The sequence below is a fragment of the Apostichopus japonicus genome, chromosome 6 (assembly GCF_037975245.1).
Source record: "Apostichopus japonicus isolate 1M-3 chromosome 6, ASM3797524v1, whole genome shotgun sequence".
NCBI lineage: Eukaryota > Metazoa > Echinodermata > Holothuroidea > Aspidochirotida > Stichopodidae > Apostichopus > Apostichopus japonicus.
In genome coordinates this window covers 1,426,302-1,482,807 of record NC_092566.1, presented here as the reverse complement: position 1 = coordinate 1,482,807, position 56,506 = coordinate 1,426,302, and the positions used below count along the sequence as shown (strand labels likewise).

The 56,506-nt window shown below is 37.1% G+C and overlaps 2 protein-coding genes across 8 annotated transcripts; both read left to right on the top strand.

Moving 5' to 3' along the window:
• The first annotated feature begins 269 nt into the window (after nucleotides 1-269).
• LOC139968608 (uncharacterized) lies at nucleotides 270-24,054 on the top strand. 6 transcript variants are annotated; one of them, XM_071972774.1, is made up of 10 exons: nucleotides 270-504; nucleotides 1,266-1,454; nucleotides 12,879-13,044; nucleotides 13,883-14,080; nucleotides 15,148-15,764; nucleotides 16,370-16,755; nucleotides 17,289-17,415; nucleotides 17,661-17,756; nucleotides 18,582-18,713; nucleotides 20,188-24,054. In XM_071972774.1, the coding sequence occupies exons 2-9, from the start codon at nucleotides 1,313-1,315 to the stop codon at nucleotides 18,680-18,682; spliced, it is 1,833 nt and encodes a 610-aa protein (XP_071828875.1). In that variant the 5' UTR covers nucleotides 270-504; nucleotides 1,266-1,312; the 3' UTR covers nucleotides 18,683-18,713; nucleotides 20,188-24,054. The 6 variants fall into 6 exon arrangements, with proteins under 6 accessions (XP_071828875.1, XP_071828876.1, XP_071828874.1 ...); XM_071972775.1 differs by lacking the exons at nucleotides 270-504; nucleotides 1,266-1,454 and adding an exon at nucleotides 5,141-5,512; XM_071972771.1 differs by lacking the exons at nucleotides 270-504; nucleotides 1,266-1,454 and adding an exon at nucleotides 10,822-11,184 and having other exon boundaries at nucleotides 20,191-24,054.
• Nucleotides 24,055-26,606: 2,552 nt separating this feature from the next.
• On the top strand, nucleotides 26,607-53,450 carry LOC139968607 (uncharacterized). Of its 2 annotated transcripts, none has more exons than XM_071972768.1 (9): nucleotides 26,607-26,758; nucleotides 38,729-39,542; nucleotides 40,112-40,252; nucleotides 40,859-41,032; nucleotides 41,835-41,870; nucleotides 43,313-43,414; nucleotides 44,029-44,179; nucleotides 47,823-47,878; nucleotides 48,585-53,450. In XM_071972768.1, exons 2-9 carry the CDS (start codon nucleotides 38,730-38,732, stop codon nucleotides 49,260-49,262), a joined length of 2,151 nt encoding a protein of 716 aa, XP_071828869.1. In that variant the 5' UTR covers nucleotides 26,607-26,758; nucleotide 38,729; the 3' UTR covers nucleotides 49,263-53,450. The 2 variants fall into 2 exon arrangements, with proteins under 2 accessions (XP_071828869.1, XP_071828868.1); XM_071972767.1 differs by lacking the exon at nucleotides 26,607-26,758 and adding an exon at nucleotides 26,781-26,854.
• The last annotated feature ends 3,056 nt before the right edge of the window (nucleotides 53,451-56,506 follow it).

The following is a 56,506-nucleotide window of genomic DNA, read 5'->3' as shown; positions in this document are numbered from 1 at the left end:
GCCATTCCGTGCTGACACAGTTGTACAATAGCTAATAGCGACAACTTTATTTTTTCACCACACGTAATTACATTCTTTGGAAGTTCCTTTTAGCCGAACCCCTCTATTGTCCGGCTTCTGCTATTTGTCTATTGTCCTATAGAATTGACTGCTTTTCTTTTTCGCCCTTCTATTATTCCAAACTTGATTGAATATTCAACTAGGATTTGTGTATAGATGGGGTGTGTGTGTTCACTGTATAAGCCCTGTGACGGTGCTATTAATTGCACACAGAAGTACTGAAACATTTTAGCAGTTCACGGTATTGGAAGGAACTGCCACAGATAATAGTGTAAAATTGTATGACTGTACTATAAAAATAAGAAGTGAATTAGCAGAAGGTTAAAGATAAATCGTCTCCCCGAAAACAAAGAATCGGGTTACTTCGGCAACTTTTGTGAAATCCAATTCGAATAATTTTTTTTAAGGCGGAAGTCGTTCTCTTCACTGTCTTAACTGTAACAGGTGCGTATATATTACTAACAGGTTGTGCTGGGCGTGTCTCCTTAGAAGTTGTGTCTTTTTTTCGCTAATAGTAATTTTCCTGGCAGCAATTTTCTACCCGTTTTGGAAAGTTTCAGCCGTTACTGTCAAGGCTCTCTGCTGCAGACTAACCCGTTGAAGTATATTTTGACGATTCTTAAACAGTTGAGTGGCGTAACTGTGTGACCAGCGCAACGCTTCAAGAAGTAACCCGTGAAGCGTCTTACGGAAAAGGCAAACAAATTCCAAACGCTTGTACTACGCTTGGCTAAGCGACTTCTAAGAACTGTTTCACGGGAATTTCTCAACTAGTCAACTAAGAAACAGCTGGTTGATTCGACCGAGTAGGCAAGACAAACCACGTGTGATTTGTTGTTTTTTGGCTCTGAATTCAAGAGAAACAACCCAATGTTTAATTGCTGATCAATGGAAATATATCAACTCTTTCATAAGACATTGCAATTTATTTCACCAGTCTCTGAAACTTTTTAATTTTTTTTTTTAAAACCAAATCGCCTCCGACCCATCCCTCGGGTACCCTATATCCTAACAGAGGACTTACGTTGTTGACATTTGAAGAAAAAAATTTAGAGAAATTATAAGAAAAAAAGTTACGATTCTGTAGGATCTCTTACAACTCCCTCATGAAATCATAACACTACGTGGTTTCTTGTGTATATTGTTTTGCATTAAGCTGTCGCTAATCAAATGATTTAAAGTGACATTTTTTTTATCGCGAGAAGAGGCGAAGAAAACATAGCTCCACCTTGTTTATCATCTTTGCCCGTCCATGAGAGAAGAGAAAATGTCGATCGCCATGGATACAAGTATTCATTCGGGAATGCCTTCGGCCGGTTTACCTCAGTCTTCACAGGATCACCTACAAAGGAAAGCTGGAAGAATGGTCAAACAACATAGACTTTCAAAAAAGGGTAAGTATCATTCAAGTTATTGATATTTTTGATATTTTTTATTTCATGTTGATGATGAGTAAGGTCAATTGCATGTCATCCTTCTGTTAGTTCAAATGTTGCTCTCTCCGTATCTCCACCCCCCCCCCCTCTCCCTTTCTTTCTCTTTCTTGATGAAGATGGCATGAGAAAAGGAGGTTCCTCTTATTATATTAAACCGAAACAATATCTGCAAATTACAACAGGATTTTTAGTGGTGTTTTCCTAATTTTACCAAACTTCTTACGAGTATTTTCCACTTCTGTTACTGTTACTTGTCATTTAGCCTTTGAAGGAGATCCTGCTAGGATCGAAACGTCAGGCCAACTTACTTTTACACATTCTCTTACACAGGCTCTCTAGTGGATAAGCAGTTTGCTAACAGTTTTATTTTATTTTGAGTATTTTTCCAAATAACATTTCATTTATACCAGTAAGACCAGATGTTTTGTACCAGATGTTTTGTTTTATCAAATGAATGCTAAAGAGCACAAATACTTGTATTAATTTGATTGTTGGTTTTAACTTTTCGTCAAACATTTAACATTTATTTACAACAACAAAAACTTGAAAAATTTACAAAACATTCAGTTGTATTTCGTTCTTTGAATGTGATTTTAGTATCGATCAGCATTCAGATCAAACTCCTACTGCTGTACAAGAAAAAGGAGCATTTTATTACAAGATCTTCCAAAGCACACTGGGTTACTGGTTAGGCCATTTATAAAAATACTGTGATATGATTACATAGCTATGTGCAACAGTACCACGCATGGATACCGATATAGCCTTGTTTTTATAGAAACAATGTTGAACGATTCAATCTTTTATTCAAAATGCGTACACTTAGGCTATACTTCTAAGTGCATCCTACAATGTAAAATAAGACCCTTGTTGTATATAGTGGTTAAAGAATCCCAAACTATAGGCCATAGTATGGAAACTTTGTCAAGTATAGACGTGAACTTTCCAGCGTAACAGATTCAACACGAAACCGTTGACTATTTCCACAGTTCTGTTGGTTCTCTGTATGTTGCATATTGCGAAGTTACACTAAATACAGGGTATAACCAGGAAGTTGTTATTCCATTACAACTCCCTGGTATAACCTACACTGTAGATCTCTAACCAACCTTCCATAACAACTCCCTGCTTTAACCGAAATCATGTGAAGTTTCGATTCCCGAAGAAACTCGTAATTCTTTACGTGACAGTAGCACCTTCAGAGTGATCAAATGGTTATAGCCTCCATGTTAAGGGGACTGGTGGGGGTTAAGAGTGGATCATGATGTTTGTTTTTTTGTGCCCAGACTGTTACCTGTAGGGGGGGGAGGGGTGACTTTCCTTATATTGCAATTACATTTGACAGTCTCTTCATAAATTTCCATAAATGTTCTATTTATGGTTGTGTTTCTCTAATAATAATAAAAATATCATGGAGGAATTCCAAGAATGGATAGGTTAGAATAAATGTACCATGTTTGGTCATCTATAGTAAGTAATCCAAACTTTGCCTAAGTTACGCTGCGTCCATTATCATAGCTTGATCGACGGCCACGCACCACGTAATCGTGTAGGCGGCACTATGTCGCTTCAATGACAGATAATATATTTTAGCCCTTCTTCTGTATCTGTTGAATGTACACAATGGTGCTTATTCATGTTCTGTACTTGTTTTGTTTTTGATTAAGCTTCTGTTATTGACAATTCGTTTTCTAAATATTCATCAAGATCTGTTTATCAACCCCGACCATACAATCTGAACTAGAAGAGTGTCCCAGCTTCATGAATATCAGTACAGGCGGTGGGGGGGGGGGGGGGCGTGGCCGTCAACTTGCAAGTCGTATCGGTCCATACTTTCTGTATCTGAATCTACGTTCAATCACTTACAAAACGCAATTTACGAGAGAATTTTCATGGATCTTCCAAGCTCATTTATGACATTCTGATGGAAATGTTGAAAGGGACCCTCAACAACTCCCTGGATTACGAAAGTTATTATCCATTGAATGTGTTATCATTCATGTAGTTCATTGGTTGATATCTGGTTCTTTTATGTTCTGTTATTCTTTGAAGCTTCATGTATAGATGTAGAGGTTTATGACGAAATGGTGCACACTGCACCGGAAGTGACCCATTAAGGTGTGTGGACAGAGGTGTCGAGTGGACGCGACTATAGTCACCAAGTCACATGGTATCAGGTGTGAAATGGCATTGCGTCAACATTGAACCAAACTGTGTGACCTTGTTCAGTTTGTATCTGTGGTGTCAATCTAAAGTGTGAAATAACGGGAAAAAAATTGAAATTGTTCTCCGTATGAGTCAGTTTACAAGACGCAGTTATAGTTGATAAGTAAATACGGTTAAGGACTTGGGATATATACATATAGGCATATGTTATACTTTCCTATTGGGCTGTTCAAAGCAGAAAATACTCAAGGTTTGGCAATTCCAATGAAAATGGTGCTTTATCGTATCGGCCAAGATCTAATAATTTGCAGTTGTGCAGATTTCGCAAAATAACTAATTCAGGTTTGAATGTAGTGTAGGTTTTTTGGTTTTGTATTTTTTGGGCAGGATATGAAAAACTGAAAAATAACTTCCTTATGTAAGAATAACCCAACCCACATATCTAACTGGTATAGACGCCTTGTCTTTTGTGCAATTCATATATTTACTGAAGTTGTTTCTTTATACCGTAGCATTGGTTAAAACCGGCAAACGTCACTGGTCGTAAATACTGTATGCAGGTGCGAGGCAGCTTCACAGAAAGTCCTAACAGTGTTATTGAGAAATATCGAGTTTAAATACCAAAGCTAAGGAGAATTCATTCAAATAAGTGTTTGGGCTTCCACCCCCCCCCCCCCCTCCAAATGTGCCTCAAAACTTATAATTACTTAACGGATTAATTATCGTCGACCCAAACACTTGTTGTATATTACATGATGCATAAGGCAAATTTGAGATATTCCACAGTCTTTGATTTTTTTGTAACTATTGAAACTGGTTTGGATATGTATGCTGGATTTTCATTTTCCCTTTCTAATCACTCCATCCGATTTTTCTACAGTAAGACAAAGCGTGACCCCGAGTTTTTCCATTTTGGACTAACATGTGCTACTTTTGTTATTAACAAAAAATGTGCCTTTTTTGTTGAAAATGCAAAACGCAAAAGTAATGAAAATGTGCTCTTTGTAATTTTCGTCTTCAAAGCAAAGTCATCTGTTCCACTGCTTCTTGATGTTTCTGACAACCCCCCCCCCTACCAATCCCCCTCTAGGTTCAACCCTCTTCCGCCGCGACAGCCTTTAGATTACAGCTCAGAGATACACGTGTTGCTAACTCGCTACTCAATGGAATCGAAACTAATATGGTGAACCAACAAAAATGTCTGCTATTAATGAAAAAGAAAGAGGAAAAAAAGGTGCACCTAAAGTGACAATTTCTTTAAGAGAAAAGTTTCCTTGAAAACAAAACACCCATGAAATTTGTGGTACTATTTACTTTACCGCCTCCCAGTACCGTACAAGAATTGAAGAGTGCATAAAGCTTCAGCGTTAGAGCGTGAGAGAGAGATGGTTATTCAATCCAACATGAATAGAGAGAGAAAGAAGGTGGGAATTTAGTTTCCTTGTTAAAAGAATTGAAGATCAAATATATTAATATTATAAAAACACACAGGACATATAAAACTGTTGCCCTATAGTCTCTTTCTAAAACTTTCCCTGGCTGTTACAAGATTATTTGACGAGCGATAAAAACTCAAGCGATCTATTTACTTATGGTTATTTACTGAACCCGACAAAAGTGGACAGTGTTATAACTCAGTGTTTGCTAAGGCTCTTTAGACTAAGATAACTGTGGGTCAGTCTGATGCAGTAGCAGCTTTGGGGAAGACGGAAGGGGTCCTGTTGGCACCACGAACGAAACATCCCGCAGTGTATAAGTGTATAGTGGTTGGTAAACGTGCAATATGGACGTAATTGGATAGAGCGTTTCATTAACAGATTGCAATTTGGCTACAGGAACAATGAAAGAAGGTAGGAACACAGTGTAATAACTTATTCAGAATTTATCAACGGTTTTCCTTTTCTCTCTCTCTCTCTCTCTCTCTCTCTGTAAATCTCATGTTCATTTAATATCTTAAGTTATAAATATAATATTCTCTGCATCTTAATTTTTGAAACTTGATTAGTATAAATTATATGAAACACAAGCATTGGAAAAAGTAAGAAGATTGTTAGTACAACCGGTCTGTATGTATATATATATATATATTATATTATATATTATATATATATTATATTAATAATTATAATCAACTGGGTCCATTTCACACCCAATTATCCACAGCATCTCTCGCAAATATCCATAATATAACGTTCTTGTTTGTGCAGGATTAAATGAAAAGAAATTCGTTCTTCTGTTCATGAAAACCTCATATAACCTTGATAACCTCTAATGTATGCCTAAAGTGATAATTGTGATAATATGTTCACCACAATGACATCTACAAGTTTTTTTGTGCTTCAAATACGTCAACGGGTAAGCCTACGTCACCTTCGTATACCCCGCACCCATCCCTCCCCCCACCCCACCCCGATTCTCTATATGTTCTCCCTCCTGGACTTTGTAAATAATGTTTTTTATGAATGGAAAAAGTCCAGCAAACATCGATTTTGTTCCTTCTGTCTATATTTACTAATTGTGTTAGTCACGCCCAGTTGTAAATAATTACCTTGTGACTCTCTCACACATGTAATAGAAACTATGAGAATCTTGGTATATTTCTTAATTTACATTTTTATATCAATAAATTTGACCAACAAAAAGAAAGGAAGACCGGACGTGACCCAGCTACCACCATTATTAACATTTAGGTTAGCTCTATAGAAATAAATGATCAAATAATTTACCTACATGCAGCGCGTATATTTAAATTGTTAGCTTTTCAAATCTCTGTTAGAGGGTTCTGTTGACCTGTGTATGTTACCTGTCGGTATACACAAATAAAGCGTTCCCTGCTTTTATTTGCTGGATATTCAGTGACCATTCTTACCTAGTTTATTTGATTACTTTTAATATATATATATATATATTCTTGTTTAGTGACCTGTCAATATTTTTTGCTAACACACTTCGTTTAGCGTGATCTGTTCTATAGTGACGGTTATCAGACATATGCTACAATATCTAACATGTTGATTGAAATCGGCTCTCATTCAAGGAACCTATTACGAGTTAATTTTTAATTCATCTCTGTCAATGTGTATTTCTACCTGTCTCCTCTCAACAAATGCACTTTTCTTTCTATAATTTGTCCAACAAGTCGGTTTAATTTTAGTACTGCACTCTTGTGATCCGTGACAACTACTACAACTAACAATTACTCTACCTTTCGAACCAAATATACTTGAATCAGCAGACAACTCCTCTTATAGGGGTCATCAAACTAACAGTACTACTGAACGTTACAATTTTATGTTTTGAAATTTGTAGATACTTGAAAATGCATTTGTAGAGAGGATCCAGGTAAGCATCCTAAATCTAAAATATCAGAGACAGTCAGTTTTGGGATAACAGTGCTCTGTATACGGAAGTCAGTAGCCCCCCCCCCCCCCCCAATAAAATGAACAGACAGAATGCTTGCGAACTGACCACTAAACACACCGGACGGCTCGTGACGCAATTTTCATCATCAAACCATGCTGTCAGAAACGCTGACTTATCCCAGTGTCCGAAACAACAGCCCCTCCCCCGCCACCTCAACTCCACCCACCCACACCAATTCAATGTGATTCTATTTTATTACATTTGCGAACATTAATATGAGTCTAATGTCATCTTTCCTGGTACCATTATTGTGAACCAAAGGATGTTGTTTTCATGTACCGTATACCTAATGTATCGTATCATGTAACACATACTTCATGTTTGAGAGTCCTGTGTTGCCCCGGGTTGGATTGGGTAGGGGGTACTCTGCTGATACCGGTATAGTGTCAAATTATGACGATGCTCGTGCACACATTCATATCGAACCCTTCTGCCGTATAGAGCGAACCTGTGTACTGTTGGAGACTTAATAGTAGAACACAAATTGAGCAAAAAATATGCCTTTTTTTAATTTTGTTAGCACAGCTGTGCAATCAGTGTACTCATTATACAGAATTGCCATAACTATTGAACAGAATTCAAGAGGGTTTGCTATTTGCTACATGGCTATACAGATTAAGATGCTTGTAAGTTCAAAAACGATTGTACCACGACATGCTGTACTTCAGCTAAATATGAATATATACATATACATATACATATATACATATAATGTATATATATATATATATATATATATATATATATATATTTATATATATATATACATACATACATTTATATATATATATATATACATACATACATTTATATATATATATACATACATACATTTATATATATACATATACATACATATATATATATACATATATATAGGCCTATATATATATATATATATATATATATATATATATATATGTATATATATAAACATATGTCCATGACCATGGTTGTATGTCTATGTGTCTGTTTACATGAAAGTGTATGTGTCGGTCTATATGCATGTATGCATGTTAGCATGTCTGTCTTTCTGTCAGTTAAACGTTTCCTTCTTTCTAAAATATTCTGAGCATTGAAATGATGACTAAGATATATATTTGTTAATACTTTTGATATCTTTGGTAGTTTATACCTGTAGATTTTAGTAAAAACATTTCTGATTTTTCTTATTTTTTCCCCTTTTCTTTTCATAGTTTTTTTTTTTTATCAGGTTTGAAGAATTTTGTTTTTGGTTTCCTACCGATAGTATCGAAACGTTTGTGGTGTGGTAATATATTGTTAGTTACGGTTCATCGAGCCGACAAAAAGATACAATAGAAATTAAGCCCAGTTTACAGCCGGGTAGATTAACTATTTAATAATGGTAAGATGTTTGTCAGTGCGTGACTGGAAAAAAAAAAAATTCCAAAAGGCATTCAGGGGATTTCTATTTGAATAATTCCACAAGACCAGGCGAAAAAAGCAAAATGCATGTCAGGTGTCACGGTCATAATCAGCTACCTCATGCAAAATAACTAAATGGCAAAACAATTCTTGTTTTTCGATAGTCCTTGAACCTGATCATTTCTACGTCTGGATAAAAAAGACAATACCAAAAACAAATATACTGCATAGTTTTATTAGTTTGCCGAGGCGTTAGCTTAAGTTATTTACACGACTAAAGTTTCGACATGCATCGTCGAACATTCTGTATAAATTGCATTATATGATCTTATAAGCACAGTTACAAAGTTTAAGGAAGTTTCAACTCAGGAAACACTTATTACCAGCTATCCTATCCAACTAACCCGTGGCCTACCCCCTCTCCCACCCAGCCACACACCCCACCAACTCATATAGTGGTATGACGTTTAGGCTACTTGAGGAGAAATCAAATAAAATTTACGGGACATGTTAGTAACTGTTGTAATTGGTCAACATTGTGTGACCTGCAAAGGGTAGGCTATAAGTTTACTGGGTAATCTCACAAATACTGCAAACATTTCTTCATCCCCTGCAGTGCAAGTAAATGTCACATGTTCTGACTTAATACATCAGGTGATACTGATTTACAACCAGAGTGGATAACAGAAGCCCATGCTTACCTGTCTCCTCACAGAAACTGTACAGATTTATTTCATTATACTAGTGAACATTATAACCCATGCATGATATATACACTGTTGGGAGTTCAATTGATACACAATATTTCACTATTCTATATGATTTTTTATTTTCAATATGATTTTTTTTTTCTATATGATTTTTTGTTGCTATATAGTTCACGCGGAAATCTATCAAAATAAGAATTATTTTCGTTCATTTATATTTATTTATATTTATAATTCGTTTGTTTACTTGGCTCCTAGCACAAAAAAACAATGCAAATTTTAATATCCATGGATGAGGGATCTTTGTCATCCATTTATAAGAAGGAAAATCCTTCGCCTGTCAAGAAGCAATTATTTTCTTTGGAAAGGAAAGAATATTAGCTCGACTGGTTTCGTAGAATAGTGGTTATTCTGACTGTAATGTCCCTCAAGGACGTTCGCTTGTAAAGTGCTTAGGAGATCCCGAGTGGATCTTGTTGTGAGCTTAGATAATCCCACTTACTGTACCGCCGTCGTCTGTTTGTTCAATTCATTTCTGTCGTTATGAATTGAGTTGAATCTAATGCTCAGATGATGGTCCTATTACCGTATTGAGTTGTATACGGTTAAAGGGGTGCGTGATGTTTGTGTACAGGAACTGAGATTTACTTCCGTCTGCACAGGACCAAAGACGGTTTGTTAAGTAATGAATGCCAAATCCACACTATTGAGTGGATAGTTGAAAACTAGAGGCTGCCAACGTCTTCACTTCTAGTCCGGATGAGAAACCTTCCATGTCTTACATTTTCGACTGACAAACCGGAAGCATCATTACTCTCTTACCTGCCTCCTACACACATACGCACTTTGATCTACCTAGCCTACAAAAGTGGTAACATTGTTGCAGTGCGCCCCCAAAGACCGTTATTATCAATACCGTCTTCTTACCGGTTCTACCATACAGAAGTCATACAGCGCGTTTGTTGATAAAGTATACAGTATTTAGTGTTTCCTTCCAAACCCCTCGTTCCCTTCCCGTCCATTCCAAAAAGTGCTATCCGTGGAGGGCCTATAGGTATTTCACACACGATGTGAACGTTATATAGGTCTTAGTCTTTGGCTTCGATACTCCACCCATAGGTAACTAACGACCTGGTCGTCATCCGTATAGCTTAATAACTGAAGTTGCTATCCTCTTCTTCTTTGCTATTTTTTTTTATTAAAGCATTTAATTTTTCTTATGATTTGATATATCTATAAGTTTTGGTTGCACCCTCGAACATTCTCTACACAAATTGTTTTGCACACGGTACTAAATAGTGCAACAGATTTTACCATTTTCGACTTTTGTGACTAATATGCCGCGTCATATGGCTTCCAGTAGAATAAAACTGTTTGCTTAGTTTAAATAATCGATGGGGTACACATGAAAACATGCAAAACTTTTGTTTTCTAAACCAATATGGGGGACATCTCTTAAACGATTTAATTCTAACACAAAACGGTCTATATCTGTTAATTCCGGGTGTCGTTCTGTGGATGTTCATAGGCAAGTTTTATATGTAGTTGTCATTGACTACCGGTTAACACAGGTATTAACTATTTCACCAGCTAGTGACTCCTTTTCAAAAGGCAAATTTCCTTGAAAATTCCACAATGGATCAAGGTATGACCTCAAGACTTCAATTGCTATAGAAGGGTGTGAATGAAAGACGCTTAGGACCGGTAAATTCGGATCAAAAAGACCCAAAATGGGGGAAATAATTGGTACATGGAGTTGAAGGTTGAGCAGAAGCGATTATAGGAGAGTGGTGGAATGGATTGTAGTAAAAGGAAGATATTTGAAGGTTGTTGTGAGGTGACTTCAATTCATTTTCGAGTTTGGTTTGGTTTTATACGTGCCATGGACCTATTACAGGAAAACAGTGGACAATTTACGTCGGACAATCTCGGATTAAATTGCTCTCAGGAAAATACGGATCAGCTTCCATGCTCATCCAGAGTTAGGAGAATTTTTAGGCATACAGGTCTGTTTCCAATTACCGTCCCCCCCCCCCCCTCCCGACTTACACCCTTTAATTCTAAACAGTGAGTTTCTCTATTCTGAGAGTGCCCAAGGTAGGATGTTCACTCATTTATAGGGACTGAATTCCACTGTTTCCTAAAATTTGAAATCTTACCAAATTTAGCTCCAAGTTGAAAGCGAAATAATCTTGTAATTAAGATCTACTTTGACTTCGAAACCACTGTCAGGTTGTGTATGTTTTACTCTCCGTAATCACGAGTGTATATTATAGTTAGTCGTAAAACCTTTTAGTTGTTGTTATTTCTTGTTATTTACTGCATTATTCAATTTATTCGAATGAAGAGAGGTACGGGCATCAGCTGAGTCACAAGCTCAAGCATAGGCTGGGGTGGGTGGGGTCGGGGGGGGGTGGGTGGGTGACGAACTACCATTGAAACTTGGTGCCAACGGGACTATACTGTGTTTTTTTTATCTGAGGTTAGGATTATACGAGGGAGGGAGGCGGCTTGGTGGGAATCTGTACAAGTCCAATTTCTGCACAATTAAAATGAATGGTAGCTGCATGTGTTGTTCTCACGGGCGTATTGTGGTATACATATCTACCGATAGTATACACGTGCCTACAGTGTATAAGTAATTTAAACTTCAGGACAACACATCAGGAAAAGTTCTATGGAAGAGGAAAATAAACGCGTTATTTGGAGTAATAATGAAACTGAAGTATGAGTGTAAGTCTTGAGTAACACATCACCTACCACAAATGTAAAAATCTTGCTCAACTTCTTAGTTTTGTAAACAACAGTCTAGTTTATGCCATTAATCAACCAGTCTACGGTCACATTTTAGGAAAAACAAAATGGCGTCTATTCTTGTTCGGTCTCTATGTGTACGCACTTGGCCACATAACGTTACTAGACATAGCATAAGTGGACTACTATTCACATAAGCTCAATTTTAAGTGTATACTGTCCTTTATGGATCTTTACCAAACTATCGGACAAATAGAAACCGTTAACTGAAATATTTATATATATATAAAGAAACCATAATTAAAAAAAAAAAGATATGTACAGAATAATAAAATTATATTTTGTTTTTGAGCACGATATCATCCTTTAAGGGGGCCTCCTATTGATCAGCGAGGCATTGTCACTGTTCTCTCTAAAGAAATAGTGATCCATGAAATATCTTTGATCTTTTTGATCAAAGTCGTACGCTATTGTAAGTACCAGCACCCCGGCGCACCACGTCGTTCGAAATTCCATTTAGTTACAACTTGCTGACGATGTCCTTTGTTATTTTGCAAAGGCAACTAAACGTTGCGTGTGTAGCATTGCAAGAACTTCGAGAAAAACATAAATAGTGCATAAACTTTGTTGTATAATAGCTCAGGCTTTTAAACGCCACGTCTTTTAGAATTGTTCGGATCTATTGTGGTAAATAGTTACTGATATGTTATGATGCGTGTATGCATTTTTTTTTTCGTCTGGGAATTCTACCGAGTGACCCATCATCTAGGTCAATTCTACCGAGAGGCCCATAAATTCCATAGTCCCTTTATAAAACATAAAATTTGCAGCAAACATATTTGTTATTCTGCAAATTTAAATTCAAAGGACGAAAACGTACGTGTACTTTATAATATCCTTAATATGTTAGTATAATTTTAATATTTTTCCCTCCTTTACGTTACAGAATCGGACGGAGTGAATCAGCTAGGAGGCCAGTTCGCCAATGGTAGGCCCCTTCCAAACTTCGTGAGACACCAGATTGTAGAATTGGCTAAGAAAGGTGTTCGTCCTTGCGATATCTCCAGACAGCTGAAAGTCTCCCATGGATGTGTCAGCAAAATTCTCGTCAGGTTTGTAATACTATTTTGGAACATCATTGCTTCTCGACAGAATAAACAACACTCTCTCTTTTTTTTGTGTGTGGAAAGTTACTTATTGACAATATCCCATATTCCCTGTTCAAGTTTCTTATACAACCAATGGACCCTCATTTGATATGCTATAATCGATGACCCTAACTTGACATCAACAGAATACATAAATAATCTAATAATTCTATCTACTATCCTTTTATCTGTTTTTTTTCGCCCGACAAACCCAATCCCTTTTTGTTTTGGAACGTGAATCTTTATGACAGTGATCTCGACATAGGCATTAAGAAGGGGTATAGGCAGGAGACACAATGTTCTACAGCGATGAAATAACCGGCTCTCTCAAAATTCCCTCCTATATAAATATTATTAAGGGCTATATATACCCCTCCTCGTTCCTCCTGCCCCCCCCCCACCCCCGGCTACCTCACGTGTGTCGGGTCAGAGAAATCTAGAGTAGAACACGAATAGGAGCTTGGCGGTGGTAAGGCCACTGGATGTGTTTTCGAAAAACGAAACGAAAGTTCTCTTATTGCCGATCAGTCAGACCCCAGAGGTGCGAAAAGTACTTTCTTTTCTTGTAGAATATGCATGACGTTACATGACGTCACTCCTAATTAATATAAAATTATGTAAAATTTTCTCATTTTCGAAGGTCAATTTCTGAGTCATTAACCAATTTATATATCTGGTAATAGTTGAATTTGATGAAGGAAAGGTGCGAGAAAGAGACACGTGTTGATTCACAAAGTGGAAATGTTTTGATTGGTTCCTTTCTCTCATATTACAAACAAGTTTGCATCAAATCTTGTTACAGGTTTTATGAGACGGGGTCCATCAAACCAGGCGTTATAGGTGGCAGCAAACCTAAAGTTGCAACACGTGACGTTGTCGATAAGATAGCGGAGTACAAACGCGACAATCCGACCATCTTCGCATGGGAGATTAGGGATCAACTCCTTCAAGAAAATGTCTGCGATAAAGAATCGGTACCAAGTGTCAGCTCTATCAACAGGTAGGTCTCGACAGTACTATTATAGTTACTATTATAGTTACTATTATAGTTACTATTATAGTTACTATTATAGTTACTATTATAGTTACTATTATAGTTACTATTATAGTTAGTATTATAGTTACTATTATAGTTACTATTATAGTTACTATTATAGTAACTATTATAGTTACTATTATAGTTACTATTATAGTTACTATTATAGTTACTATTATAGTTACTATTATAGTTAGTATTATAGTTACTATTATAGTTACTATTATAGTAACTATTATAGTTACTATTATAGTTAGTATTATAGTTACTATTATAGTTACTATTATAGTTACTTTTATAGTTACTATTATAGTTACTATTATAGTTACTATTATAGTTACTATTATAGTTACTATTATAGTTACTTTTATAGTTACTATTATAGTTACTATTATAGTTACTTTTATAGTTACTATTATAGTTACTATTATAGTTACTATTATAGTTACTATTATAGTTACTATTATAGTTAGTATTATAGTTACTATTATAGTTACTATTATAGTTACTATTATAGTTACTATTATAGTTACTATTATAGTTACTATTAGTAACTATTATAGTTTAAACGAAAGACACAAAGGCTATTTTTGCAAGAGGAACGTTTTTTTTGGAAGCAAGTTGTAAACAAATTGGGTTCCTTGTCAAGATGGGTTGGAGGAGGTGCTACCCCTTTTCAGAAGATGGATATGATCCCTATGTCTATAAAGGAGAGGCAAAGGGTCAAAAGATCCGAACAGCTTAGCACTGATCCACACAGATGAGAAGGGAAGACTACGTAAGAAGAACAATTGTTTCCAGTTCGTCATTATGCTGGTTCATTAACCTATCATTCTTTTACAGTTATTGTTTAATAACATGGATATTTAAAAACACAGCGTGGCCATTGAGAAAGACTATGAAACTTTAGGTCCCAGATGAATTGTAAGTGGTGCCGGACGGAGGGGCTGGGCACGGGCTTTTGTTCTATTGTGTTCTCATATTAATTCCAACTATTAATTTGGTTTTATTTTCTCTTTTGTTCATACCAGAATTCTTCGGAATAAAATTGTGAACGGCTACGTGAGGTATGACGCCTCCCTTACCGTCAAGAATAATAAAACTCAACAGAACACTGCAGGACAGGACATGCATGATGATTCATATACATCTCGAAATATGATAGACAGAGCTTTCTTCGAGGCCGTGGCACAGGCTTCAGTTCTGCAAGCACAGGCCGCGCAGGCCGCACAGGCTCAGGCTCAGGCACAAGCCGAGCTTCAAGCCCAAGCACAGGCAGCCCAAGCACACGCTCAGGCGGTTGCAGCGCAAGCTCAAACTCAGAATCAAGGCCAAACTCAAATCCAGGTTCAACAAGGCGGCCAAATTCACACCCTTCCAGTCTCTCATTTTCAGTCCTCATCATCTCTTGCCGGTCAATACCAGAGTTATTTTAGCCTCGCATCGCCTAATCAAGGAACAGCTCCCTCTATCCCAATCCACGTCCCAACGACGTCTCCGGTCAACGGTGTCACAGCGACCTTACAAGGGAATACCGCCGCTGTACCACAGACAGCTGTGTCCCTGAAGAGACTCCTTGATACAACTGGGCAGTTCGTTCAAATGACGGTAGCAAAGCCGAAAGTGTCTCCATCCGTTAAGTCAGAAGGTATGCAATACAGCTGTTATTAAGTATACTTACTTTGACTGCCAAGTTTGCTTTTGCATAGATACCGTTTTGGAGCTTACGCTGATAATTCGTCACTGTTCCGTACGACATTTGCCCGCCCTCCCTCCTCTCTCTCTTTCTCCACCACATTCCCACTACTCCCCCTCTCTCTCCACCACATCCCAACCCCCTCCCCATATGTAAATGTCCGCAACTGTGGCGGAGTACAAGTTTGTTGTTTGTTAAATTCATGCATGTATATTATCCATTAATGTATGTATATTATCTATGATCATAGCAATAACAGAGTGAGCAATTGTTCCGCTCATATTTAGTCCAAAATACCATTAATGTAGTGTACACCTAACGTTCCTAACGTTAAAACTCAGTTGTGCTCTCCAAAAAGACGCACTTATATCACTCTTTGTGTACAGTAATTAGGCATTATAGTATATAAAATAAATGTTAACAAAATTATATATGTACAACATTGTGAGTCGATTAGTCATTATGTTAAGTTTTTTATCCAATTTGGCTTGATTACACGTTGTTGTTTGGCGGCCGTCTTGGCATGTAACTTTTGTCTTATTTCATTATTACTTCAGTGTTATCGCCGACAAAAGTGGAAGAATGCGAAGTCTCTGAAGCGCAGACGGCTACGGGCTACACGGCGAGCGATTTAGCAAACATGGCCGCCTACCAAGAAAGGGGAAGGACTGACATGGCCAATCAACATTTAGAGATTCTTAAGTCCTTACACAGTGTTGCCTTCGCACAGAACAGTGTAGCCGCGGCAGTGGCTTCCTCGACAATGACGTCAGCAATTACCAACGACGCCGCCACAAAACAGCAACTCGAATACTGGAAATACCTCCAGGCAGCCCTTAAGCCTGCGGAGCAGACGACAGAACAGGACCAGACGTTGAAAAACTATTACGATAGTTGGGTGAAGGATCTTGCTCTAGCCAGCTCCGCAGACCAACAATTTAAGGTCAGTGAAATATATCCTTGGCGATATATTTTTTGACTCTATAGTTAGCCAGCATGATAACCTACTACTGTCTTAAATTGGTATAATCTCTATCAAACAATATTCTGCATTTTCAAAGTTTTAAGTTCCTCCTGGAAGACCCTCACTTGAGAACCTTGAACGGTATGTTTTTTTGAGGTGGTAACTACATTTGATTTGTCCATATGCGTCCATATGTCATATAGGTGTCTGGAGCACACATGCACATGACCAAAGTATATCCACAGGAGTTTCAATAGAAGGAATTCTGTCCTATTACTTTCTTTTTGGACCTACAAACTTGTGACACAGTTAGTCTTTAATTGTGTTGGTACAGTAACTGTGGACAGGTCCCGCCCTGTGAGCCTCCCACTTCCTTAACAGTGCCACTCCGTGCATAAGATAGAATGGAGACAGAGAAAATAAAACCAGACCAGACACCGATTTTTCGTGACTTGAAGTAATCAGCTAATTTTCAACACTGCATGAATATTCATTTATTATCATACCCACAGATACCGATTTCGTACACATCGACCGAGGCAGGACTAAACCCAGCTGCTCCTACCGCGGTTGAATCGATTGCAAAAGATTTATCGGTTACCGCAGATAAACATGTTTCCAGTGGAAAGCATGGCACAGGTTAGTCGATATTAAACCTTATATTTACTAAATTGATGAATAAAGAATTGGTCAGTAAACGCCGATTGCTTGGTGTTGTAATAGTTCAATATGATGAACTTACCTGTAAAAGTACATGAGGACGAATGAATTTATCAAATTAGCGGAAATGTTTTCAGTTAGAAATGTTGAGGATGGTTACTACTGCGTGAAAATTCTGGTTCTGTCTTAACATTAATTGCTTTTTAATTTATTTATCTATACAGACAAAGAGGGGGAAGATACCACATTCGCAGAATTGAAACCAGCTAGCGTTCTCTTAACCACAACCAAACAGACCGATGACTGTCATGTTAAAACTGGTATGTAAAGAGTCCTTAGTACTGTATATATGTAAGGAAAGAACATCACCATACACCACCCGCATAAAGAAATATTATATTTCTGATATAGATAAGGACTTCAGAAAACTTTATCAAAAATTTAAGAATAAACCAAGTTCCAGCAGATGGGAAATCACACTGCAGGGAAGAGGAAGTATGTAAGAAAAATTGACCCTGAAGTTGATATGTGCGGGCGTAAAGTTTTTTACCAACTATTGCAAGTTAGATGGATTGGAGTCCATATATTGGTTGGAGACAGGTGTAAGGAAAGAGAAGTAAATTCCACAAAGAATGCAAGGTTTGAGGGTTTAAATTCATCTTTGATGTTTTCTCAAAATCCATCGATTAGGTGGCCAAAGTATACACCATATTGGCTACAGGTGTAGCTACGGGGGCAGAGTACCTAGTCTCGATTTTTCCAGACCTCCAACACCCCACCACTTACTCCATCCCCTTCCCCTACGCCCACAGGCCTGGATCACGTAAAGTCAATAGTGTCACTAATTGATTGGCTTACTAACAGATTAGTCAAGCTCCTGTTTCATATCAATGGACTCTCTCATGAAGTAAAGATATGTCTTTTAAATCTTCATCAGCTGATAGGTTTGGTTATGTTCTCCTCCCCATCCCAACCTGCAGGAAATATTGGCTATATCACTATGCTTTCTAGCTTGTTAACAAGAGAATGTGGCAGGCTACAATGGTCTATATAACAGTAAGCCATTGTTATGACAAGCCATTGTCACAATAACAGTCATTGTTACCGTTGGTTAAATATTATGTATTGAATTGTTTCATATCTAGATGAGGCTGGTGCCTCCCTGACTTACCCATCCTCCACGGCTTATCCTGCAACGGTACAAGCCTATCAGGATATGGCACGTCTTGGTTTGTTAAACCGATAGATGGCGCCCTCAATTCGCGATCTTTTACATGGTAAATTTGTCAACGCCCTCTGTCCAACTCCTGCATGGACGTTCAAATCACTACTCCCATGACATACTTAGTGTAACTGGGTGCGATCTAACGGTGTCGGAACATGACTAAAGCATTCCTATACCTACATCTATATACGGTCAATTTGGTCTAATAACACTATATAACCTATTTTATATACGCCACCTATATTTACACGCGTTTTCCTTCCCAGCCATATTTAGACGTCGGTATACGGTACCTTTTTACTAACTTCTTTTTTCCTGTAGATATAGTTATAGGTTAACACACGCTATAGCAAGTTCAAAGAACTAAAGAAACCTTTTACTCGCAAAACTGTCTGCAATTATTAACCAAAGCTTGCATTTTTCTTATAATTATAAATATAATTGTTTTCCTTTTCATTATACTTGTATAGCCTTCATTTGTATTTATTTCACATATTATATAAATTGTTATCCACAAAGTGAGTCTAGGTTGATCCTTGAGGTATCCAGTTCTATATACATTACGTAATTTAACAAGAACTAACAACCTGTTCTTATCTGGTTTTTCTTGATTATTATTTCGCTAAAAGCCAATGGGAATCCTAAATATGAAAGGGCTTTATCACTGCAGGCTGTATTATATTTTCTTCGCCGCTTTTTTCGAATCATATTTAGAGAATTGATTTTTAGACAATTCTGATACCCTTTCTCGAATAGAATAGAATTCTCAAGAATTTCTGTCGAATTGTTTTCCACTCATTGTTACATAAAGGACCATTTCTAAACTGCATACGCATTTTTCTTCAAATGCATATGCATTTGAAGAAAAACGAAAGAGTTTGCAAATCAAATTGAAAAATTTGTATTACAAAAATATTTACATAAGCTCCTGAAACCTCTTACATTTCCCAGACCTCACCTTCATCCGCCACCCCCCCCCCCCCACCCTCTCTCTTGGGTGTTCCTTGTACTTGCTAATTTGTTTACTTTTATTAATCTTTGTAAAGTCCAAGTTCGGTCCTTGATGCAGTTGGTTAATTTCTCTTAAATGGACTCTTATTAAATTATCTCTCAAAACTAGTTCCTTCTTTTTGACACACTTATATACTAGTACCTCCATTGACTTAGTTTTCACATGTTCCAGGTACAAATATACTTTTCTTAATATCTGCATTAATTCCTCTGAAAAAAAGGTAGATTTACAGAAAACAAAAAATCTTTCTGCTATATTCGACGGTTATGGGGTAAGTTACTAACCATTTTGAAGAAGTATATTAGTTTTATTTATGCAAATAACAATCCCTGAAAGTGATAATAATGCCCCCGCGTTATACTTGTATGACCCTCATGCAACCCTATCGACATCGCTTTATCCTATTGGCTATGCAAAATTTGGATAATTTTGATATTTATCGGTGCGTCCGCCTATTACCCTGATACCGGATCCCAATCTTGTATTCATGTCAATATTTCTTCTTATTTTCCAGCAGGACATCACGTGGTCGCTACACCAATGTCAAAGAGAGTGGTGACAGGATATTGACTCGATGTGACCATTCCGTATGGACTGCAATGAAGTTAACATCTAGCCGATTTTTGAACTCGTTAATTACTATACACTTCGGCACGAAAACTCTGAAAAATTTCTTAAAGGTGATTTGCAGGGTTTCGCAAATGCCCATAAACTGCAACTGAATATTTCAACTTTCTTACATCAAAACGGGTAAAGAGGACTACGTAATACATCCAGAGCTGCAGTGTGATCGTCGGGTATTCGTTCGACCTGGACGTATGGTCCGCGACCCTGAAAACTAATTATCTATAAAACTAATTATCCCTGAAAACTAATTATCTATTTCGAATTTGGCAACCTCTCTTCTTCATCACAACCGTGCTGTTTCGCGTTGTTGGTTGGATGCAATACATAACTATAATCAAACTTAAGTAGCCTGGCGAGCATACCTAACGAAATTTGGCTTTCTCGAATCACCCCTCCCCTTACCCCCCCCCCCTTCACCCCAGTACAAAAACGTTGGTTGAGCTAATGTTCACAGCAGCTCCTTATTGGCCTTACCTATCAAACCACAGTTCAATTAAACCTGTACAAAAAATGTTTCGTCCAACAAATTAGTTGTATTGTTTTATTTCATTTGTAAAACCGTTCGTCATTTTTCCTCATTGATTTTTTTTTCAATTTGATATTTGGTGGAATAAAGTAACTATATGTTTTCGGGTATCAAGTCTTTCCTTCAATGGTGAGATATGGTATGATCATAATCTATCAAATTTGATACAAATTGTATGCATGTTACCTTAATTAAAGCGAAAAAGAAGATATACCCCTGAACTTAACGATCATTGTTTAAATCTTGAAAATAATAGTAGTACAGTATTTGTTTTTGTTAATTATGCTAATTATTTGTTTTTTAAATTTTATGGTCTTTTGGGGTTTTATAACTTATAATTTCAACAAACCCTTTGTTTACAGATTTCAAGGTTTTGCAATAATTTTTGCTTTTGCATTTTGTTTCGGTGATTAAGTCTGCTGCACGCTTTATATATGTAAATTGCTCTTTCCGGATTTTCCTATCATTTGTGAATGCCTTTTTGGCGGGAAAGAAACGGTCGTAAGATTAAAAAAATTCTGGACTTTTTAAGGGGATGGCAATATCACTAAAGTCACATAATAATATTCAATCATGTTCTGTCTTAATCGAAAAGACATATCTTATCCAAACATGAAATTACATGGCCGAACAAAAAAAACATATTTTGTAGTGGACGTAAGGGTCAGTTCACCGGTCAAGAGAAACAACAAACAACAGCAATAGAATAGCATCAGCAATTTAAAAAATCAGAATTTCCAGAATTTAGACAAAAATCAACTTGAAATATCACTGTCACAAACGCCACTTTCTGGTTGTCTATACAGAGATTTTTCTCATTTTATGTGCAATTTACCTTATGGAAGTACAAGGACTTCCTTTCCAATTAAATTGCTGGATTTTATACACCAAGATGGGTGATACTTCTCTTTGGCCTAATGGCAACAATATAAGTAAGTCATGTACATTGGGAGACCAACCGTTTGGTGATTATTTGTAAATATTAGTTATCACTTATCAGATCAGAGGCAACTTCTTGACCACAGTGACAAGAAAATTCATTACCGATACATAACAATTAGTGAAACAATGATTGTACCATTTCTTGGTTAAAAAAATATCTTACGTTCATATTTTTTAGGCTAAAACTACCAGTGTACTTTCGTTCAAAAATATTCCTATATCATCAATTTTCTATTTCCCATTATTATTAATATTATTATTGATTTGTTTTTTTTAACCTATTGTTCAATACTTTGGTTTTAACCATAAGCATTGTCTCGCATTGCCCATTGTCTTTCATCACATTCGCAATTCGTTCGTTTTTACCTATTATATCTAAGATTCACAAATAACGATTAATAGTCGGTTAGTACAAATTGCGGCTTGCATTCCATCTGTATTATTTTCATGCAGTTTGTGAAAAATTACAAGCCATTGAGCTTTCTTCTTTTTTATACCTTTCTCAGTTTGTAATAATGTTATGCAACTGACTACAACATTGCTCAAGTCTTTCAATTCAATGAGTAGAAGTACAAGATTAAACAAATTAATTCTTCCTTCACTCTAAGTGATGTAGATTTACCAATTAACTTTCTCTTACTATACATTCTCAGTTTGTAATAATGTTATGCAACTGACTACAACATTGCTCACGTCTTTCAATTCAATGAGTAGAAGTACAAGATTAAACAAATTAATTCTTTCTTCTCTCTGAGTCATGTAGATTTACCATTTTGCTTTCGTTGGAAGTGTCATTATAATCTTCTCTAAGTTTCATAATTTTCAGAAATGTTTATATATAAATTCAAATCAAATTTTTGGATAATGTTCATACGTATTGTACATTATTTACTTAAGTTTCTTTTCTCTATTAATGGGAAAGTATTATAAATCTATCAAATTTTCTTTAATCTCAGTTTTGCTCGACTACCGTTAGTTAAGAAATATTTTTTGAGAGTCTCAAATATCTATCATTTCACCAGATCTTGTGACATTTCCCTTCCCAAGTCTTTTACCTTGCTAGATTTGTCATCAACCATGTGGTTCACTTACCTGTCAGGCTCCTCTCTACACACCTTATCTAGCACCATCACATTGATCATACCGCTTAGCTCGGTGTCAAGCTGCCCGTTTCGACTTCTTTACCTTGGTTAACGAAACGGTCTGATACCCTCCCCACCACCCCCCCCCCCCCCCATTCAAAGTAGGTATTAAATCTAATTAGAATATTCTTGATTGGAAAGATATGATTGAAATGATGTCCACAGTTACAGTGATTACAAGACGATGAATAGAAGCAACCTACCCCTCCCCCTTCCCTCCCCTCCCCCACCCAATCAAGCCCGTCTAGCTCTCTGGTAATACATAGTAAAGCTCTGACGTTAACAATAACAAAGTGTACGTTAAATCAATTACAATCAATAATTCAATACAACAATCTATGTAGGAGAAGAATATCGATCATTGTAAATAACGAGATTTTATGATAACAAAAAGAATATTTGATGTCTAGAATACTGGTGTCTATTTCAAAACAAGACAACGCACATTTTGAGACGTTAACATTACAAATATATATACATATTGATATATTTAATCCACTTTTTTACGAAACTCAGGCTACTTTAATGTGTGTTGGCGTGCCATGGTTACAGGTACACTATGTTTGTGACAAAAAACACATATAGAGGAAACACCAATATTGTTTGTTAATTAATAAGTAATCAGAAAAAAAACATTGTTTACTGTTCTTTCAAGGTAAGTTGTAAAATGTGTCTTTCGTTGTTTTGTCCTTTCCGTCTGGTTCTTGTTTTGTTTAGCCTTTTTTTTTGTACTTTTGATAATTTCAATTAATTTGTACTACCTTCTTGTATTATTTCGTTAATTAATTAACGTCAATACTGTAACTATGCTGAGACCTCAGTTGTACTGCAACTAAAATAAGTTCTTTCTATTATTTTCAAATCCAATTGTACAGTTAACATTTTTCTCCCTTTTTTTTTTTTTGTAATAAAGAATTGAATACTTTTGAATTGGGGTCTTTCAGAATATATTCCTATTCCAATGACAATAATTTCACGTATAGCCAGATATAATATCATTATCTTAATAATACTTAGATGATAATTGGGTGGGTCTTTCGGTAAGCAGTAGGCTAACATTTGAAAACTGTTAAACTGTATTCATTTGGGAAGAGGTACTTAATAAAAAAATATGTCACATCAATTGATTTCTGGTGTTGCTATATATATTCTGTCTTTTGTGTTTGTTTTCCATTGACGAGATATAAAACTATATCGTTGATATATAATTCGTTCTTATTCAGTGGCAAAGGTCTTTCTACTGGTATTGATATTTTCTTTGGGTGGATATGCTGGGGTTTTCCGGGAGTAACGTCCACAGGTTTCATATGTGGAGGATAGAGGCAGATCCAGTGGGTGTGACTGTGGGGTCTTTGAAGTCGACTCCCACCGGGGGGAGGGGTACTCCCCAGAAAATGTTTAGACGTCAAATGATGCGTTTTGAGACATATTTGGACTATAAATTAGGGCTATAATTAGGTAAAAAGGTGGGTAATGCCAATTCAGGGAAAGTTGTCTGTACCAGCATGTGAACACTGGACAGCAAACTGCACCCCCCCCCCCTGCCAGCCACTGAGGGTCCGGTCGGTACTCAACAATGCCAACTTCACTCATGACATGGGCCACAATGCCACATCAGATTGGCTATATGCTCCATTCTCTCAAGAGACATTTCCACTAGTATAGGAGCTTCGAGACTTAGGTTGTGCCGCGGGAATAATTGTATGTGTTATGAAAATGAGAATACATTATTCTTCATCCTGCAAATTCCACCAGACTACCTTATTGACCCAGGGCTGAAACCGGACCCTGACCTCAGCATGTGAACTAGTTAGTAAATGTGGAACTAAGCTCTTTTAAGCCCGAATATTGGTTATCACTGTGCGAAAGTGAATATTTCAGCAATATACTAAATATCATAATTACATGAGACAGAAACGAAATCCAACAGCAATTATTAAATTATAAGTGATATAGAGATAACTGTCGTGAACGATTTCCCAGGACAGCTCAGGAATAGTTTGGCAGATATCGCAGATTTAATTCTCTTTCACAGTCAAGGCCAAAGACTTGATCAAGTCTAAATATGACGTCATCGAGCCACATGTGCTTCAATTTGATATGTTTTTCTTTATTTATTCCGCTGTATATTTTCTGTTGATGGAGATCGATTTTGCCAAATGCTGCATCTTTAATATAGTGGAGATCTTAACATTGCCTGGTTGCAGTGTCAACCCTGTTAACACATTCTACTTAAAATATTAATAGAGAAACATTGGGAAAGTAAAATATTTCAATTCCTAGTGGCACTATGACATCACTAATTGAAACAAAAAAATGACAACTCTCAAAAACAACTCTTATAAAGTAGAATATCTCTAAAAGGGAGCAAGATTTTCATTCGATGTTTGGAGGAGTTGATAGCCGTCCTATAAGCTTAACATGATGCTAGAAGTAGAGTTGTTCAAACGACTCATCAAAGTTCCAGAGAAGCGACTGGCACCTCAGCATAGTTCACGTGAACCTTTTTGTTGGGGAGGGGGTGGAATGGTGTTAGGGGTGGGGTTATAATATTCGCCTCCTCCTCTGCTATATGTTCGTAATTGTTAATTGGAATAAGCTTGACATTCCACCCCCCCCCCCTCCGCCTCCCCTTCTAGAATCCAACACATCAATAACGACATACATTGCAATTCGCTGTTAGTGTCAACGGAGTCTTTCGTGGATTTGGTAAATTTGATTTATGTGTTAGGAAAGATTGGTGAAGGTGGGGGATGTGTGGGTATATAGGGTACGTGTTAGTGTATGCACAATTATTGTTAGATCAATATCCGGTTGAGTAGGCAATCATTTTCTTGAAAACATCTATCAGAATCACCGTGAGTGCGGAATTGACATGATTTTCTATGTTAGTCAATTGTGTGGCGTGGAAAGCTAAATAGGCCCTAGACTGCATCATACTGCAAACTGTACATAGGCCTACTTTGATCATTAGCAGTTTATACTGGTATGCGTATACTACAAGGTACATAATGATTTGAGTAATTTTAAACACTTATGAACATGTATATAGCACTACACCATCATAATGTAAAATATTATGACAAATGGAACGCCAAAAGGACGATTACATATAATGATCGTGTAAACTTTTATAATGACATACCTTACTAAATGTAGCATAATATATGTTAATTAGACATGATGATGTAATTTTACCTAATAATGTACTAACTTACACACATGACAATGTAACCGTACTATATTAATGAGAAGTAACGTATTATGATGTATATGTTGATCGTCCGCTACATTGTCTAAGTAACGACCTTCTCAGTATTAACCTTACTATTGCAATTGCAACGTTCGTGTACATATGCATAACAACAGGTAATATATATACCAATATATCCGTCGATTAAAAGTTGGTATTGCTGTATGCGTTTGAATAAACGTATTAATATGCAGTGAGTTTAAATTATACATCATGATGCAGGGTAAACACATGATCATATTTGAATTTTGTAACATCGCGTGAATATATGTCAACGTCATGTGTACGTATAGTACAACGCACTTTACTTTTAGTAGATCCAGGGAGCTGCCATTTAGATGACAACTTGTCATCGTTTAACCTGACCATAATTTTAAAGTTCTATCGGCGTTCCATGCAAGTAATAAGCGATGACTGTGGATTGCGTAATATCAGACAGCTGCCAAAAAAAAAATCATTGAGCATGTGGCTTGTATTGTGTAAAAGTATACATTTATTCCCACGCATTGCAGGGCTACGTAACAGGTCGTTTTTCCGCCACCTTCAAGATATTTCAAAACAAACGAAAAGGAAAACTCTCAAATCTGAAAAGAAAGTTCGTTTTTCAAGACCCATTCACTGGACGCTAAATTATGATATCAGTAACTACTAGGCTAGCCCTAGTCACGGTGCCTATTATCCGTGGCCTAACGTAAGCATGCAGTGACATAGGCTAGGCCTTGTCTTACTTAGGCCCATGCTAGGCCTGGGCTACCTTAGTTAAAATTTAGGTTTAACCTCAAATAAACTAGTTTGTTAGGCAAGGCTAACGTGTGGCCTCTCGCAACTTCGTGAAATTGAAGTAGGTAGAATGATGTCATGCATGCGAAATATACTGAAGCCGCGCATCCAACTAGTGGCACTCGGCTTGTACAGCAAGAAAGTACCGGGGTGTTTTACAAACAATACGTCTTTGACATAACTAAAGTGATAAAGTTGACATAAATCACCCGAAATAGTGATATCGTGTGTCAACAATGTGGCAGTGGACTAGTTTCACAGGTCATTCTTAGGTAGCAAAAGTAGAAGCAATTACATAGGAATATATAATTACTCTCCTAGTGTCGTCTGCTCAGCGGGTACCGTTGTTTTCCGCACACGTTACTTTCCGCTGAAACAAAATGGTGTTTTCCGCAAACAAATTTGTCAGCGGAAAACAACGTTTTTTTCAGCGGAAAGTACCGTTTCTTTTTGGGAGGAACAGAATGACTTACTGAAATTATTAGGCACATGGAAGGATTTAGGAAGATGGATAAGATAGGATTTGACTGTAACAGGATAAAATGTAGCTTCGAGACTAGATTTAGGATACAGTAGCTAAGGTTGTACTTGTAGCTTAGGCTGTAAGGCTTACTTATACAGCCATTTTATTTCCAGCGAAAATCAAAGATACCGCCTTTTACACCTTTTTTTTAAACCATCATTACGCGGGCCGAATTTTTAATACTTAATTAGATACTCATTCCTTCATAACGCGGGCGTCCCTTTGCCCTAGTATTATATGCTTCTTTAATAATTCGTAATTACAAACACCCCAAGCCTCCTCTAAATTATACGCAGCTTAACTTTTCTGACATGAACTCAGTCTAACCATCCTTGATCGACCTTCTTTGATACTTTCTCATGTTATTTTAATCATCCTGCCTGAATTTGGTATCTCAAAATTGCGGAAAAATATAGTGTACAGGCAAGTGAAAAATCGGTGTTTTCCGCAGAAGAATTTTTTCAGCGGAAAGTAATCAGCGGAAAGTAACGTATGTGGAAAACAACTGAAACCCTGCTCAGCTGCTGTATTGTTAATCGCTAGACCCTAGATATAGTTACCTAGGCTCCTAGACCAGCTACGGCTGTCCTCGGATGCGATATGACTAAAGCCTAATGACAACAATTATCACTACTTCATTTTACTTAAAACTGTATCCCTAAATAATGATAGATCCACATGCCAGAATAACATGGGATGACGGTTATGATGTCCTGGGCTTATCACTAACAATTCAATACTAGGAAAATAGGCTTAGCCTAACTTAGGCCTATGTACGTAGCCTTGGTGTAACTTAGGTTAGCCTAGGTCTTAACGTAAGCGTAGAATATTTCAGTCTATTAACATCTAGAATTGTACAAATATTCAAACACCTCCATTTGCAACATTTTCCCAACACTGTTAATTTGGCAAAAGGGCATAAGCAGTATAGACCGTACTAGTAATCTAGTTTTGCCAGGGATGTTTTGGACAGTAAATTTATAGGCTTTTTGCCTTAATTAACTCAACTATGATTTTAAGGCCTAATGATATTCACTGACCATGTTCGGACAAAGCTTTGTAGGCAAAACGACAAACTCAAGCCACTACGGGTGCTAACATCTCATCCTTTGATGACTGACTGAATGTAGACATGCATCAAACTTTTCTCACTCCCACTTAATAAGGTGGGATCTTTTCTCCTTCATAAACTACTATACTTTGCAACATTAACATTAAACTGAGAACTGCATGCACAGGCTAATATGGAAGTATTACACAAAAGGTGTGTGTGGGAAGGGGTTTGGGAGGGTTGCATTTTCCAGGGACAATTATGACACTATCTGAGAGGAGCAGTAAAATAAAACAAGCCAAAAAAAATGTTTGCCATGTGCCTCTCAGATACCAAAAATGACATTTTACAGACATTAAGAATTTCATTAAACACTCCACTTGCTCCAGTCACTAGAGGCAAAGAAAGAAAATTTTCAAAATTGGTTCTTAAGTCAGTAGTTAAGTACAACTACTCTTTCGAAAAGCAGGTAAAATTCAATTTCAAAGTCGAATGCACAATGTATGTATGAAGACGTACAAATGATCTGGCTTGTTGCCATACAACACAAAGCGCCCTCACTTTGTTCAAAGCTTCACTGCTTAAACACATGGCGATACACTGTATCAGCATTCTTCCTAACTGTTCAGTTTCTATGGTCTTTCTAAACATTAAGACTGTTCCAACAGATTTTGGTAGTTCAACTTAAACTGATGTAAAGGGAGCAACACTGCATTTAAGTAAAATACGTGAACTGTTTCACTGGAGGAAGCTATGAAAATGACTGATACACAGAATTAGACTTCCATGTTTACTTTTGCAAAGCGTTTTAATTTATTCAACATGACATTCAGCCTGTTGCCATCTATAGTGACTAAGGCCTAGATGTTCTTTAAATATATGACTGTAGTATGAAGAATATAAAGTAAGGGCAGGTCCAAGCTATTTGAACTGTGACGTACGGGACATTTCAGAGACTTAAATTTGTCTAAAAGTTATATAAAATCTATTTTCCAGAAACTTTTTCAGGTTTTTATATTTGTTATTGCTGCTACTTTATTACAAACTCATGAAGATTTCCTACACTTGCTTTAATTAGGTCCCATCTTAATTAATGTGCAGTGTGACGTACGGGACCAGAGAATTTTGTGTTTTTTTTACAAAAGAGCAAAGCTGAAACCGCTCTGAAATTAGGAGGGCAGTGATCAAGCTGTTATAACTAGTGAATAGCCTAACCTTCCAAGGGCTAAGCTGTAACATATTAGAAAAAAATATGAAGCCATTCCAGTACAGTGGTTACACAAATGAAAATTGTCCTGTGACGTACGGGACATGTGACGTACGGGACAATTTGTCCATATACAATTTAAATATACAATTAAATTGACTATTGGTAATTTCATGCCATATTTCCTTCTTTCTGGGATACGGAAAAGAGCAGTGACTGTACTTGTGAGATCATTCCACATAAAAAATGGAATGCATAAAGTATTAATCTACTCTACACATACATCAAGTGCTCATAACATCAATTCTAGCTTTTTTAGACCACAAATGATTCAAGATGCAAAGTTTTGGTGCAAAACTGTTTTGGTATGTATACTGTACAACACTGTATCATACTCCCCACTATTGACCCTGAAGTTGAAATATGATCCATCCCATTCAAATATACCAAAATGTCCACAGTAATGCCACGTAATGTCCATCTATGAAACTAGTACAACAAAGAAAACTCTATAGACTACTGGTTACCAGACCAAATAGTCAGAACATCAATTCTTGCTTTGTTAGACCACAAATGATTCAAGATGCAAAGTTTTGGTGCAAAACTGTTTTGGTATGTACAGTATACTGTACAACACTGTACCATACTCCCCACTAATGACCCTGAAGTTGAAATATGATCCATCCCATTCAAAAATCAAAATACCTGTATACCAAAATGTCCACAGTAATGCCACGTAATGTCCATCTATGAAACTAGTACAACAAAGAAAACTCTATAGACCTAATACTGGTTACCAGACCAAATAGTCAGAACATCAATTCTTGCTTTGTTTGACCACAAATGATTCAAGGTGCAAAGTTTTGGTGCAAAACTGTTTAAAAATTATATATACTGTACAACACTGTATAATACTCCCCACTAATGACCCTGAAGTTGAAATATGATTCATCCCATTCAAAAATCAAAATACCTGTATACCAAAATGCATAGGCGTAGGAGGCGGGGGGGCTGCAGCCCCCCCAACAATTTTTTTGGGTGAAAATTCGGGCAATATGCTGAGAATTTTTCGGGCACCTACTGGAAGAATAATAATATGCAATATGTTTTTCTGGGGTTTTTTTTGTAAAAATTCTGGAATATGCTGAGAATTATTCGGGCATCTACTGAAAGAATCATAATTTGCAATGTGTTTTTCAATTTTTTGGTGAAAATTTGGGCAATAGGCCTATGCTGAGAAGTTTTCGAGCACCTACTGAAAGAAGAATAATTTGCAATGTGTTTTTCAAATATTTTGGTGGAAATTCGGGCAATATGCTGAGAAGTTTTTCGGGCACCTACTGAAAGAATAATAATTTGCATTTTTTTCAATTTTTTTGGTGAAAATCTGGGCAATATGCTGAGAATTTTTCGGACACCTACTGGAAGAATCATAATTTGCAATGTGTTTTTCAATTTTTTGGTGAAAATTCAGGCAATAGGTCTATGCTGAGAAGTTTTCGAGCACCTATTGAAAGAAGAATAATTTGCAATGTGTTTTTCAAATATTTTGGTTAAAATTCGGGCAATATGCTGAGAATGTTTTCGGGCACCTACTGAAAAATAATAGTTTGCATTTTTTTCCAATTTTTTTGGTGAAAATTTGGGCAATATGCTGAGAATTTTTCGGGCACCTACCAGTGGCAGAGCGTCCATACAGTCAGAGGGGCGATGACCCCTGACGGACTCAAATGGACTGCTGGCGCCCTTTTCAGCTTTTTACCACTTTTTTCTTATTCGCGATTATCGACTTTTTTATTGCGCTCTCAAATACCTATTGACATTTTTCACATTTTGTTGGTGCAATTTTCTGACAAATGGCGATGACACTTATTTATCCTTCATTTTTCTGCAAATTAGCAAGGCCCGGAAAGGGTCATTTCCGGCGATCTAGGGAGTATCTTTACTCAAAAATTTCTGTACACTCCGCGCCAACCTGTGGTGGCGCTCCGCTTAGATAGTGTCAAAAGCACCCCTACAGACCCATTCTCTTCCCCCCCCCCCTGACCAATACCCCTCGCTCCGCCACTGGCACCTACTGAAAAATGAAGAATAATTTGCAATGTGTTTTTCAATGGTTAAACTGATATTATTATCATTATTATTGTAAGGACTTCCCCAATAATTATAACCAATATAGAAGGGTAATAACACGAAAAATGATTTTATGTTATTGGCAGGTGTAGTAACTGATGGATGCCTATATGATATGCACATTAACATGTAGAACGCGCGCGGAGCGCGCGAAAAAATTTTGGTTATATTTTTCGGGCAAGTCGTTACAGCCCCCCCAAATCAAATGAGGCTCCTACGCCTATGCCAAAATGTCCACAGTAATGCCACGTAATGTCCATCTATGAAACTACATAGTACAACAAAGAAAACTCTATAGACCTAATACTGGTTATTGGACAAACTCATGAGTGATTGTCCTATGCAAAATTGGGCGAGCGAAACTCTACACTTGTAACTAAAAATCTCAATGTCTACTATCTAAGTTCTGGAAACAAGAACATAGTTGCACATTATCATAGTCACACTTCACAACAGGCCTACAAAATTTTGAAATGCAAACTCAACATTCTTGAAGTCGTCCTCATTCAGTGTCAATGTTGAATAGTATTGTAGATGATTCTGTATCCCCCCCACGCACAATTGACTTCCCAATAGTCAAACAACACCCGGGCTGTTGGTGGTCATCAGTCAATAGTTTATTTGCTGCCATGATGTGCTCTTCAGGCATGCAGGGATTATAAGTTGCAACTACCAGCTTTCAACAAAATAAACTTGTAAGCGTTGGAAGGTTTCCAGTAGAGGTCCCCATTGGAGCCCATGCATGTTTATTATGTATAAATACAGGGTTTCCACCACACTATGTCCCGTACGTCACATTTTGTCCCGTACGTCACATTTTTGGTTCCTTGCTTTAGCAAAAGGAACCTATGCAGTCAGGTTGGCGTGTGTGTGTATGTATGTATGTATGTATGTATGTGTGTATGTGCGTGTGTGTGTCTGTGACACTTGCTTGGGTACGCTCTATCTCAATAAGGGAATGTTGGATTGAGGCCAAACTTGGACTATAGATCCGCCATATAGAGAAGGTGTGCCCTATTGTTTCTGGTGCCCACAAAGGTCACCAAAGGTCAGTTATGGTCCAAAAACCGAAAATATTAAAACTGCAATAACTCCCAGTGCCAATGTGTGACAAGATTGATATTTTGGGACAAGTTGTGAACTGGTTAGGGGAGCATTTTCAAACTTAACGGTCATGTGATCCGAGGTCACCAAAGGTCAATTAATGATAAAAAACTAGTATTTTTGCGATAACTTGAGAACGAAATGTCCGTTAGGGTTGGGAGTTGCTTCTATGTTATTCAATTGTCGACCTGCATCTGGGTGACCCTTGACCTCAATTTGACCTCTGGTGACCTTTACGTGTTTTTGTGGATTTTTACAGTTTTGATGCTATTTTCAGATGTCAAAGGTACCTTCTGTTCATAAATGTCAATAGGTTGACCCCGTGTGACCTTTATGTGCGAAGTTATATGGGGTCAAAGTTTTTCGGTCAGAGTTAGGATGGTTGTACAGACTTGTCGTTTTGTTTTTTGGAATCAGGAGATTAAACTACATCTGAATACAAGGTCAAAAGGTCAAAGGTCACATTAGAAAAAATGTGCTAATTTTGGGAGGAAACGAGCAAAAAAGGAAATGTTTGGTTTTGATGCTAGATTTGGATATCAAAGGTACCTTCCGATCAAAAATGTCAATTGGTTGACACCCGTGTGACCTTCGTGTGCGAAGTTATACGAGGTCAAAGTTCATTTTCAGACATTTAATGCAACAACTCCCAGTTCCAAGGTGTGACATGGTTGATATTTTTGGACAAGTTGCAAATGGTATAGGGAAATATTTTCAAACTTAACGGTCATGTGATCCGAGGTCACCAAAGGTCAATTAATGTTAAAAAACTAGTATTTTTGGGGCAGAAAATGGGCAAAGAAAAAATGTTTGAATTTGTATAGTTTGATGCTCTAATTTAGGTCTCATCAATCAAAAATGTCAATAAGTTGACCCAAGGTGACCTTTGTATGTTAAGTTATATGAGGTCAAAGTTAATTTTCAGACATTTAGTGTAATAACTCCCAGTGCCAAGGTGTTACACAGTTGATATTTTGAGACAAGTTGCAAATGGTATAGGGGAATATTTTCAAACTTAAGGGTCATGTGATCCGAGGTCACCAAAGGTCAATTAATGATAAAAAACTAGTATTTTTGCGATAACTTGAGAACAAATTGTCCGTTAGGGTTGGGAGTTGCTTTAATGTAATCCAATTGCCGACCCGCATCTGGGTGACCCTTGACCTCAATTTGACCTCTGGTGACCTTTTCGTGTTTTGTGGATTTTTACAGTTTCGATGCTATTTTCAGATGTTAAAGGTACCTTCTGATCATAAATGTCCATAGGTTGACCCCCATGTGACCTTCGTGTGCGAAGTTATATGAGGTCAAAGTTAATTTTCAGACATTTAATGCAATAACTCCCAGTTCCAAGTTGTGACAAGGTTGATATTTTTGGAGTAGTTGCAAATGGTATAGGGGAATATTTTCAAACTTAAGGGTCATGTGATCCGAGGTTACCAAAGGTCAATTAATGATAAAAAACTAGTATTTTTGCGATAACTTGAGAACAAATTGTCCGTTAGGGTTGGGAGTTGCTTCAATGTATTCCAATTGTCGACCCGCATCTGGATGACCCTTGACCTCAATTTGACCTCTGGTGACCTTTTCGTGTTTTGTGGATTTTTACAGTTTCGATGCTATTTTCAGATGTTAAAGGTACCTTCTGATCATAAATGTCCATAGGTTGACCCCCATGTGACCTTCGTGTGCGAAGTTATATGAGGTCAAAGTTAATTTTCAGACATTTAATGCAATAACTCCCAGTGCCAAGGTGTGACAAGGTTTATTTTTTTGGACAAGTTGCAAATGGTATAGGGGAATATTTTCAAACTTAACGGTCATGTGGTCCAACGTCACCAAAGGTCAGCTAATGTTAAAAAAGTAGTATTTTGGGGGGAGAAAATGGGCAAGAAAAAATGTTTGAATTTTTACAGTTATGCTCTATTTAGGTCTCACCTTTCAAAAATCAAAAATGTCAATTGGTTGACCTTCGGGTGACCTTTGTGTGTGAAGTTATGTATACAAGTTCAAAGTTAATTTTTTTTAATTTAATGCAATTAAATCTCAATGCCAAGGTGTGACATGGTTGATATTTTGGGACAAGTTGTGAACGGGGTGGTGGAACATTTTGAAACTTAAAGGTCATGTCATCTGAGGTCACCAATGTTATCATATCTGTTGACACGCTTGTAGGTCTCTTATATTTCTTACATTTTCGACGCCATATTTAGATCTCAAAAGTGCCTTTTGATCCAAAATCCAATCACATTTTGTGATCACAAAAGTGTTGGCTATAGTGTTGGTTACTTTATGGGAACATGTAGGACCACAATTACTTGGACTATTTGAGCCCAATCTTGCTTGATAATATTATGTGTATTGTCATATACCCCAAGCAAGGAACCACAGTGCCCTTGGGCTCTTGTTAAATTTGATAATTAGATTTGCAGTGAATATTATTTCAATTTTTTGGGGATGGATATTGTTGAGCAATGTTCTTAATTAGAACTTTACAGAATATCACAAAAAAAAAAATTGTTCCTCCATATCAAAACTTGAAAAAAGTGCTGAAAATTGTGACGTACGGGACATCAGTATTTGGACACTAGCTAATTAGCATATTTAATTAATGAACCCCCAAACATAATATGTCAAAATTATTGGAAGGAACTGTGTATCATGTCCCACATAACTTATATTCAATAAGTTCATATTGCTGGCAGCGAAATAGGATTCCAAATGTCCCGTACGTCACACTGCAATTTGAATTTATGCAAATTAGCTGGCTGTAATTGTTTGAATAGGGAAAAAAATTCAAAGAAATTATGAAAATCTGAAACTTCAATAATTCAGCTTTAACATGACACCACATTTAGGGTGTTTCAGTAAAGTTTGAAATTTGGCTTCTAGGGATAAAATAGCTTGGACCTGCCCTATATTGTTACCAAGGTTAAATTTTTTTCAAGGGATGCACAGAATGCAAGCCTTCACTAAATATACAAGTTCTTCGTATTGTGCAAAATTACTGCACTTCTACCAATAAAATGGGCCTGACACTACTTCCCACACAATGGCCCTACACTACTGCAGACACAATGGGCCCTGTACTACTGCCCACACAATGGGTCCTGTACTAATACTACTACTGCCCATACAATGGGCCCTGTACTACTGCCCACACAATGGGCCCTACAGTACTGCCTGCACATTGGGCCCTGCACTACTGCCCATGCAATGGGCCCTACACTACTGCCCACAAAATGGACCCTGTACTACTGCCCATACAATGGGCCCTGCACTACTGCCCACACATGGCCCTGTCTGTACTACTGCCCATACAATGGGCCCTGCACTACTGAATATGTATTTCTACCAGTTTTGCAAGACAAATTCATAATGTACACAATTCACAAAACTTCTAATTTAGTATTTAATGATTACAACGTACATACTAAATTTTGAACAATACCTACCGAACTGAGTTAACACAGTAATCAACAATAACAAGCGTGTTATAAATTCACGAGTGTTTACTTTTAGCAACTAATACTAAGTGTTGATGAAGTAACCAAGTTCTTGTCAGAGTCTGAATTCAAATTAATAATGGAAAGTGCCCTTGGCAGCAGCCAGTTTTAAATCAATGAATGTCTCAATATATGCAGTATAAAAGGAGCTACATTACAACAGGCTAATCAAGGGGCCCCAACGGTAAGGCTATTAATTTTCGGAATTTTCTCGATCGGTTATATTAATTACTACATGGCTTACTAGCAATTCATTAAATTACCTGTTATCACACGTGAAGTAGTACTGGAAACTGCCAGCGTGCAACAACAGGACCTCACAGAAACGGTCTGTCTTGTCATACGTCTGGCCGTCGGGCGATTTCCACTCTAGTTCATAAAATACTCTCCGGTCAAAAGGTTTCTGGCTTTCATTGGGTGGGTAATTGACAAAGATGTGCACATCATGGGCTTGAAGTGAAGGGCCAAGTCCAAACTGGAGGGTCCATCCTGGAGGGAACACAAATTACATATAATCATTCTAAGTACATTTATAGAAGCATTTGGGAATTTAAATGATTATGAAGGATTGATGTTCTAAAATATGGACAACAGGAACTGATGTCAAAAGCAAATTGATAATTGTTTAGTTGGTTGTACAACATCAAGGTCATAGCATAAATTGTAAACACCTTGCACAACATTCTTACCGTGCCATTTTAATATTGACACAGAATTAAAACACACTTCCATCAAAATTAATAATTGATTACTGTGTTTACACCTTTTTGCTTGCACACCTAATTTGGGAGGTAAATTACAGTCTAGTGTAAGAGAAGAAAATTATGTCCCACAAAAACATTAAAGTGATATTCATTAAAGATTTCATCCAGGCAATAGGGTTCTAGAACTAAAGTAGCTGGATCAACACATGAGAACTATATCAAGTTCATCCACTGTTGACTTTTTGGAGCCCTGTACATGTGATTACAAAATTTTCAGATGTTGACTTATGACCTTTCACTTCCACAGAAAGCAAAAGGGTTCTTGAACTCAGTAAAGTTGATCCACGTACCATGTTGTTAGCTCAAGCAAATGTACTGTTTTAGTTACCATATTCAAAAGCCAAGGCATCTCATACACAAAATAACATGTATTTCATAAGAAATGCAAAGCTGACAGCGACCTCCCTCCCCTGAACTCAAGCTTTGCTCAAAACCACTTTCCTATTATGTCGTTTGGTTCAATAACATAACAGCCTCTAAGCCAACATGAAGGTTATCTTATATGTACAAGTTCATAAGCATAATATCTACATTAAGGATGAATTGAAACTCCCTTAAATTAAATAACCAGCAATACATTGGTATATGTGCAAGTGAGAATAACTTCCCTTACCCAAATCTCAGATCTGGGCAAGATATAAGAATCCAGATCTGGGCCAGATATAAGAACCCAGATCTTGGCCAGATCTGGTATATCAATCTGGGCCAGATCTGCTCCAGATTTGGAATTTATATCTGGCCAGATAAAAAATTGGGCAGATATAACTTGATATTTAGAAGTTTAATATGGCCCATATAAAATGTGGTAAAAATCTGGTAAAATTTATTGCATCCATATCTGGGCTAGATAAAAACCTTATCTGGATTGACTAATATATATTATACTGCATATATCTGGCTTTATATGGCCAGATAAAGGCTTGATATGGCCAGATTAAATCAGATATAAAGCCAGATCTGGGATTTCGGTAAGGGTTGTGTTATTCAGTACTACAGTAACAAAAAAAGAAACTAAGTAAATTATGTCATTTTATAAATCTTTACAGTAAAGGAAACTCCAGTTACAGCATGTTAATGTACAGATCTCTCTCTTTGCAATACTAATGTTTTTTCTCTGCAATGTTGTAGCTTCAAAAACATGTTTGTAAGGATAGCTTAGGTACCATTGTTTGTAGACTGATCTGTTTTGATTGGTGTCTGTACCTTTAAATTCCTTTCCAGATAGATGATTGTGACTTTACTAAGATTTAGTAAGAGCTCAAAATGGTAATAATTAAGTTTGTGAAACTGGGCCTGACAGTATCTCATTCCTGTTGTAAGTTTCAGTAAATTTTTATACATATTGTTCATCTGTCAGATTGTATGTTAGTTCTCTGTCTCAACACCTTGGGGTTTGCAAGTTGGTAAGTAGGGTAGCACCACTTTTGGCTATAAAGATTGAACCAAATGTTGTTTTCTATGTGATAGATTAACTTAGGTATTACCTTAAACCAACAGGATGGAGTCATTTGTAAATGACGAGGATGAAAGTGGCAATACTGACGAGGAAGAGGGGGAAAGAAAAGAGGCAGAAGAAAACTTCTATCAACAGATTTACTATCAAACATATCACTCATCACTTGGTATCACTGGACACACGAAAGAAACGACAAAGGTGAACGAGATCAGTCTAGACAAATCTTACAACTCTACACATCAAGAGGATCAAAGCAAACAACAAGATCAAAGAGGAAAGCAGAAGAAGAAAGGGAGTGAATCTTTAAATCTTAAGCTAGGAAGGAATTCAGATTATATTAAGAGCGGTAATGTCCGTCAGGATGACTTATATGGAGGGGAGAAACCGAAAATTCGTCCCAACGGAATAGACGTACGTAATTTCAAAAATGTAAGCCAAGAACATTGTAATGCAAAGAATTCTGCAGAGGTGGTCAGAAATGGAAAGAAGAACCAAAAATCTAAGGACTTTGTTTCATCATCGTCAGAGATGGGTAAGAAGGGGAGGCTACATAATAGTCAGTTTTCTTCAACCAGAGAGAAGAAACTACCATCTCTGGGAAAGCTCATGAAAGGATGTTTCTTTTCATCAAAGCGTTCAAACGGTTTCCATAGTGATGATGAGGATGAAAGCAGTGTTGAGCTGTGCGGTTCCGAGGGATCTGTTTATGATGAAGTTTGGACTGTAAGCTCTGACACGGATGAGGATCAGTACTGTGAACTTGTAGACAGCAGTCTGGATGATATTTGGGAAATGATAAACGAGGATCCCGGGATCGAGGATCCCAAAAATGAAGAGAGAGCGAAAGAAGCAAAGGTGAATATAATAACGCACAAATTTCCTTGATTCTTTGGTCCTTACTTTGCACTCAGTCCGCCAATGCTGTTGTGCTTGAGTCATGTAATAGGGTTTATTTAAACTTTGAATGTAACAAAAGACGTGTTAGTAGCAAACTGACTAGAGAGAAATAAAATAAAAAGAAGCTATTTTACCAGTAGTCTTCTCGTGACCCAATGTCCATTCCAGCCAGCCTGAAGTTATTATTTTCTTTATATCATATAGTGAAACTGAAATACTCCTGAAGGAATGCAAGTGCTTTTACTCAAGTATACTTTTGGGTTTTGATGACAATTATATGTAAATAATTTAAATAAATACCTTTGTTTGAATAATTTGTAATGCTCAATAGCTGTGGTAATCCATTTTCTGTTTATTTCAATGGTTTTTTTTTCTGCAATGTTGCAGCTCTCTGTTGTAATCTCTTGTTAATCCCTACTGACTCTCAGTACTGTTTTTTGGTTACATCCCATTTAATATGGCTCTTTTTCATGCTATCTCAGCTCCCTCCTACGTTAACAATCTATCATTCTATGTTTTCTGTGTAGAGTATACAACAACCCAGTGCAGTCAAAGGTCACAAGAAATCTAGCCTTGGTAAAAACAGATATTTCTCTGCCACGGATGATACAAAATGCACTAATTGCTTCAGTTTCGGTCACGTGAAGGATGTGTGCCCAGAAGCAGAGGTAAGATACATTTTCTTCCAACTCGAAGAGAATTATGTTTTAAAGAGCCTTGAATTGTTCTCCTGCAAAATGAATTACTCATTATTACTAGATGGATGTCACATTCCGACAGCATATTATTTGGCACAATGATACAAACTTTCAGTGTTTTTATGAAGTTTCATTTATGTATCTGGCAACACTAGAATAAGCAATATCTTTATAATGGTGTTACAGTAGGAATGTTTCACTTTTCTTTATAATGGCTTATCAATCTTTTTATCCACATCAGAAGATCACCTTCAAATACAAAAAATAAAGTGCATGTAGTTAACGCAGAATTAAACATGGAGACCTAAGTTTTCAATTTTTGAACATTTCAAGAATGATTTTGCAACAAGACTGAAAACTGTTTTCTTTCCTGGATAATTGTAGGATTATCTGATGACTCATTTACCTTCAATTAAAATTATGTACCAGCATTAGCAAAATACGAGGTCAAGGTTTTCAACTGGCATTGTGGGATACTTTTGCTTGCCTACGAAATTAATTTCCTACTTGTTTGATTCAATTATGAAAGATTCCTGCTCTAGACATTCATAAAATACCTTTTGTTTTCTTTAACAGAGACCTGCAATGTGTGTTTTATGTGGGGTCAGAGGTCATATAAGTTATGATTGCCCGGACAGGCTTTGCTTTAACTGTGACAGACCAGGACATCAGAGCAGAGATTGTTTCTATCCACCTCAGAAGCCTTATCATCAGTGTTTGAGATGTAAAATGTTTGGTCATCGCCAAGAGGTAACTCTTAATCCTCTCTTTGTCCCTCCACTGTTTATCTTCTACCTCTCCTCTTCCCCTGTTGGTTTCTTTCTTTCTTCTCTCCATCCCTTGTCTACTAATCCCTTTACATCTTTCTCTTTGTGTTCACCATGCTCATTAACCTGTCTGTATTCTGTGCGTGTTTTTGTCCCTTCTGTTACTGTTACTTGTCATTTAGCCTTTGAAGATGATCCTGCTAGGATCAAAACGTCAGGCCAACTTACTTTTACACAAGAGGTAACTCTCACAAGGCTTTGTGTGATAGTTAAGGGGAAACAAAACTCCATTATCATTAATATATGTTTTACATGTATGATTGTGACAAACAAGTTGGTATTTGTAGAAAGAGGAGACTAATAATGCTCAGCACAACTTCCAACAGCAGAAGCTAGACTTACATTCTCCTTTGGCCATCCACATTTGGAGTTGTTTAACTTGAACATGCTCTGAAACTGTCCATATGATGGTTCAAGACATCTGGCTAGGTAAAGATAGTATAAAGACAATTCAACTTTGAAGTGAAAATAAATGGCAAACAGTCGGCACACACGGCACAACTCTTCACTGATTAACTGCGACATGGTAATCATGAAAGGACAACAAGTTAAACAATCACTTCTCTTATGATTTAATTGCTGGTTAAAATAACTGAATGCTTGAATTTTGAGTAGATTGCTTTGGGTAATCCGCAAGCCAGGTAGATGAAAGAACGGTGAACCATTTTGCTGTGTTTCCAAGTGTTTGTATTGAATTGACTTTTTCTTTATCTTTTGTCTCTTAGATGTGTCCTGATCAGTGGCGACAGTACCATATGACAGTAAGTACTGTTACAATGTTCTCAAACATTCAGGTTATGGAGTATATTTATTAGCTTAGTTTAATTTAGTTTAGTGTACCTCAATTGTAGTATCCCAACAGTGCCATATGACAGTAAGTACTGTTCCAATGTTCTCAAATATTCAGGTTATGGAGTATATTTATTAGCTTAGTTTAATTTAGTTTAGTGTACCTCAATTGTAGTATCCCAACAGTACCATATGACAGTAAGTACTGTTCCACAATGTCCCCAAATACTCAGGTTATGGAGTATATTTATTAGCTTAGTTTAATTTATTTTAGTGTACCCCAAGTGTTAGGAAGCCAAAAGAAGGTCATGGATGAACACCATCTTATACCAAGTGTTTTCTCTTCGATAGGTGGTCATAGAATTACTAGACAGGCATGTAATCACCACAATCATTCCTGTCCCAGGGTCCCCCCTCTCCCTCCCATCCAATGGAACATGAGCAGATTCATATCTGCTGTAGCTAGCAGACACACTCCACCCCCCTCCCCCACACCCACCTCCCCTTTGGTCTTTGAAAAAGTGTCTGGAATTTCATTTGTTTGAAATAGTGGGAACTATGGTTAATAGCATATAGTGTATGATAAAGGGTATAGTGTATATAGTGTATAGTAAAAGCATATAGTGTATGATAAAGTGTATGACAAAGGGTTTGTTCTTTAATATGTTGGTCTCTCATGTTTCTTAGGCCTTATCATTTTTCAATGCTGCCCTCATTCCCACTAGTGAATCTATAATGAAAGGAATTTATTTTTTGCTTGATACTTTGGTATCTTGATTGGTCTATTTCTTATCTCAATTGTTCATAAAAAAATACTACATAATAACAAGTTTGTTGTTCTTTATAATGTATTAAGAGATTTTTGAGAAGATTGTGCAAATTATTTAAAAGAAGCAAATTAAGTTATATCAGACTGTGAAATGTAGAAAGGACTGCAGACTCAATTCTCCATAGCCAGTTACAGGCAGATTAAGTTACATCAGACTGTGAAATGTAGAAAGGACTGCAGACTCAATTTTCCATAGCCAGTTACAGTTCTAATATAGTGAGAGCTTTGGGAAAGTATCTTTTTTTTTTTTTTAGACTATTACCCACAAGATACAAACAGTTGCTCCCTTCCTTCTTACTTTCATCATTACATGTGATGTCTTGTTTAATTGATATTATCGAATTGTTTTCAATATGTGTTGCAGATTAACCTCAGGTTTAGCTTTTATTTTTTTGCAGAAGGTTGTCCCTTCCCCCTTCCCCCCTTCATTACTTTAACCCCTTCATTGTTGGATTCTTTGTCCAAAAGCCAAGAACAATTTGTTGTTACGGTGATCTCAGAATTTGTCTATTTTTAATGAAGTAATATTTCTTACAGTTTCAGATTTACACTTCTTCTTTCTCGTTTTTTATTTTTATTTTGCAGACCGAAATTGATGAACTTGTGACGGCCGAAATAACAGATTTAAAACTCACGAAGATGAAGAAGTACTGCTACAATTGCGGGGTCAAGGGTCATTTAGGACATGTAAGTTAAGCTGTTTATTTCCTCCAAAAATGGCTGCAAAGTTTGTTTCGTTTGTCTTCTGATTCGTTAAGCCGTTTGAATCAAGATTGATTATCCTCAAAGTCTCAAGTTACAAGAAGTCCGAGATGGCGATATGATGTTAATTGTTGGAAAAACCAAAGTGCAATCATTGGATGGTTTAACCCTACTGTAATGTATTGTAATGTACAGTACCCTGTAGACTCATTAATATCATCAGCTCCATCTACGATGTGACTTATAATACTTATTCACATCAGTTTTGAAATATGTTCCTCATAACTAGAAGAATAAATTCCATGTCATTTTGTGATTACCTGCATACACTTAAATATGTAGATAGCCAAAAATGAATTGACAGCCCCAAAGTATTTATTATTTATGAGTAGTACTCGAAATGTTCTGTAAAAGTTACATATGGCACAGCAGTAGTTGCAATTTTAGGTTGTCAACCCTGGAAATCTTTGGAAGGGATAGTAGAAGATGTGGAGAGCATTATGGCATTTTGTAGTTAGCATTTTCACTTTATCTAAACTGGGAGAAAGTTATAACTATATCATCTGTTAAAATGACAACTGTTCTCTTTTTCCAAACAGATGTGTAAAGAAAGTAGAATGCCTTTACCAAAAGGAGAGAAGATAACATTATGTACAATGCCAATAGTTTGCCAGTACAAGAAACTCAGGTATCCGAAAGACGGGACAACAGGGTCAGAGAGGCGGGATAAGATCAACCAAGAAAATGGAGGTAGGTTTTTAGTCAACCAGAGCAAAAATTTCTGGAGGACAAATATGTCCACTATTGACACACTTTGATGCATAAATCTGGTCAAGTTTCATTCACTACACTTTCATGGCACAGACTTTCCTGGATGGATCCTGAAAAAAGCCATAAATTGATAAAATCAAAGTCCCGAATTGCCCCAATTTTCTCATCAAGATTATAGTAACTGCCCATTCCCTCTTCTACCTACCCTTATCCCTCTGTACCATACCTCACCAGGAAACACCTCGAGCTAGTAACAGTTGACTGTAAACCAAATCATACCAAAGTTGACCTTAGATAATCTAAATATGTAAGAATGCTACAGTTGACCTAAGATGGATGGAAGCTACAGTAGAACTTTTCATAACAAATTTTGATGCACTTTATGCTAGAATCCCTTTTAACACTTCAAGCATTTTTATTATTTGAAACAATGAAGGTTTGCATATGTTGAAACTGTACATCATCAAATCTGGATTTTTGATGGGATCTTTGATTTGTGTTGTGACGTTTGTCAGATACGCTAAGAACCATTTGATGTCCTGACCACTCACAATATAAAATCAACATGTTCCATGTTACTTTAACAGGGCTTTTATTTTCTAGTACTTGTTAGATTCATTCAGGCTTGAATGATTCCAGCAGATCTCTGCCAAAGATTATAAGATACCGTTATATCTCATATGCTGTGAACCGCAAAAAAATTGGTAGAAAGATCAATGCATCGTTCATGCATCAGAGTAAGCTCTGAAGTTTACCATTTGTGTTTGAAATGCAGGTCCGTTTGTACACAATAAAGTTACAACTGAGACACATGTACATTGCAGCATAACATGTAGCAAGAAGTGAATATTGGTATGAAATTCTGTATCCAACTGTGATAACCAAATATCAGTGTTAGTCAATATAAATGTATATGATGATCAGATGGCATGCAAAGTATCAGCCCATATTCAGTAACATGAACCAGTTCGTTGCTGTTTGTACTCAAACCAATCCCATTAAAACGTCCTTATAGGCATGACCACCCCACTGTATGTATCTGCAAAGAGACAACCAACTCCAAATATAAAAGTCCTCATAGAGACAACCAACTCCCATTGTAGGTCCTCATGGAGACAACTAACTCCCATTGTAGGTCCTCATGGAGACAACCAACTCCCATTGTAGGTCCTCATAGAGACAACCAACTCCCATTTTAGGCCCTCATAGAGACAGCCAACTCCCATTTTAGGCCCTCATAGAGACAATCAACTCTCATTATAGGTCCTCATATAGACAACCAACTCCCATTTTAGGCCCTCATAGAGACGACCTACTCCCATTTTAGGCCCTCATAGAGACAATCAACTCTCATTATAGGTCCTCATGGAGACAACCAACTCCCATTATAGGTCCTCATAGAGAAAACCAAGTCCCATTTTAGGCCCTCATAGAGACAATCAACTCTCATTATAGGTCCTCATGGAGACAACCAACTCCCATTGTAGGTCCTCATGGAGACAACCAACTCCCATTGTAGGTCCTCATGGAGACAACCAACTCCCATTTTAGGCCCTCATAGAGACAACCAACTCCCATTTTAGGCCCTCATAGAGACAGCCAACTCCCATTTTAGGCCCTCATAGAGACGACCTACTCCCATTTTAGGCCCTCATAGAGACAATCAACTCTCATTATAGGTCCTCATGGAGACAACCAACTCCCATTATAGGTCCTCATAGAGAAAACCACTCCCATTTTAGGCCCTCATAGAGACAATCAACTCTCATTATAGGTCCTCATGGAGACAACCAACTCCCATTATAGGTCCTCATAGAGACGACCAACTCTCATTATAGGTCCTGATGGAGACGAACAATTTTATATTACAATAAACCAGATTATTTTTGCTGTCAATTTGACTTTCAGATGCAAAACAAGGATATTGCTTTAGTTCAATGATGGGTCTTGTACCTGATAATTGTTTTTTCACTAATTGCTACACCAGAAACAGATCTTAAACCAAATGTTTACTACATCAGTAAACTACAGTAGCCTCCACTGGGAATCCATTTTCATCTCTCGAATAATGTCCTCTTGAAAAGCGTCATAATATCCATTTATAATGAAGACCTGTACATTGTGTCAGTAATCACACAGTATGAATACTGTGTTTTGCATGATTTAATCCAATTTTGTATTTTTGTTTCCCTGTGGGAATATATCTGGGGAATGACGTCACATATTATATAAAAATAAGTTGCATGTAAATGAAGGTTTCATGAGCTGTTTGCATAATTAATACTGAAAGTGGATGTTGATAACAAGTAAATAACCCTGAGGGTTAGCATTAGTGGTTAGAAAGAAACAAGAAAAGGATTCGTTTCCTTTCCTGTTATTAATATAGTTATTGTAATTCCTCACACTTTTATAAGCCCCACCACTCTAGATGTCAACCATAGAGTAATATAATCCTTGGGAGTCATATTTTTTGGGGAAAACCCATTAGCGTAGTTTATCTGGAACAATTTCAATGACCAGAGACGTAAACAACTTGCTGTTGATTTCTGCATGGTTAAACTCTTTGGTGCTTGCATTTTGCAATATAATCCTCCTCATCCTCAAAGGAGTTTCAACTGAAGAGGTATCTTAATAGTTTGTGGCCTTTTATGTCTCCAGAAAAGTTTACTATCTTAGGGAGTCTGTTGTTTATCAATACAACCTGGAACACTTTCTCTATACCTACGATATTGCTGTTGCACATAACCATGCTAACCTACTTTTCATCTTTTTGTATAAGAATTGAGGCTGTTTTTGTCAGTCATATCTGTCATGGCTAGTCAACAACTTATAACTTTAGGATGAAAACAGGCCTGGTCCAAGCTGCAGAATATTGCTGCACATGCACAGGTGTGCATGCAGAGGTGCAGCCTCCTTCCAAAGCCCCAATGTAATATCCTTCTTCTGCTTCTTGTAATGGTCCCAAGAGAGACAATCTCTGCATGCACATATCCATGCATTCATCAGTTAAGCATTCTTATAAAGTTTAAAAACGATATTTCGTTCGGTTTCGTTAAAAAAAAGAGAATGACTTCCAGTAGAAAATTAATTTAAAATGTTGTAGACCCTGTAAGCAACACTGTTATCAGTCCAATTTAGATCTCCATACCACTTTTAAGTTTTGAGAAATGACTTTGAACAGCCAAGGCCCATCAGTTAAAGTGGCTGGTCTACTAGAAACAGGACTTTTGTGGCCACAAATGATACTCTGACAATGCACTTTTCAATTTGTCAAGATCAAGTAGTCCATATGAAGATAAAAGAACATGCCTTTGGTTAAGTTATCACTTAAATAATGAAGCACTTGTGGCCCGTTGTTCAAGTCAGCTGTCTTTTGAATGTAGAAACATGACATTTGTGATATCTCCGACATCGGCCACATGGCATAAGGTGTTTCTTAGCTGTTTGGTGAAGTAGTTTGTGACAGACATCTCTATCACATATTCATGACATAGTCTGTCACATTTGATGGTTCTATGGTTTGGCCCCCTTTTCAGTGACATGCATATGTATTATACATACAGGCCATTTTTCACAAACTGAACAATTTGATGATGTTTTTTCTTTCATTTTATTTTTCAAGGTTTCAAAAGAGATGGAGTTTATGTGGTGTCATCAACCGAATCTTCATCTGAGGAGGTAGGTCAAAGGTCAAGTCTTATTATTCAACCCTCATCACTGCTCTCTGAGTATACAGCTGTTGTTTTGAAACTACACAAATAAATTTCTTTTAATGTGCTCCCCAGTGCTTTCACTCGGTTTCTTCAGTTAACTGTGAAACACTCAACTGAGAATTGGTCTAAAGTTGTTTGAATTGATTGGGTATGGTTTATTTGTTGTACTTACTGATAATTGAGACTTGCATACTCTAAAGAACAATTAAAAAACACCCAAGTAACTCCCCCCCCCTCCCCCCTAGTGAGAGCCAGTCATGTCAATGACATTTATTCAGGTCCAATTTGTTTAGTATAACAACAATTGTTTCTTAAAACAAATAGATATTTTGCAATAATATTTACTTCAGGGACACTAATGAGAAACTTAGGTGAGCTTTGAGTAAAGATAAAATACAAAAACAAAACACGGAATGAAGTGAACCAAACAAAAATAAGGGATAAAATTCTTTAATTCTTCAAGTTGAAGATGGAAGTATCACCAGAGCTTTGTTTTGTGTCCACTTCAGGCTGCCAGTAGTTTATATTTAACTGTATTGTGAGGTTCAGATTTATATATGAAAGTAAACCTCCATTTGATAGTTTTACTTAGGTCACTCAGGAGTCAGGAAGCCAGATAATGCTTAGATAAAAATCTTGTTCATTGTTAACTTTCTATCATTTTTTGACAGGACTTGAACAGAGGTAGACAGAAAAAGAGAAAATTTGACTATAATCAACAGTTGGACAGCTTCAACTTACCATCATTTTATCAGAACAAGAACAAGAATCCAAACTTTGCACAAAAGTTGAGAAGAGGCCAAAATATGAGTGTATTTCATAGACTTGGAGACACCTCTGTTGAACATTGTCAGGGAAAGAGCCAGATTTCTGATTTATTAGTCGCTGGTAGCCATGGCAACCACAGAAGGAAAGGCAGGATCAAGAGGGGAAAGAAGACATACTTTAACGACAGTGCGGAAAACGAAAGGAAAACTACGACCGGCCATTTCAAGCTCTTGATGGCGGGGTTTAAGAAAAAAGGTAAAGTGAAGAAAAAGTACGGTAAGATCCGGAGCGGAGATGACTATCGAAAGGAAGGGAATATGGGTTGGTACGGCGACGACCTTTACCCCTCGCTTCCTCCTAACATGTCAGCCATAAATGGTGTTGCAGGGAATCAAAGTGATACGAAAAATAAAAACTTGAGAAATAATGCAAAGAAGAAGAACAAGAAGAGAAATTCAAAGTATCTCCAACGACTGAACAAGACTGCGGAGAAGAATGGTAGTAATTTCTTGAAAGGAAAGAAGAATGATATTTCGATAAATTTCAACTCAAATGGGCAAAGACAAGTATACTTGGACTAACTGTCTTGACAAATGATTTATCTCTTGTTTCAAATTCTCTGCCAAAATTGATCTTGAGAGGAGGGGGATTGGGGAGGGGGGTGGAATCTCTGCCAAGATTATCTGGAGAGGAGAGGAAGGAAGGGGGGGGGTTGGAGGGGGTGTAGTATGATAAGACCACACATTTGAAGAATGTCATGATTATGGTATCATTGCCTACCTGTGGTTTTCTAAAGAGACGTTCAGTGTTTAAGTATATGATATCGTCATTAATTCCGACAGCAGAAAGCTTATAAAACAGATTTCTGTATAGGTTATTATGTGCAATTTAGATAACTATTTCCAGATAACACAATTACACTTTTGGATCAATTAAAGTAAAATATTAAGCTCACAATTGCTAATGCTTATATTAAATAATAAATAAATATTTTTTGAAGTTCTGTATTTCCAAGGAGTATTGTGATAAACTGTGAAACGTAGATCAGTCCTTCCAATTGTGAGGTTTCAATATGTGAAACTAAATGACATTGTTGAATGTGATTGAAATGAAACACTGAAGTGAGGTTTCAGTATGTGAAACTAAATGACATTGTTGAATTTGATTGAATTTGAAACACTGAAGTGAGGTTTCAATATGCAAAACTAAATGACATTGTTGAATTTGATGGAATTGAAACACTGAAGTGAAGTTCCAATATGTGAAACGAGATGACATTGTTGAATTTGATTGAATTGAAACACTAAAGTGAGGTACCAAATAAAAGTTTACTTGACTGCACTTAAAACACTACTGTACTGTTTCACCAGGGAACACTGTTGTATTGGACTACTTAACACACTACTGTACTGTTTCAACAGGGAACAGTTGTATTGGACTGTAATGAGTGTTGCAACCAAATGCTGCAGTGGTACTCTTTCACTAGATGGTTGTTTTAGAAAGAACTTAAACAGACTAGACTTCACTATTGTATCAAGTTACACTGTTGCTTTTAACTGGCAGTACAACACTATTCTGCTAAAGACTGCACTGTTTTACAAGAAGACACTGTTTCCAGTGATTATACCAAACAATTATTCTGTTGTACTTGATTTCACTGAACACAAACTGTTGCATCAAATGGTACTGTTGTAACACATTCTATTGTATCAAATGATACTGATCATTGTAACACATACTGGTGTATTCAAATGATACTGTTGTAACATGTACTGTTGTCACATATGGTATTGTTTTATCAAATGATACTGTTGTAACACATACTGTTGTAACACATACTATTGTAACAATGATACTGTTGTAACATACCGCTGTATCAAATGATACTGTTGTATCAAATGATACTGTTGTAACGCATACTGTTGTTACGAATGATACTGTTGTACTTTACGTACCTTTTCATCAGACCATACTGTGTTTTAGCAGACAGCACTTAACACTACTGTTATACCAGACAACACTGTTGTACTCCTTGTACTGTCATACCAAGTGAACTTGTTGTGCTGTTGTAGTAAAACCTGTACTGTTATACCTGAGGACATATTTATACTACTAAATTGTACAGAGCCACTACAGTACCTTTTTGTATCTGTTTTGTTGCAATTATATGAAACTGTTGCAAATAGTTGTACTAGATTAAACAGCCAAAGTAGAAGGCAGTTTTTGCATCACATGACACTGTTGTACCAGTTTATACTGTCACACTGTTTGCTTTTCTTGCCTGAGACCTTTCTGTTGTAGGATATGGTGGTACAATTTATATCATTAAAAATGTTGAAGTTAAAGTGCATATTAGGTTAAAACATGCAGGCAAGCAAAGCCGACATCAGTGGCCTGTGTGGGAAAGATGCTTGTGATTAACAACTTCCCGAAACAGCTAAGTAAAATCTTAATCCAATATAAAGAGATATCTATTTTCAATATTCTACACAAGACAAAACTGAAGACCTAAGCAAGTCTAAATATCGCATTATTGAGCCACTCATAGTGTAGTGTTTAATAATTGTAGTTCGTATATTGGACATTTGGATTTCCTGTAATAGTTCAGCAAACCCTATTGTCTGTGGTGGAGGTCATTTGGGGTCAGCAGAGGGCAACTGAAAATATCAAAAGTGCTGTATCTCCAAAACCAGAACATGAAAGGAGCTCATTCATGCATGGTATTATAGCATGTAGGTCAGAGTTCATTTATGGTCACCAGATATTAGAACATATTTCCTCAGTTGCTGTAGCAATCATTCGATGATACAGTATAAACTTATTAGGCAAGGAATCACTAAGCCTGCTGGCTTTCTGGTTTTCCTTTACGACCTGCAGTTAGTCCATTAGTCTAATACTGGGGTTATGTACAGTCCCTCTACTGGTGTTGAAGTTTCTCTAGATTTGGTACAAGTTTAAAGTAGTGACAACTTTGATCTTTTCCTGGTGATTACTAATTTATCTGTGTCCATTTAATTGGTATATTGTTTAGTAATTATCGTTTTGTCCATTCCACCATACGTCTTAATTATATAGTGTTTGGTTCCCTCTAAATCAGTACAAGATCTTTTCAAGGTCCATCTCTACTTTGATTTAATTTGAGAGGGTGGTGAAAGGAATTTTCGTTCACTAGCTGTTTCAGCAGGTAGTTTGTGATTGGAGGTGACTTTTGCGTTAGGGTATTCTTTATAGTTAGCCTGGTAATCCTCCTCAGAGGATGGGGGTTAGAGTGGGTGGAGAATAGTCACAGGATAAATCTCAAGTACTTTTTTGTTCTGCATGTGCTCAAACTAAAGCATGTAAACTGTGGCAATGGTTTGCAATGATGTAATAAATGTATGACTTAGAGCAGACAGATAGGCATTGTTAGAGATCTAAGTATGCTTAAGGTTGTCGGAATTACAGATGAGTGAGTATGACAGGTCGTATGCGTCGCAAATAATTATACTATGAAAAACACAAACTGCACGTGTAACTGTTGCCAAGGAAACAAATGTTTATCTAGACAACCTTTCTTGTGTGTATAGCTTTGATCCAACAATTAGCCCTTTGTGTGGCAAAGTGTTCCACATTGCTGCCATTTTGAGTCTGTAGACTTAACAGCTTGGTTATGCACTATTCATCACACATAAAATGAAAATTTTTCAGTCCGAAAATATGTCTAGCTTCCTTTTTTATTCCTCGCCAGAGGCACAAGGAAACTTTGTGATGGTGATGGCGTGAGTGCTGATGTCTGGTGTGTGACACCTTGCCTTATTGAGTACAAGAACACTAGTGTTCTCTGGGAAGATCAAAGATCATTTGAGGTCAAAGTCTGAAACCTTGTAAACATGATAACTCTAAAAGAACATTTTGGTTGAAGTTCATACTTGATATGTAGATCCCTCTTGTTGAGTACAATAGCCTTGTTGATATTTGTGGAGGTCAAAGGACATTTGTGGTCAACAGAGCTTGCATGTAGCAGAACTTGGACAAGATGATTATTGCAGGGTGCAGGTGACATGTAGGCTCAGTAAGACATGGTTTACAAAACAAGGATTCAATAACGAAGTTTAAAAAATCCCAAAGTGAATGTGTTCCAATGGGTTCCCATGATCACTGTGCAAGAACCTACAAAATGATTTGCCATGTAATGTGACATCCTGAAGCCTACTGTCTCTGATAGAGGTCTGAGGTCATTTGAGGTCACCTGATGTCAAAGTCTATAAAATAAAGTCAATAAGTCAATAAAATTACATGCTATGGTACTTGGCATGTTGCTGCAGATTGTTGAAAACAAAAACCCTGTAATTATCTGTGGAGGTGAAATGTTATTTGGGGTAAAATTCTGAACCCCTGGTTAACAGGAGAGCTCCAAAGAGCAAAGTTTGAATGAACTGCATCATTGGCATGTAGGTCCTACTTTGGAAAACAACACTATGTGGTTTTGTGTGGAGATCAGTGGTCATTTGAGAGAGGTCGTAAGAGGGCAAAGATGAAAACAACCTAGAGAAGTAACCTTCAAAAGTAAACAAACTTACTTTTGAACTTACTAAATGAACTTTATTCGTAGTTTGTTGACTTCATGGTCATAACTTATAAGAACCCTGTTGCCCATTTATACAATTGAAACATACTAAGCTGTGAATGTTGATGATATTTACAAATTTGTCAAAATGCAGCTTCTTCAGAAATATTGATTTCTTCTGTGTACAAATCATTAAATATAAAATAAACATGAGCTTAACTGCCATGACTACACCATTCATTATTCTGTTGCTAAATGCACTAAATTGGAAATATGTAATGTCATGCAAAGTGCTATGACAATGTGGGTTTCACCTATAGTATTTTTGTTAAACAATTACATTTCAGCCACTGGGTTACCCCTTTTACTGTGCAAAAGTATTGAGATTCTGTAGAACTGCTGCTGTAGTTTTACTGGATGCCAAAAAAAAGAGGCAGAAGTTGGGATTGAACCAGGGACCTTGTGGTGCAAAACTTTCTTACCTACCACTAGACCATTAGGGGAGACACTGATGAAGCAAGCTTTTAAAATATCTAAAGATCCAGTTGTTTGGACTTAGACAATTTATAAAACTTTTTCTCCACTGATCCTTGTCAGGGAGAGGCCCTGCATCTCTCCTGGTCCGCGTGGGAACCTTGTCAGGGGGAGGTGGGGCCGGCAAACTCACCTGGTCCGCGGGGGAACCTTGTCAGGGGTGGGGGGGCGGCGAAGTCCATGGGCAGCGATCACTCACCCAGGAGTTGCCTCAACCAGGACTTGAACCCAGCAAATCAGGAATGGCTTGTCGGCGGAACTGCCGATTACACCATTTTGGTTCCCAACAAATAAACTTCGTTTCTAATATTTATACTTCCATTTGCCCCAAAGAACAGAAAAGTAAAAGGCTCTGGCTGGACTTGAACCGCAGACATGGAGCATGTCTGACTCTCTCAGTTACAGAGCACTACCAACTTGGCCACTGCAACTGTTGAGAAATGATGCTCGTTTCTAATATTTCAACCTCAGAATGGAAGGAGAAAAGAGCAGAAAATAAAAATGTTCTCTTGGGGGCTTGAACTCACGTCAAGGAGTTTGTCTGATAATCTTAATTACAGAGCACTACCAACTTGGCCACTGCAACTGTTGAAAAATAATGCTTGTTTCTAATATTTCAACCTCAGAATGGAAGGAGAAAAGAGCAGAAAATAAAAATGTTCTCTTGGGGGCTTGAACTCACGTCAAGGAGTTTGTCTGATAATCTTAATTACAGAGCACTACCAACTTGGCCACTGTAACTGTTGAGAAAAAATGCTCGTTTTTAATATTTCAACCTCAGAATGGAAGGAGGAAAAGAGCAGAAATCAAAATGTTCTCTTGGGGGCTTGAACTCAGAACAAGAAGGGAAGCATGGGCAGATCTCATATTTGGTGTGTGGAAGTAAAACTTCTAGAAGAAGAAAGTATTAACATTAAGAAAACTGCTCATGTTACGTCATCGAAACCACAATGCATTTCTTGCATTGTGGTTAATATTTCAACTTCAGATTAGATGGAGGAAAAGAAAATTAGACTGTCACTCCGGTTTGAATCTATACAAAGACTTTCTTATATTTTTCTTACTGAGCACTCAACTCCACATGTGGTGTGTGGATTCATCTTTAATTGTAAGTATAAAAACCTGACTGTTATCTGTAGAGGTCATTTGAGGTACCAGATTCGGAGGTCAGTCTGACAACCTTATAAACTATATCTTCAAAAGCAAAGCTAATAGATGAACTGCAAACTCAGAGTATGTGACTCCACCGTAGAGCGTACAAAAAAGGTTTTGGTTTTCATAGAGGTCAAAGTTCATTTGAGGTCACCAGAATGAACTTCATACGTGGAATGTGGAAGCACCTTATTAAGTGCAAGAATATTCACTTTTTGAATGTAAAATGCAGCAAGGAATCAAGCCTCTTAGCTTTCTGGTTCAATGTCATTAATAGTGTTTTTCCATTATGGTGGCGCTACAGTGGGCAAAAATGCTATTCATAATCATTCATCTACCCAGTGGCCTGTACAAAGAGGCCACCTATCGTCAGTCGTGGAAAAATTGTTAGGTCAGGGGAAAAGGTTAAAGTTGAGGGATTTTTCATTCATCTGGGAGAGAATCCCACTACTACAGGTTTACAGCCCACCCCCTCCCACTGCAACCTCACACACAGTATTCATTAGCACAACCTTGCGTAAAGAGCTAATAATACAGACCTAATTTAAAGCCTAGTTATATTACAGGATGCATCATTTGTCATTTAAATTTTCATTACATTTCTGCCAGTGGTCACCCCCTACATGGGTGTCAGCTTCAATGACCCCAGCTAGGCCAGCACCGGCCATTCTTGATTGACCTCTAGCCCTCGCATAACAGGGTCTGGGCTCTAGTCAAGCAAAATATTAATTTCTTATTATTTATTAGCAAGACCTTCCATATAGAGTTATTTGTATAAATCTAATTTATAATCTAAATAAAACTCAGAGTGCGCCATTTGGCATCATTTTCTGGGGATGACCACAGACCATCCTTCAATGGGAGTAAGCTTTCCTGACCCCTGGCCAGCACCCCTCCTTTATAAAATCTTTGTTTTTTGGCCTCTGTCCCTTCCACAAAATTTCATGTCCCTACCTAGATCAGTTGGGGAATTTCAATTTGGCCCCCACCCCCTGCCCTCCCCCACCCCTTTGAAATCCTGCACATGGTGGAAATGCTCGGACTTAAAAGAAAACATATTGAACTAGTTCTCTAGAAGGAAGTTCTAATGATTTAGCATTAATTTTAGTTAATAATCTGAGTTAGACTTTTGCAAATCAATTAACAGTTCAACTCACAACAAAAAATAAAATTTTAAGGAATTTGAATGCAAGAAAATCTTAAATAGCTTAATTGCACAGCTTGACACTTAGGTGTTCAGTTGATGCCTTTACTCTTTTCTTGTACTGAAGAATTCAAAACTTGATCCAATACTCCCACAACTTCATTAGTGTAATTAAAACTTGGGGAAATTTTAGAGTCAATTCTATAATGTCAAGTGCATTGGATGGAATAAACAGGGTCCTCTTGGGTTATTATTGTCACAGTTTTTTTCTACATACTCCTACAGGGGCACAACCATGTATACTTCAGGGGGTGGTCTACCTGCCCCCCCAAATAACAATTAGGCCCCCCTCCCCCACTGCCAGACCATTACAAGCAAAATCCTAGCATACAGTAGATATATACATATCATGTTTGTGCGGTACATCCTAAACAGTTGAAGTCTCCCAA

Coding starts and splice junctions, on each gene's coding strand:
- LOC139968608 (XM_071972771.1), top strand. CDS start 10,974: ATGGATTGTAGTAAAAGGAAGATATTTGAAGGTTGTTGTGAGGTGACT. Junction 16,756..17,288: donor CCGCAGACCAACAATTTAAG/GTCAGTGAAATA, acceptor TCATACCCACAG/ATACCGATTTCGTACACATC. Junction 17,757..18,581: donor TGACTGTCATGTTAAAACTG/GTATGTAAAGAG, acceptor TTTCATATCTAG/ATGAGGCTGGTGCCTCCCTG.
- LOC139968607 (XM_071972767.1), top strand. CDS start 26,796: ATGATATCAGTAACTACTAGGCTAGCCCTAGTCACGGTGCCTATTATC. Junction 26,855..38,728: donor CCTATTATCCGTGGCCTAAC/GTAAGCATGCAG, acceptor TTAAACCAACAG/GATGGAGTCATTTGTAAATG. Junction 41,033..41,834: donor TGTTTGGTCATCGCCAAGAG/GTAACTCTTAAT, acceptor TTTGTCTCTTAG/ATGTGTCCTGATCAGTGGCG.